Genomic DNA, 72,089 nt, shown 5'->3' with positions numbered 1-72,089 from the left:
GTGTCGAAATTACTCTAAAATTAAGCCAATATCTAGAAGAACAAATATCTTTGATTTTACACCCCACCCCCCATGAACACCCAGGAGTGTTTTAGTTATTCTTAGACTATTGATTATTCACATAAATTTCAGAATCAGGTTGGCAAATTCCACAAAATATACTGTTAGGATTTTTATAGCAACTACATTGAACCTATAGAATATTTTTGAAAGATTTATACCTTTACAATATTGTTTATTTCTGTTCATGAACATGATGTATCTCTCTATTTAGGTCTTTAATATTTCAAACATGTTTTTATGGTTTTCTAAATAAAGGTCTTACCGAACTTTTGCTAGATTTATTACTAACCATCTCACTTTTTTGTTGCAGTTTTAAATGACATTGCTTTAAAAGCAGATTCTTCTAACTTCTACTGATTTACTGAAATACAATAGGAATTTATATAATGCTTTCATAGCCATTGATCTTGTTAAACTCTCTTAATATTTGCAATGTGTTATGCGTGGATTCTTTGGGGTTTACTATATAGACAGTCTTTTGAAACTGTTTTTGCTGACTAGGAGAGTATATGTTAGTTATTAGAAGCACAAATTCTGGAGTCAGTCTGTCTGGGTCAACCCACCTCTGCTATTAACTTCAGTCTAACCTTAGACAAGCTGTAAAACCTGAGTTTTCTCATCTACAAAAATGGATGAAAGTGTATCCACCTCACAGGATGTTTTGTGGATTAAACAAATTAACTCCTCCAAGGTGCTTAAAACAGTGCCTGGTATGATAATATCTAATAAATGTTCAATGCATTTATTAGACCCTCCAGTATGATGTTGAAATAGTAAGTACTGGATTTTATTTTTACTTAATCTAGTTTGAAAATATTTGTCCTTTAATTTTTCAAAGTTTTAAAACACTCCATGAAGTGAGGGTGTCACATATTGCCTTTCTCTTCTTTTAGTGGGTTCACTAAAAAATTTTACCATTCCTTTGTAACTTAGTCAAGTCTAAAGTTAATATCATTACATTTTTCTTAGGAAGCATTCTCATTAACAACTAGTGTTATACCATTGAAGTAGATAAGTTTTACTTTGCTTTTAATGAAACCTTTAAAATTAGGCATTTTTCTGATTGTTATATTATACGGTTGATGCTCACATTTATCATTTTCTGGAATCAGAATTTCTTTTTTTTAAAAAAATATAAATTTATTTATTTTAATTGAAGGTTAATTACTTTACAATATTGTATTGGTTTTGCCATACATCAACATGAATCTGCCACGGATGTACACGTGTTCCCCATCCTGAACCCCCCTCCCTCCTCCCTCCCCGTACCATCCCTCTGGGTCTCCTCAGTGCAGCAGCCCCAAGGATCCTGTATCATGCATCAAATCTGGACTGGCGATTCGTTTCATATATGATATTCAGTCAGTTCAGTTCAGTTCAGTCGCTCAGTTGTGTCCGACACTTTGCAACCCCATGAATTGCAGCATGCCAGGCCTCCCTGTCCATCACCAACTCTGGGAGTTCACCCAGACTCACGTCCATCGAGTCAGTGATGCCATGCAGCCATCTCATCCTCTGTTGTCCCCTTCTCCTCCTGCCTCCAATCCCTCCCAGCATCACAGTCTTTTCCAATGAGTCAACTCTTCGCATGAGGTGACCAAAGTAATGGAGTTTCAGCTTTAGCATCATTCCTTCCAAAGAAATCCCAGGGCTGATCTCCTTCAGAATGGACTGGTTGGATCTCCTTGCAGTCCAAGGGACTCTCAAGAGTCTTCTCCAACACCACAGTTCAAAAGCATCAATTCTTCAGTGCTCAGGTTTTTTCACAGTCCAACTCTCACATCCATACATGACCACTGGAAAAACCATAGCCTTGACTAGACGGACCTTTGTTGGCAAAGTAATGTCTCTGTTTTTCAATATGCTATCTAGGTTTGTCATAACTTTCCTTCCAAGGAGTAAGCGTCTTTTAATTTCACGGCTGTAGTCACTATCTGCGGTGATTTTGGAGCCCCCCCAAAAATAAAGTCTGACACTGTTTCCACTGTTTCCCCATCTATTTCCCATGAAGTGATGGGACAAAATGCCATGATCTTAGTTTTCTGAATGTTGAGCTTTAAGCCAACTTTTTCACTCTCCTCTTTCACTTTCATCAAGAGGCTTTTTAGTTCTTCTTCACTTTCTGCCATAAGGGTGGTGTCATCTGCATATCTGAGGTTATTCATATTTCTCCCGGCAATCTTGATTCCAGCTTGTGCTTCTTCCAGCCCAGCGTTTCTCATGATGTACTCTGCATAGAAGTTAAATAAGCAGGGTGACAATATACAGCCTTGACGTACTCCTTTTCCTATTTGGAACCAGTCTGTTGTTATTATACAAGTTTCAATGCCATTCTCCCAAATCATCCCTCCTTCTCCCTCTCCCACAGAGTTCAAAAGACTGTTCTATACATCTGTGTCTCTTTTGCTGTCTCACATACAGGGTTATGGTTACCATCTTTCTAAATTCCATATATATGCGCGTTAATATACTGTATTGGTGTTTTTCTTTCTGGCTTACTTCACTCTGTATAGTAGGCTCCAGTTTCATCCACCTCATTAGAACTGATTCAAATGTATTCTTTTTAATGGCTGCGTAATACTCCTTTTGGCATTTTAGGTCTTCATTCTGAGATAATTTTTCTTCTTTCTGGTGTTCCTTCTTTGGAAATTTTTTTGAAGTTTCTGATGGCACTGAACACTCACTTTTTTTTTTTTTTTAAATGAGGTTTTCTTGTTTTCTTTTAGCATTTTGAAAATACAGCTCCACTTTTCTCTGGCTTCCATTGTGACTGTTAAGGTTCTCTTTCATTCTTTTGTAATTTCTTTTTATGCCATCAGTCTCTCTCTCTCCGTCTTTAATTTCCTGCCTGTTTTTAAGATAGTCTCTTTGTCCCTGGTGTTATGCAGTTTGAATATAACATGCATTTATTTGCATTTATTTCCACTTATTTTTGCCTAAGTTATGTTGTTTCTGACTCTGAGGACTAGTCTTATCAATTCTGTCAGAAATTCTGTCATTGTCTCTTTGAATATTCCCTCTAGTCTTTTCTTTTTAATCTTTCCATTTGAAATTCTGCACTTTCTACCTCTTTGGTTGTATTAAATTCTGGGAAATTTATTTATATCTAAGTTCTCATTCTTATTTTTATGCTGTGTTCTACCTGCTGTTGAATCTACAATTTAATTTTTAATTTAATTTTAGATTTTTACACCTAGGGGTAAGATTTGTGTCTCAGCACTTCTCAAGTGTTCTGTTCCATTGGCATATTTTAGTAAATTCTTTTAGATGTCCATCAGCAGATGAATGGATAAGAAAGCTGTGGTACATATACACAATGGAGTATTACTCAGCCATTAAAAAGAATACATTTGAATCAGTTCTAATGAGGTGGATGAAACTGGAGACTATTATACAGAGTGAAGTAAGCCAGAAGGAAAAACATAAATACAGTATACTAACGCATGTATATGGAATTTAGAAAGATGGTAACGATAACCCTGTGTACGAGACAGCAAAAGAGACACTGATGTATAGAACAGTCTTATGGACTCTGCGGGAGAGGGTGGGAAGATTTGGGAGAATGTCATTGAAACATGTGAAATGTCATGTATGAAACGAGATGCCAGTCCAGGTTCAGTGCACGATGCTGGATGCTTGGGGCTGGTGCGCTGGGAAGGCCCAGGGGGATGGTATGGGGAGGTTGGGAGGGAGGAGGGTTCAGGATGGGGAGCATGTGTTTTTTTTTTTTTAAAATAAAATTAAAAAATAAATAAATAAATAAATAAAAGCAAAAATAAACAAATGGGACCTAACTAAAATTAAAAGCTTCTGTACAACAAAGGAAACTATAAGCAAGGTGAAAAGACAGCCTTCAGAATGGGAGAAAATAATAGCAAATGATTCAACTGACAAAGAACTAATCTCAAAAATATACAAGCAACTCCTGCAGCTCAATTCCAGAAAAATAAATGATCCAATCAAAAAATGGGCCAAAGAACTAAACAGATATTTCTCCAAAGAAGACATACAGATGGCTAACAAACACATGAAAAGATGCTCAACATCACTCATTATCAAAGAAATGCAAATCAAAACCTTAATGAGGTACCATTTCACACCAATCAGAATGGCTGTGATCCAAAAATCTACAGGCAGTAAATGCTGGAGAGGGTGTGGAGAAAAGGGAGCCCTCTTACACTGTTGGTGGGAATGCAAACTAGTACAGCCACTATAGAGAACAGTGTGGAGATTCCTTAAAAAACTGGAAATAGAACTGCTTTATGACCCAGCAATCCCACTGCTGGGCATACACACTGAGGAAACCAGAATTGAAAGAGACACATGTACCCCAATGTTCATCACAGCACCGTTTATAATAGCCAGGACATGGAAGCAACCTAGATGTCCATCAGCAGATGCTGCTGCTGCTGCTACGTCGCTTTAGTCGTGTCCGACTCTGTGTGACCCCATAGATGGCAGCCCACCAGGCTTCCTGTCCCTGGGATTCTCCAGGCAAGAACACTGAAGTGGGTTGCCATTTCCTTCTCCAAAGTGAAAAATGAAAATGAAGTCGCTCAGTTGTGTCCGACTCTAGCGACCCCATGGACTGCAGCCTGCCAGGCTCCTCCGTCCGTGGGTTTTTCTAGGCAAAAGTACTGATGATGAATACATAAGCAGATGAGTGCATAAGAAATCTGTGGTACATATACACAATGGAGTATTACTCAGCCATTAAAAAGAATACATTTAAATCAGTTCTATTTGGCAAAACTAATACAATTATGTAAAGTTTTAAAATAAAATAAAATTTAAAAAAATTAAAAAAAAAATAAGTAAAAAAAAAAAAATCCGTTCTAATGAGGTAGATGAAACTGGAGCCTATTATACAGAGTGAAGTAAGCCAGAAAGAAAAACACCAATACAGTATACTAATGCATATATATGGACTTTAGAAAGATGGTAATGATAACCCTGTATTAGAGACAACAGAAGAGACACAGATGTACAGAACAGTCTTTTGGACTCTGTGGGAGAGGGAGAGGGTGGGATGATTTGGGGGAATGTCATGGAAACATGTGGAGAAGGCAATGGCACCCCACTCCAGTGTTCTTGCCTGGAGAATCCCAGGGACAGGGGAGCCTGGTGGGCTGCAGTCTATGGGGTCACATAGAATCGGACACTACTGCAGTGACTTAGCAGCAGCAGCAGCAGCATGGAAACATGTATAATATCATATAAGAAACAAATCACCAGTCCAGGTTCTATACAGGATCCTTGGGGCTGGTGCACTGGGATGACCCGAAGGGATGGTACTGGGAGGGCGGTGGGAGGGGGGTTCAGAATGGGGAACACATGTATGCCCATGGCAGATTCATGTTGATGTGTGGCAGAACCAATACAATATTGTAAAGTGATTATCCTCCAATTAAAATAAATACATTTAAATTAAAAAATAAATAAAATAAAATGAAGAAATGAATTAAAAAAATAAAATGTATTAAACTAATTGTAATAATCATAGGTTTGGGAATCTTATTCTACAGTCTGTTGTTTTGACTGACTTCTGCTCATGTTACCTTCGTCCTCACAGGTGTCCTGAATTTTGATGCTTTCTTATCTCTCTCAAATCTTTGAAGCGTGGGTGTTTAGTACCTTTTCTCTTGTAGGATTGTATTTGTTTCAAGTACTAGATAATACTACCAACCTGAGTCCATTTTCAAATAATTAACTTGGACTATAATTTCTAGTCTTAAATGCATGTGATGTGGGCTCTATTCAGACCTAAGCAAGTATCTTCCCCATCTCATTTAATCCAAAGGTACTTTTTGCTAGATAATATACTGACCCTACCTTATGAAAGCCCTAGCTTCCTATGATGTCTCTGACATAAACTTTGTGTTCTGCAAGCCCCAGGCGTTGCTTCTGGTCCACTCAGTCATGGGATCCTTTACAATTTGGGATCAACATCTTCAGAAATTGGCATATACTCTCAGAGCAATAACTGCTCCAGAGTTTGCTTACCTCTTAGGAAGCACAATTTATACTTTTTCCCTGGCATCTGTCGATTTCCTTTAGCTCATCATTAGCTCAGTCATGTAGTTAAAATGTGAGGTAAAGATTTTAAAAAATATTTTCAAGTGGCTTGTACTAGGAAGACTTTCTGGGCATCTAATCTGCTGGACATCGAGCTTCTGCTAAGTTATTCCCATGGGTTATCTAATTTAATGCTTACTACAATCCATCCTGGTATATACATTGATAATCTTCATTTTTGAGATGAGAAAACTGAGGTCTAAAAATTTGAATATAATAGCTTCTCCCAGTTTACACTGTCTGACTGTTTTGGAGCCAGAAGATTTTGTTCTTCTTTTTGGCCATCTTTTAAAAATTAATTCATTTATTTTAATTGGAGGCTAATTACTTTACAATATTGTGATGGTTTTTGCCATACATCGACATGAATCAGCCATGGGTGTACATGGGTGCACAGGTCCCCCCATCCTGAACCCCCTCCCACCTCCCTCCCTACCCCATCCCTCTGGGTTGTCCCAGAGCACCAGCTTTGGGTGCCCTTCTTCAGGCATTGAACTTGCACTGGTCATCTGTTTTACATGTGGTAATATACATGTTTCAGTGCTATTCTCTCATATCGTCCCAGCCTCATCTTCTCCCACAGAGTCCAAAAGTCTGTTCTTTACATGTGTGTCTCTTTTGCTGTTTTGCATATACGGTCATCGTTCAAAATTCCATATATATGCATTAATATACTGTATTGTTGTTTTTCTTTCTGACTTACTTCACTCTGTATAATAGGCTCTGGTTTCATCCACCTCATTAGAACTGACTCACATGTGTTCTTTTTTATAGCCAATAATATTTCATTGTGTACCACAACTTCCTTATCCATTCATCTGGTGATGAACATCTAGGTTGCTTCCATGTCCTGGTTATTGTAAACAGGGCTGCAATGAAAAAGGAGGTACATGTGTCTCTTTCAATTCTGGTTTCCTCGGTGTGTATGCCCAGCAGTGGGATTGCTGGGTCATATGGCAGTTCTATTTCCAGTTTTTAGAGGAATCTCCACACTGTTCTCCATAGTGGCTGTATTAGTTTGCATTCCCACCAACAATGTAAGAGGGTTCCCTTTTCGCCACACCCTCTCCAGCATTTATGGCCTGTAGACTTTTGGATAGCAGTCATTCTGACTGGTGTGAAATGGTACCTCATTGTGGTTTTGATTTGCATTTCTCTGATAATGAGTGATGTTGAGCATCTTTTCATGTGCTTCTTAGCCATCTGTATGTCTTTGGAGAAATATCTATTTAGTTGTTTGGCCCATTTTTTGATTGGGTTGTTTATTTTTCTGATATTGAGCTGCATGAGCTGCTTGCATATTTTTGAGATTAATTCTCTGTCAGTTGATTTGCTTGCTATTATTTTTCCCATTCCTAAGGCTGCCTTTCCACCTTGTTATAGTTACGTTCATTGAGCAGAAGCTTTTCAGTTTAATTAGGTCCCACTTTTTTTTATTTTTGTTTTTATTTCCATTATTCTGGGAGGTGGATCATAGAAGATCTTGCTGTGATTTATGTCAGAGAGTGTTCTGCCTATGTTTTCCTTTAAGAGTTTTATAGTTTCTTGTCTTACATTTAGATCTTTAACCCATTTTGAGTTTATTTTTGTGTAATGAACTTATACCCTCAACATTCCAATATCATATACATTTTGTCATATTTGTTTTCTCTTTCTCTCTGTATATACATTTTTTTTCTGTAACATTTGAAGGAAAGTTTTAGATATCATGACACTTCACTTTTCAGTTCTGAGATTTCATTTGCAAACTGAGCTTTTAGCTATCTTCAAAGTGGTCCCTTTGGTAAATTCTTATTACTTTCCTGGCAAAGAGGAAATTTTTTTACTTAAGAGAGAGAATCTCTTTCCTTGAAAATCAGGGTTTACCAAAATGCCCAGCACTTAGGGGAATCAATAAATTTACCTAGGTGAATAAGAATGTAAGTAAAAATTATCTAAGATAAAAACATGTTCCAATTTAAATGGCAGGAAAAATAAATATATTGAAGAGGCTAGTGAGTTGTCCCTGAGAATTGTGATATAGCATTTCACCCTGACGAGGAATGCAGAGAAAACTTCCATGTGTATCTATGTGAAAACAGTTATTCCCTTGTCATTCACTATTTTGTCCTCCAGGCAGACAGTGATCCTCCTGGGTAGGGACTCTGTCTTCTGTGTACCTGAACAATGATATGATTCCTGGTACAAGTGAGTCAATGAATTCGTTCCAGTATTTCTAGTAGATGTAATTTCTACCTTATTATTGCCACTGTTCCTGCTACTGAAGCCAAATCAACTGATATTGTCACTACTAATGAAACTATTACCATTTCTATCGTTGATGCGTTTTTGACCAAGATAGGGCCAACCAAGGGATGTTATTCTCATCTTATAGCTAAGGAAGAATTGAAGTGAATTAGTTCAAACTTGAATCCAGGTATTCAATCTCCAAGTCTAATGTTTCCTCTGTCATTCCTTTTGATTCAGCATTTGTTGAACTCTATGTGCCAGAAACTATTCTACAGGGTAAAGTATCCAAGACACTAAAAGCAAAAACAGTGTGTTTGCAGAACTGTTGATTTCACTAATACCTGACATCCCTAAAAGAACATGGTGGTATCAGATGCCTTTTAAAACTCAGGCTCTATAAGTGATTATGCATATATTAATAGAAATCAAAAATATAATTTTGGATGAATATATATTTAGATATTTATATATGTCACCTGTGAAATATAAGTATTATTTATAAAATGTAATATACTAACATATTCTTATGTCGGTATTCATGTGTCTCTGTGTATACTGCAGTGGCTTGTGCATAACTCTGTCTGGGACTGGATGGGAAAATCAAGAGGAAAGGAAGCTGATGTATCAGGGAGGGTCTGGGGTTCCTGGGGGTGCAGATGAGAGATGAGGGCTAAGGAGGAGCTGGGTCATTGCCTTGAATGACAAAGAGTCAAGCTCTTGTCAGTGAGTCAAGCTGTAGTGTTGGCTATTAGGTACCTGGTGTCTGAGTTGATTGAAAGTATAGACCTAGAGTGTTGCTTGCGCCTTTTTACCTTGAGTGGCTACCAGGGCCCTGCTCATATCATGGCATGTGGAACACGTGTTGGAGATGGTACATGAAGTAGCAGAGGAGTCAGTGATCATGTGGAATGACTGTGTTTAATAAGCTGCTGTGTTCAATTTCTGAATCTATTCCTGTGTTTATACTATTCTGCTTTTCTTTTAGAGTTGGAGGGATTTTTAAACATTCATTTTTAATTGGAGGGTAACTATTGTGTTTGATTCTGCCATAAAACAATGTGAACCAACCATAAGTATACATATGTGCTAGCCCTCTTGAACCCCACCACACCCCATCCCACACCTCTAGTTTGTCACAGAGCACCACATTGAGCTCCTTGTGTTATACAGCAGCTTCCCATTGGCTATCCATTTTACATATGGTAATGTATATGCTTTAATGTTACTCTCTCAATTCATCCCTTCCTCTCCTTCCCTCACTGCGTCCAAAGTCTGTTTCATGTGTCTGCATCTCTATTTCTGCCCTACAAATATTAATAGACTCATCAGTACCATTTTTCTGTTTCCATACAAATTGTGAAAGTATTTGTTCAAGTTCTGTGAAAAATGCCACTGGTAATTTGATAGGGATTGCATTGAACCTATACATTGCTTCGGGTAGTAAAGTAATTTTCATAATATTGATTCTTCCAATCCAAGAACATGATATATCTCTCCATCTGTTTGTGTTTGATTTCTTTCATCAATGTCTTATAGTTTTCTGTATACAGGTCTTTCATCTCCTTACATAGGTTTATTCCTAGGTATTTTACTCTTTTTGTTGCAGTGGTGAATGGGATCACATCCTTAATTTCTCTTTCTGAGTTTTCACTAATAGTGTATAGGAATGCAAAGGATTTCTGTGCATAAATTTTCTATCCTTCTACTTTACTAAATTCATTGATTAGTTCTAATAATTTTCTGGTGGCATCTTTAGGGATTACTATGTATATATTATGTCATCTGAAAACAGTGAAAGTTTATTTCTTTTCCAAGCTGGATTCCTTTTATTTCTTTTTCTTCTCTGATTGCTGGAGCTAGGACTTCCAAAATGATATAAAATAATAGTGGTGAGGGGGAGGAGCCAAGATGGCAGAGGAGTAGGACGGGGAGAACACTTTCTTCCCCACAAATTCATCAAAAGAGCATTTAAACGTCGAGTAAATTCCACAAAACAACTTCTGAATGCCGGCAGAGGACATCAGGCACCCAGAAAAGCAACCCAACTCTTCGAAAGGAGGTAGGAAAAAATATTAAAAACAAACAAAAAAAAAGAGACAAAAGAGGGAGGGACGGAGGTCCGTCCCCGGAAGGGAATCTTAAAAAGAGAGAAGTTTCCAAACATCAGGAAACCTTCTCACTGCCGAATCTGTGCCGAGCTTTGGAAGCACAGAGGGCAACATAACAGGGAGAAAAAATAAATAAACAATTTAAAACTCGCAGATTGCGAGCCCTACGGTAACTCCCCCAGCAGAGAAGCAGCGCAGACGCCTGCATCCGCCATTAGCAAATCGGGGCTGGGCAGGGAGGCGCGGTGTGGGCTGCATCGCTGAGAGTAAGAATCTGGCCTGAATACCCTGAGCGCTATCTGAGTGAAATAATTTGGGCTAGCAAACCAGACTGTGGGATACCTACCACGCGAAAAGCCAGCCCTAACCTAAGACCGCCAGGCCCGCGCACGGAACAAAGGACTGAACAGAGATAGCCGGCTGCAGACCTTCCCCCTCCAGTGACAGGCAGCCAGAGCCGGAAGGGGGCAATCGCAGCCCCAGAGAGACATTATAAAATTGGAAGCAGGCTTCTTTGCTAACTAAAACTTTTTGGGGGTCTGGACGGTCAACATCTGCCTGAGAAGGTGCGCCGGTTTTACATCCAGATAACCGAGTGGCGGGGAGGCGATAAGTCGCAGCATTGGCGCTCGCCTGGGAAGAGCAAATTGGCGCTCGGACCTGGGAAGAGCACAAAACGCAGGCCCAACTGAGTCTGCGCCTCTGAGGACTACCCGAGTGCCTGAACCTGAGCGGCTTGGACCTGGGAGGTGCATGCAGCCCAGGGCCAGCCTCGGATTGTTCCCGGCGGAACAACCTAGAGTCCAAGCAGTGTGGACAGGGAGGCTACACGCGCCGTGAGCGGGGGCAGACCCAGGGTGGCTGAGCCACTGCGAGCCCACGCCAGTGTTATTTGTTTGCAGCATCCCTCCCTCCCTCCCCACAGCGCGACTGAACAAGTAAGCCTAAAAAAAAAAAAAAAAAAAAAAGTGTCCTCCACCGTGCCCTTTGAGTCAGGGCAGAAACCAGATACTGAAGAGACTAGCAAACAGAAGAAGATATAACAGAGGGAAACGCCTTGGAAGCTACAGGCAATAGATCAAAACCCTGTGGTTACTACGGACTACATAGGAAGGGGCCTATAGATCTTGAGAAATATAAATCTGACCAAGGAACTAGCCAAAAATGAACTGAACCCACAACACCCACAAAAAAAACCCAGAAAAGTCCTAGATATATTTTTATTATTTTTACGATCATTCTTTCTTTTTTTTTTTTAATTAAAAAAAAAAATTTTAAGTCCTCTATTGTTCCTTTAATTTTCACTTTTATAACCTATTACTTTGCAAAAAAAAAAAAAAAAGACCCTATTTTTTTCTTCTTCAGCAAACTTCATATATATATATTTTATAATTTTTTGACCTTGTTTTTTTTGTTTTGTTTTGTTTTTGTTTTTTTCTTCTTTTCTTTAACATTGTATTTTTGAAATTCCAAACTCTACTCTAGATTTTTAATTTTCGCTTTTTGGTATATGTTATCAATTTTGTACCTATAGTTTTTTTTTATATAATTTCTGTGACTTTTTTTTTCTTTTTCTTTTCTTCTTCTCTGTTTCTTTCTCTTCTTCTTTTATATAACATTGTATATCTGAAATTCCAAACTTTACTCTAGATTTTTAATTTATGCTTTTTGGTATTTGATATCAATTTTGTACCTGTATTTTCTTTATAATTTTTGTGACATTGTTCGTATTTGTTTGTTTGTTTTCTCTCTTTATTTTTCTTCTTCTTCTTCTTCTTTTTTTTTTTAACATTGTATTTTTGAAATTCCAAACTCTACTCTAGATTTTTAATTTTTGCTTTCTGGTATTAGTTATCAATTTTGTACCTGTACTTTCTTTATAATTTTCGCGACCTTGTTTGTTTTTGTTTGTTCGTTTTTTCTCTCTTTCTTTTCCTTCTTCTTTTCTTTAACATCGTATTTTTGAAATTCCAAACTCTACTCTAGATTTTTAATTTTCGCTTTCTGGTATTAGTTATCAATTTTGTACCTGTACTTTCTTTATAATTTTCGCGACCTTGTTTGTTTTTGTTTGTTCGTTTTTTCTCTCTTTCTTTTCCTTCTTCTTTTCTTTAACATCGTATTTTTGAAATTCCAAACTCTACTCTAGATTTTTAATTTTCGCTTTCTGGTATTAGTTATCAATTTTGCACCTGTACTTTCTTTATAATTTTCGCGACCTTGTTTGTTTTTGTTTGTTCGTTCTTTCTCTCTTTCTTTTCCTTCTTCTTTTCTTTAACATCGTATTTTTGAAATTCCAAACTCTACTCTAGATTTTTAATTTTTGCTTTTATGTATTTGTTACCAATTTTGTACCTTTAAGGACCCAATCTTCAGGACCCATTTTTCACTAGGGAGTGAGATTACTGGCTTGACTGCTCTCTCTCCCTTTGGACCCTCCTTTTTCTCCACCAGGTCGCCTGTGTCTCCTCCCTAACCCCTCTCTACTCTACCCAACTCTGTGAATTTCTGTGTGTTCCAGACGGTGGAGAACACTTAGGGAACTGATTACTGGCTGGATCTGTCTCCCTCCTTTTCATTCCCCCCTTTTATCCTTCTGGCCACCTCTGTTACCTTCCTCCTTCTTCTCTTCTCTGTATAACCCCGTGAACACCTCTGAGTGGTCCAGTTGTGGAGTGCACATAAGGAAGTGACTACTGGCTAGCCCACTCTCTCCACTATTGATTCACCTCATCTCATTTGGGTCACCTCTAACTCCCTCCTCCCTCTTCTCTTCTCCATGTAACCCTGTGAACCTCTCTGAGTGACCCTCACTGTAGAGAAACTTATCATCTTTAATGTAGATGTTTTATCAATGGTGCTGTATAGAAGGAGAAGTTTTGAAACTACTGTAAAAATAAGACCGATAATCGGAAGCAGGAGACTTAAGTCCAAACCCTGACTCCAGGGAACTCCTGACTCCAAGGAACATTCATTGACAGGAGCTCATCAAATGCCTCCATACCGACACTGAAACCAAGCACCACACAAGGGCCAATAAGTTCCAGGGCAAGACATACCAAGCAAATTCTCCAGCAACAAAGGAACACAGCCCTGAGCTTCAAGATACAGGCTGCCCAAAGTCACCCCAAAACTATAGACATCTCATAACTCATTACTGGACATTTCATTGCACTCCAGAGAGAAGAAATACAGCTCCACCCACTAGAACACCGACACAAGTTTCCCTAACCAGGAAACCTTGACAAGCCACCTGTACAAACCCACACACAGTGAGGAAACGCCATAATAAAGAGAACTCCACAAACTGCCAGAATACAGAAAGGACACCCCAAACTCAGCAATTTAAACAAGATGAAGAGACAGAGGAATACTCAGCAGATAAAGGAACAGGATAAATGCCCACCAAACCAAACAAAAGAGGAAGAGATAGGGAATCTACCTGATAAAGAATTCCGAATAATGATAGTGAAATTGATCCAAAATCTTGAAACTAAAATGGAATCACAGATAAATAGCCTGGAGACAAGGATTGAGAAGATGCAAGAAAGATTTAACAAGGACCTAGAAGAAATAAAAAAGAGTCAATATATAATGAATAATGCAATAAGTGAAATTAAAAACACTCTGGAGGCAACAAATAGTAGAATAACAGAGGCAGAAGATAGGATTAGTGAATTAGAAGATAGAATGGTAGAAATAAATGAATCAGAGAGGATAAAAGAAAAACGAATTAAAAGAAATGAGGACAATCTCAGAGACCTCCAGGACAATATTAAACACTACAACATTCGAATCATAGGGGTTCCAGAAGAAGAAGACAAAAAGAAAGACCATGAGAAAATACTTGAGGAGATAATAGTGGAAAACTTCCCTAAAATGGGGAAGGAAATAATCACCCAAGTCCAAGAAACCCAGAGAGTACCAAACAGGATAAACCCAAGGAGAAACACCCCAAGACACATATTAATCAAATTAACAAAGATCAAACACAAAGAACAAATATTAAAAGCAGCAAGGGAAAAACAACAAATAACACACAAGGGAATTCCCATAAGGATAACAGCTGATCTTTCAATAGAAACTCTTCAAGCCAGGAGGGAATGGCAAGACATACTTAAAATGATGAAAGAAAATAACCTACAGCCCAGATTATTGTACCCAGCAAGGATCTCATTCAAGTATGAAGGAGAAATCAAAAGCTTTTCAGACAAACAAAAGCTGAGAGAATTCTGCACCACCAAACCAGCTCTCCAACAAATGCTAAAGGCTATTCTCTAGACAGGAAACACAAAAACGGTGTATAAACTCGAACCCAAAACAATAAAGTAAATGGCAACGGGAACATACTTATCAGTAATTACCTTAAATGTAAATGGGTTGAATGCCCCAACCAAAAGACAAAGACTGGCTGAATGGATACAAAAACAAGACCCCTACATATGTTGTCTACAAGAGACCCACCTCAAAACAGGGGACACATACAGACTGAAAGTGAAGGGCTGGAAAAAGATTTTCCATGCAAATAGGGACCAAAAGAAAGCAGGAGTAGCAATACTCATATCAGATAAAATAGACTTTAAAACAAAGGCTGTGAAAAGAGACAAAGAAGGTCACTACATAATGATCAAAGGATCAATCCAAGAAGAAGATATAACAATTATAAATATATATGCACCCAACACGGGAGCACCACAGTACGTAAGACAAATGCTAACAAGTATGAAAGGAGAAATTAACAATAACACAATAATAGTGGGAGATTTTAATACCCCACTTACACCTATGGATAGATCAACTAAACAGAAAATTAACAAGGAAACACAAACTTTAAACGATACAATAGGCCAGTTAGACCTAATTGATATCTATAGGTCATTTCATCCCAAAACAATGAATTTCACCTTTTTCTCAAGCGCACATGGAACCTTCTCCAGGATAGATCACATCCTGGGCCATAAAGCTAGCCTTGGTAAATTCAAAAAAATAGAAATCATTCCAAGCATCTTTTCTGACCACAATGCAGTAAGATTAGATCTCAATTACAGGAGAAAAACTATTAAAAATTCCAACATATGGAGGCTGAACAACACGCTGCTGAATAACCAACAAATCACAGAAGAAATCAAAAAAGAAATCAAAATTTGCATAGAAACGAATGAAAATGAAAACACAACAACCCAAAACCTGTGGGACACGGTAAAAGCAGTCCTAAGGGGAAAGTTCATAGCAATACAGGCACACCTCAAGAAACAAGAAAAAAGTCAAATAAATAACCTAACTCTACACCTAAAGCAACTAGAAAAGGAAGAAATGAAGAACCCCAGGGTTAGTAGAAGGAAAGAAATCTTAAAAATTAGAGCAGAAATAAATGCAAAAGAAACAAAAGAGACCATAGCAAAAATCAACAAAACCAAAAGCTGGTTCTTTGAAAGGATAAATAAAATTGACAAACCATTAGCCAGACTCATCAAGAAACAAAGGGAGAAAAATCAAATCAACAAAATTAGAAACGAAAATGGAGAGATCACAACAGACAACACAGAAATACAAAGGATCATAAGAGACTACTATCAACAATTATATGCCAATAAAATGGACAACGTGGAAGAAATGGACAAATTCTTAGAAAAGTACAACTTTCCAAAACTGGACCAGGAAGAAATAGAAAATCTTAACAGACCCATCACAAGCATGGAAATTGAAACTGTAATCAAAAATCTTCCAGCAAACAAAAGCCCCGGTCCAGACGGCTTCACAGCTGAATTCTACCAAAAATTTAGAGAAGAGCTAACACCTATCCTGCTCAAACTCTTCCAGAAAATTGCAGAGGAAGGTAAACTTCCAAACTCATTCTATGAGGCCACCATCACCCTAATACCAAAACCTGACAAAGATCCCACAAAAAAAGAAAACTACAGGCCAATATCACTGATGAACATAGATGCAAAAATCCTTAACAAAATTCTAGCAATCAGAATCCAACAACACATTAAAAAGATCATACACCATGATCAAGTGGGCTTTATCCCAGGGATGCAAGGATTCTTCAATATCCGCAAATCAATGTAATACACCACATTAACAAATTGAAAAATAAAAACCATATGATTATCTCAATAGATGCAGAGAAAGCCTTTGACAAAATTCAACATCCATTTATGATAAAAACTCTCCAGAAAGCAGGAATAGAAGGAACATACCTCAACATAATAAAAGCTATATATGACAAACCCACTGCAAACATTATCCTCAATGGTGAAAAATTGAAAGCATTTCCTCTAAAGTCAGGAACAAGACAAGGGTGCCCACTTTCACCATTACTATTCAACATAGTTTTGGAAGTTTTGGCCACAGCAATCAGAGCAGAAAAAGAAATAAAAGGAATCCAAATTGGAAAAGAAGAAGTAAAACTCTCACTATTTGCAGATGACATGATCCTCTACATAGAAAACCCTAAAGAGTCCACCAGAAAATTACTAGAAATAATCAATGACTACAGTAAAGTTGCAGGATATAAAATCAACACACAGAAATCCCTTGCATTCCTATACACTAATAATGAGAAAACAGAAAGAGAAATTAAGGAAACAATTCCATTCACCATTGCAACGGAAAGAATAAAATACTTAGGAATATATCTACCTAAAGAAACTAAAGACCTATATATAGAAAACTATAAAACACTGGTGAAAGAAATCAAAGAGGACACTAATAGATGGAGAAATATACCATGTTCATGGATTGGAAGAATCAATATAGTGAAAATGAGTATACTACCCAAAGCAATTTATAGATTCAACGCAATCCCTATCAAGCTACCAACAGTATTCTTCACAGAGCTAGAACAAATAATTTCACAATTTGTATGGAAATACAAAAAACCTCGAATAGCCAAAGTGATCTTGAGAAAGAAGAATGGAACTGGAGGAATCAACCTACCTGACTTCAGGCTCTACTACAAAGCCACAGTTATCAAGACAGTATGGTACTGGCACAAAGACAGAAATATTGATCAATGGAATAAAATAGAAAGCCCAGAGATAAATCCACGCACATATAGACACCTTATCTTCGACAAAGGAGGCAAGAATATACAATGGATTAAAGACAATCTCTTTAACAAGTGGTGCTGGGAAATCTGGTCAACCACTTGTAAAAGAATGAAACTGGACCACTTTCTAACACCATACACAAAAATAAACTCAAAATGGATTAAAGATCTAAACGTAAGACCAGAAACTATAAAACTCCTAGAGGAGAACATAGGCAAAACACTCTCCGACATACATCACAGCAGGATCCTCTATGACCCACCTCCCAGAATATTGGAAATAAAAGCAAAAATAAACAAATGGGACTTAATTAACCTTAAAAGCTTCTGCACATCAAAGGAAACTATTAGCAAGGTGAAAAGACAGCCTTCAGAATGGGAGAAAATAATAGCAAATGAAGCAACCGACAAACAACTAATCTCAAAAATATACAAGCAACTCCTACAGCTCAACTCCAGAAAAATAAACGACCCAATCAAAAAATGGGCCAAAGAACTAAATAGACATTTCTCCAAAAAAGACATACAGATGGCTAACAAACACATGAAAAGATGCTCAACATCACTCATTATCAGAGAAATGCAAATCAAAACCACTATGAGGTACCATTTCACACCAGTCAGAATGGCTGCGATCCAAAAGTCTACAAATAATAAATGCTGGAGAGGGTGTGGAGAAAAGGGAACCCTCCTACACTGTTGGTGGGAATGCAAACTAGTACAGCCACTATGGAGAACAGTGTGGAGATTCCTTAAAAAACTGGAAATAGAACTGCCTTATGATCCAGCAACCCCACTGCTAGGCATACACACTGAGGAAACCAGAAGGGAAAGAGACACGTGTACCCCAATGTTCATCACAGCACTGTTTATAATAGCCAAGACATGGAAGCAACCTAGATGTCCATCAGCAGATGAATGGCTAAGAAAGCTGTGGTACATATACACAATGGAGTATTACTCAGCCATTAAAAAGAATACATTTGAATCAGTTCTAATGAGGTGGATGAAACTGGAGCCTATTATACAGAGTGAAGTAAGCCAGAAGGAAAAACATAAATACAGTATACTAACGCATATATATGGAATTTAGAAAGATGGTAACAATAACCCGGTGTACGAGACAGCAAAAGAGACACTGATGTATAGAACAGTCTTATGGACTCTGTGGGAGAGGGAGAGGGTGGGAAGATTTGGGAGAATGGCAATGAAACATGTAAAATATCATGTAGGAAACGAGTTGCCAGTCCAGGTTCGATGCATGATGCTGGATGCTTGGGGCTGGTGCACTGGGACGGCCCAGAGGGATGGTATGGGGAGGGAGGAGGGAGGAGGGTTCAGGATGGGGAACACATGTATACCTGTGGCGGATTCATTTTGATATTTGGCAAAACTAATACAATTATGTAAAGTTTAAAAATAAAATAAAATTGGAAGAATAAAAAAAATAAAAAAAAAATAAAATAATAGTGGTGAGAATGGACACCCTCATCTTTTTCCTGATCTTAGGGAAAGTGCTTTTGGTTTTTCACTATTGAGAATTATGTTTATTGTGGGTTTGTCATATATAGCCTTTATTATGTTGAGGTAGCTTCTGTCTATGGAAAAGACAATGGCACCCCACTCCAGTACTCTTGCCTGGAAAATCCCATGGATGAAGGAGCCTGGAAGGCTGCAGTCCATGGGGTTGCTGAGGGTCGGACACAACTGAGCAACTTCACTTTCATTTTTCACTTTCATGCATTGGGGAAGGAAATGGCAACCCACTCCAGTGTTCTTGCCTGGAGAATCCCCGGGATGGGGGAGCCTGGTGGGCTGCTGTCTATAGGGTCGCACAGAGTTGGACACAGATGAAGTGACTTAGCAGCAGCAGCTTCTGTCTATGCTCATTTTTCTGGAGAGTTTTTATCATAAATGGGTGTTGAAATATGTCAAAAGCTTTTTCCACATCTATTTAGATTATCAGATGGTTTTTATCTTTCAAATTACTTATATAGTGTGTTACATTGATTGATTTGCATTTATCAGAATCCTTGCATCCCTGGAATAAACCCCACTGGATCATGGTTTATGATTGTGGTTTATGATCATATTTTTTTTTGCTATTGGATTCTATTTGCTAGTATTTTGTTCATGATTTTTGCACTTAGGTTCACCAGTGATATTGACCTGTAATTTTGTTTTGTGATTTCTTTATCTGGTTTTAGTATCAGGATATTGGTGAAATCATAGAATGAGTTTGGGAGTGTTCCCTTTATCTGTAATGTTTGGGAAAGTTTGAGAAGAATAGGTATTAGTTCTCTAAATGTCTGGGTAGTATAGTAATTTTTACAATATTGATTGTCTAAACCCTAAAGATGTCATCAGAAAATTACTAGAGCTAATCAATGAATTTAGTAAAGTAGAAGGATACAAAATTAATACAAAGAAATCCTTTGCATTCCTATTCACTATCAATGAAAACTCAGAAAGAGAAATTAAGGAAGCAATCCCATACACCACTGCGACAAAAAGAGTAAAATACCTAGGAATAAACCTACATAAGGAGATGAAAGACCTGTATACAGAAAGGTATAAGACATTGATAAAAGAAATCAAAGACAACACAAACAGATGGAGAGATATATCATGTTCTTGGATTGAAAGGATCAATATTGTGAAAATGACTATACTACCCAAATATTAGCTCTCTAAATGTTTGGTAGAATTCACCTATGACACCATCTGGTCCTGGGCTTTTATTTGTTGGAAGATTTTTTGATCACAGTTTCAATTTTGGTGCTTGTGATTGGTCTGTTCATGATTCCTATTTCTTCCTGGTTCAGTTTTGAAAGGTATTTTTCTAAGAATTTGTCCATTTGTTCTAGGTTGTCAATTTTACTGGTATATAATTGCTTGCAGTAATCTTTTATGATCCTTTGTATTTCTGCATTGTCTGTTGTAACTTCTCTTTTTTTATTTCTAATTTTATTGATTTGAGTCTTCTTGTTTTTTCTTGATGAGTCTGGCTAATGCTTTGTCAATTTTGTTTATTGTTTCAAAGAATAAGCTTTTAGTTTTATTGATCTTTGCTATTGTTTCATTCATTTCCTTATCATTTATTTCTGCTTTGATCTTTGCAATTTCTTTCCTTCTACTAACTTTGGGTTTTGCTGTTCTTCTTTTTCTTAGGTGTAAGATTAGGTTGTTTATTTGATGTTTTCTTGTTTATTGAGGTAGGTTTGTATTGCTACAAAATTCCCTGTTAGGAATGTTTTTGCTGGAACCACATGTTCAAGCTGGTTTTAGAAAAGGCAGAGGAACCAGAGATCAAATTGCCAACATCCGCTGGATTATCGAAAAAGCAAGAGAGTTCCAGAAAAACATCTATTTCTGCTTTATTGACTATGCCAAAGCCTTTGACTGCATGGATCACAATAAACTGTGGAATATTCTGAAAGAGATGGGAATACCAGACCACTTGACCTGTCTCGTGAGAAACCTATATGCAGGTCAGGAAGCAATAGTTAGAACTGGACATGGAACAACAGACTGGTTCCAAATAGGAAAAGGAGTACGTCAAGGCTGTATATTGTCACTCTGCTTATTTAACTTCTATGCAGAGTACATCATGAGAAATGCTGGGCTGGAAGAAGCACAAGCTGGAATCAAGATTGCCGGGAGAAATATCAATAACCTCAGATGTGCAGATGACACCACCCTTTGGCAGACAGAGAAGAGGAACTAAAAAGCCTCTTGATGAAAGTGAAAGAGGAGTGTGAAAAAATTGGCTTAAAGCTCAACATTCAGAAAACTAAGATCATGGCATCTGGTCCCATCACTTCATGGGAAATAGATGGGGAAACAGTGGAAACAGTGTCAGACTTTATTTTTTTGGGGGCTCCAAAATCACTGCAGATGGTGACTACAGCCATGAAATTAAAAGACGCTTACTTCTTGGAAGGAAAGTTATGACCAACCTAGATAGCATATTGAAAAGCAGAGACATTACTTTGCCAACAAAGGTCTGTCTAGTCAAGGCTATGGTTTTTCCTGTGGTCATGTATGGATGTGAGAGTTGAACTGTGAACAAAGCTGAGAGCCGACGAATTGATGCTTTTGAACCGTGGTGTTGGAGAAGACTCTTGAGAGTCCCTTGGACTGCAAGGAGATCCAACCAGTCCATTCTGAAGGAGATCAGCCCTGGGATTTCTTTGGAAGGAATGATGCTAAAACTGAAACTCCAGTACTTTGGCCACCTCATGGGAAGAGTTGACTCATTAGAAAAGACTGTGATGCTGGGAGGGATTGGGGGCAGGAGGAGAAGGGGACGACAGAGGATGAGATGGCTGGATGGCATCACCGACTCGATGGACGTGAGTTTGAGTGAACTCCGGGAGATGGTGGTGGACAGGGAGGCCTGGCGTGCTGCAATTTATGGGGTCACAGTCGGACATGACTGAGCGACTGAACTGACTGAACTGAACTGATAGATTTTGGGTTGTTGTATTTTTGTTGTCATTTGTTTGTAGGAATTTTTTCTTTTATATCTTTTTTGATTTCTTCAGTGACCTCTTGGTTATTTAGAAACATGTTGTTTAGCCTCCATGTGTTAGTGAGTTTTACAGTTCTTTCCTGTAATTGATGTCTAATCTCAGGATTTTGGTCAGAAAAGATGCTTGATATGATTTCAATTTTCTTAAATTTACTGAGACTTGATTTGTGACTCAAGATGTTATCATCCTGGAGAATGATCCATGTGCACTTGAGAAAACACTGTATTCTGCTATTTTTGATGGCATATCCTGAAGATATCAATAAAATTCATCTGGTCTAATTTACGATTTAAAGTTTGTGTTTCCTTATTAATTTTCTGTGTGAATGATCTGTCCATTCAAATAAGTGGGGTGTTAAAATCCCCTACTCTTAGTGCATTACTGTCTATTTCCTCTTTTATGGTTTTTAGCATTTGCCTTATGTATTGAGGTGTTCCTATGTTGGGTGCATAAGTATTTATAATTGTTATGTCTTCTTCTTCGATTGATCTCTTGATCATTATGTAGTGTCCTTCCTTATCTCTTGTAACAGTTTTTATTTTAAAGTCTATCTCATCTGATATGAGTATTGCTACTCCTGCTTTCTTTTGATTCCCATTTACATGGAGTATCTTTTTCCATCCCTTGACTTTCAATCTGTATATGTTCTTAAGTCTGAAGTGGGTCTTTTGTAGGTAGTGTACACACAAGTCTTGCTTTCTGCATGCATTTAGCCAGTCTGTGTCTTTTGGTTAGGGAACTTAATCCATTTACATTTAAGTTAGTTATTAATATGTATGTTCCTATTGCCATTTTATTAATTATTTGGGTTTGTTTTTGTGGGTCTTTTTCTTTTCCTGCGTGTCCTACCTAGAAAAGTTCCATTAGCATCTGTTGTGAGGCTGGTTTGGTGGTGCTGAATTACCTTACCTTTTGTTTGTCTATAAAGCTTTTGATTTTGCCATCAAATCTGAATGAGATACTTGATGTATATAGTAATCTTGGTTGTAGGTTTTTGTGTTTCATCACTTTAAATATATCTTGCCAGTCCCTTCTGGCCTGCAGAGTTTCTGCTGAAAAATCAGCTATTAGCTTTATGGGGATTCCTTTGTATGTTACTTTTTGCTTTTCTCTTGCTGCCTTTAGTATTTTTTCTTTGTGTTAAATTTTTGTTAGTTTAATTTGTATCTTGCTGTATTTCTCTTTGGGTTTATCCTGTATGGGACTGTGGCTTTACTTTCCCATGGTATGGAATTTTGTTTTGTTTTCAAAAAAATTATTTATTTTTTTATTGAAGGATAATTGCTTTACAGAATTATTTTCCTGTCAAACCTCAACATGAATCAGCCATAAGTATACATGTATCCCTTCCCTTTTGAACCTCCCTCCCATTTCCCTCCCCATCTTACCCCTCTAGGTTGATACAGAGCTCCTGTTTGAGTTTCCTGAGCCACACAGCAAATTCCTGTTGGCTACCTATTTTACATATGGTAATGTAAGTTTCCATGTTACTCTTTCAATACATCTCACCCGCTCTTCCCCTCTCCCCTGTAAATAAGTCTATTCTCTATGTCTGTTTCTCCATTGCTGCCCTGTAAATAAATTCTTCATTACAATTTTTCTAGATTTCATATATATGTGTTAGAATATGATACTTATCTTTCACTTTCTGACTTACTTCACTGTGTATAATAGGTTCTAGGTTCATCCATGGAGAAGGAAATGGCAACCCACTCCAGTGTTCTTGCCTTGAGAATCCCAGGGACAGGGAAGCCTAGTTGGGCTGCTGTCTATGGGATCGCACAGAGTCGGACATGACTGAAGCGACTTAGCAGCAGCAGCAGGTTCATCCACCTCATTAGGGCTGACTCAAATCTGTTCCTTTTTATGGCTGAGTAATATTCCATTGTGTATATATACCACAACTTCTTTATCCATTCATCTGTCCATGGACATCTAGGTTGCTTCCATGTTATAGCTATTGTAAATAGTGTTGCAGTGAACAATGGGATGCATGTGTCCTTTTCAGTTTTGGTTTCCTCAGGGTATATGCCTAGGAGTGGGATTGCAGGGTCATATGGTGGTTTTATTCCTAGATTTTAAAGGAATCTCCATACCGTTTTCCATAGTGGCTGTATCAGTTTACATTCCCACCAACAGTACAAGAGAGTTTCCTTTTCTCCACACCCTATCCAGCATTTATTGTTTATAGACTTTTTGATGATGGCCATTCTGACTGCTGTGAGGTGACATCTCATTGTAGTTTTGATTTGAATTTCTCTAATAATGAGTGATGTTGAGCATATTTTCATGTGTTTGGTAGCCATCTGTATGTCTTCTTTGGAGAAATGTCTCTTTAGGTCTTTTCCCCACTTTTTCATTGAGTTGTTTGTTTTTCTTGAATTGTATGAGCTTCTTTTATATTTTGGAAATTAATCCTTTGTCAGTTGTTTCATTTGCTATCATTTTCTCCCATTCTGAGGGTTGTCTTTTCATCTTGCTTATAGTTTCCTTTGCTGTGCAAAAGCTTTTAAATTTAATCAGGTCCCACTTGTTTATGTATGGAATTTTTTGAGTATAATCTCCTCAAATATTTTCTCATCCTCTTTCTTTTTCTCTTCTTCTTCTAGAACCCCTAATTTGAATGTTGGTGCATTTGATATTGTCCCAAATGTCTCTGAGGCTGTCCTCAATTCTTTTCATTCCTTTTTCTTTGTTCTGCTCCTCAGGAGTTATTTCTATCATTCCATCTTCCAGCTCAGTTCACCATTCTTTTCCTCCAGTTATTCTGCTATTGACTCCTAGAAGGAGATCAGCCCTGGGATTTCTTTGGAAGGAATGATGCTAAAGCTGAAACTCCAGTACTTTAGCCACCTCATGTGAAGAGTTGACTCATTGGAAAAGACTCTGATGCTGGGAGGGATTGGGGGCAGGAGAAGGGGACGATGGAGGATGAGATGGATGGATGGCATCACTGACTCGATGGACGTGAGTCTGAGTGAACTTCGGGAGTTGGTGATGGACAGGGAGGCCTGGCGTCCTGCGATTCATGGGGTCGCAAAGAGTCGGACATGACTGAGCGACTGAACTGAACTGAACTGAGAGTATTTTTAATTTTGGTAATTAAGTTGGTCATCACTGTTTGTTTATTCTTTACTTCTTCTAGGTGTCTGTTAAATGTGTTAAATGTTTCTTGAATTTTCTTCATTCTATTTTTGATATTTTAAAACTTCTTTAATATCATTAATTTAAATTATTTTTCAGATAGGTTGCCTATTTCCTCTTCATTTATTTGGTCTTATAGATTTTTACCTTGTTCCTTCATCTGTAACGTTTTTTTGTCATTTCATTTCTCTCATGATTGTCTTGACTGTTCCCTCTATTTCTGCTTTTTAACAGACTTCTGCCAGTGCACCAATTACCACTAGATTATTCAACTCTGACATCTGAATTGATGTTCAAGTTTTTAAATAAAAGCAAACACTACTGATTTCATAATGAATTTCTTGTGTGACAAATTTGTGCTTAATGGTGATGATCTGGTGTGTTGGTTCAACACCCAAAGACAAAGGGTTTGTTCTGTTCTTGGATCTTTATACTCATATTTGGACAAGAGTTTGTTATCTTTCTGTTATTTAGGAATAGCTTGTCTGTTGTTTACCTCCCTTATCATCATCATCATCCATAGATCTATTACATGGTAGCAAAGGAATATATATTTAATATCAGGTATCAAGTGTAGAAACACTGTCTTCCACATTACTGTGGAAAATCAAATGCAAATTGAAAGTTTTATTTTATGCAGTGTTCAACCTTTCAGCAATAGCTATCTCTATATAATTTATAGAATCCCCTCACTTTAATGCGTTTTCCTAGCAAAAATATAGTAAATGATATAAATGCAATCTGAAAAAAAAACCTTGGTAATATTTGTGATCCTTTGTATTATAGACCTAAAACTTACAGGAATATCAAATATTGGTGTAGCAAGAAGTGAATTCTTTTTTTAAATTTTAGTAAAATACAGATGATTTACCATGTTGTGAAGAAGTACATTCTTAATGGGAGCCTTATTTCATTTTTAAGCAAAATGGCTCATGTTAAATGTATTAACACAGAAATACCACAGGGCATTCTAGATACTGTACAAATAAGTCAAGCAGTAAAACATCATCATAGAAGAGTGAGGAAATGAGAAGGATTGAGGAATCTTTTATTGGGACTTTATTCGTTAGGAACATATGAGCTCCATGGAAGATAGGAATAATTGCATTCTCTTTAAGGGATGCATCAGGTGGTCATCTAATGAAAGTGGCTTCCTGGGACTCTAGGTTACCAGGTAATAAAGGGAGATGAGACAACACACCCACCCTCCTGCTACTCTTTGTAACCATCTGTCCTGGGGAAGGGAGTGAAGACATACAGAGGACTCACACCGAGTCTGGTGACTCACTGAGGGCAGAGCAGAGGAGACAGGATGCTAGAGAGTGAGGGAGAGAAAATACAAATAAGTACCTGCTATTTAGTTTTTGAACATTTGAAGTATAAGTTGGGAGCTGAGAGAGGCTAGGAATGTGGGGTTTACTGAGGAGAACTTCATATGACTGTTTTGCTCTTTCATTGAGAACTGGCCATTTCATGCCAGAGCGTTGAAGGTGCAGAGCCCGATTTTGAATATTTGCTGTCACTTAATAGCTCTGTGACATTGAAGGGTTTCACGAACCTTGATTTTCTTATCCAAAAGTGGGGCTATTGATATCTATTCTAGAATTTCTTTGAAGGTTAATACATGTGCAAAGTCTACCAGTGTCTGACATAGGCCAGCCACATAACACTAGTAGCTGTGTTGTATTTGCAGTTGTTAGTGTGCTTTGCCTCTAAATGATGTGTCCTCCTCTCAAAATCACACCTAGCTTGTGCACAGCAAGAAGAACAGAAAAGTGTCTTACAGAAGCAAATGTCCTCTGTCCTTTCCCTCCATCTCCCTGGCTAAAGTCCTCTGGGCACAGCTGCCTGTGGAGTCCCAGGGTGACCTGGGGTGCTGGCTGTGTGGAGGTGCCAGCTGCAGGGCTCACAGTGCTGCATGCTCTTGCTGACTCACTGCATCACTGCCATGGAAGGGGTTCAAGGCCCTGTCTCTCCTCAATCTCCCTCTTACCTGACACCCGAGTGCAGCCACTCATGTTGCTAAGGAGCTGAGTTTCTTCCTTGCATCTTCAGCCACTTCTTCTGGAGGTGCAGCAGCAACCTTCTGTTTCCAACTTTCATCTTCTTCCCCTGGTGCCTGCGAAAAGCTCTTCCTCGCAGACCCCTTCCCAAAGGCCCTCCTGTGAAAAGGCCCCCTGCCTGCCAACCACTTGAATTTCAGGATGGAAGCAACTCACCCTCAAAGCTCCCTGCAAGCCTGCCTAAGGCTTAACTGTTCTCAACCCCAAACCCTTGTTTTCATCATTGTGATCTCCTTGATTCAAAATGACCTTTGTTAGGGCTTTGCTTATTTCCTATCTCTGTACCTATTTTGTAAGCACCTTGAAGGTAAGGACCACTTTTTGTTTTTATTGTTGTTATTGTTTTTAATCTCACCACTATTATGTTCCTAATACCAAGCATGGTGTCCAATATATAAAAGTTTGAATGGCTTCTCTTGAAGACTCAGCACAGCCAAAAAAAATAAAATTATGTTTCCAAAAGTTTGAATGAACAAAGGAGCAAACCTTTCCTATCCTCTGTGTCTCAGTTGGGTGACTTCTTTTTTCAGTCCAGAGGAGCCGGGGTCAGCGTCACACTGGCCACAGCCCCGCCCCAGCTCTGATGAATCTCCTGCACCTGTGCTTGTGTGTCATCTGTGCTCGCGTGTCACCTATGTGTGTCACAGGCCCAGTGCCACTGCAGGAGGCAGGGTGGGATGAAGGAAGGCCCCGGGCTAAGCTGAGGATGTTCCCCTCCCTCCGTGGGAACAGGGTAGCTGTTCCAGTGGCTTCTCTTATTTTGGCAAGGGAATGGAAACAGCTATTCCTAGAATCATTTCTAGCACCAATCTCCACGTCTGTATTAAAAGGTTAATTGCGTTACACCTGCACACCCCTACCCTGGCTTCTCCAAGGAAGCAAAACAGTGTGATGAGAGGCACAATTCTATTCTAATGTCATTTGCTGCATCAAGAGCTCTGAATCTCTTTTCCTGAGGCCAAGTGCACATTTCCATTTGGGAGGCAATTACTGTCTGCAGCGCCAAGAGTAGTGACTGCTGGATAACTTCCTGTTCGGAAACCCTTGACGATATTGCTCCGTCATTGATTGCGGGCTGGTGGAGGCGATTCCATGTTTTCTAAGGGCAGTTTTTAATGAGCTCTGGGTGGCTTCGATGTTGCCCTCCCACACATTGTGGGTAAAGGCAGTGCTAGGAGCCATCCATTTTCATTTGCAGAAGTATTTCATACGGAACCCTGTCAAGAATAACACTGCCTTTGGGAGAATCCAATTTGATAGCAGTGTTCCAGATTTTTTTCACTTGGACACACTGCATCAGTTAGGGTATAGTCTTTGAACCTCAGCTATTTTTCACCTGGAAAGTAATTTGGGATCTGGCTCTGTGCTGTTAGTGATGATTAGAAAAGCTATACTTATAAGCAGTCCTGTCCTGAAATGACCCAAATAAATACCTAGCATTGTAAAGGGTGGGGATGAAAAAGGAAGAAAGTCCATATGTTTTCCTTGGAAACTCTCTATGTGCATAAAGCACTCAGGAATTTAATGAGAACACTCCTACCCCAACCGCTTCCTGCCCAAAACATCCTTCAGGAAAGAGTTGGGGTTGACAAGGGAGGTTCAGGGACCAGAAATTTCTACTTTCTAAATTGGAGACAAATGTTGGGTGAGGGACTATTTTCCCAGTTCGACAGAGCTCTCATCTCATGTTTTGCAAATAGTCATTCATGTGCTTTGTTCATTAATTAGTCACATGTATTTAAGTGTCTACTGTGTGTCAGGCAGGGCTGAAAAGATAGCACCTGTAGTCCCACACACCAGCTCTGACCCCTGAGACCAAGCTGCCAGGGGACCTAGCTTTGTCCACCAGAGGGCCCAGGACCTGTCCCTGCATAACAGCGTATGCACCAGTAGGCCAATACTAACTCCAGGAACTCTATCTCCTGCAGCCAGAGACCCCAGGACCTGGCTTTGCAAACCAGTGGGCCAGCATGAACTCTGGGACCAGCTCCACCCACCACTGAGCAGGTTCCAGCTTCAAGACTCCCTGGGCTCTGGTTCCACCCACTAGTAGGCAGACACACCAATTGTGGGGCCCCTTCCCTGGTGGCTCAGATAGTAAAGAATCTGCTTGTAATGCAGGAAGCCTGGGTTCAATCCATGGGTTGGGAAGATCCCCTGGAGCCCACTTCAGTATTCTTGCCTGGAGAATCTCCATGGACAGAGGAGCCTGGCAGGCTATAGTCCATGGGGTCGCAAAGAGTTGAACATGACTGAGCAACTAAGCACAGAATGCAGGCCCCTGCAGTCAGAGACCCCAGGACCCAGTTCCACCTACCAGTGGGCTGGCATTAGCCTTGGGACCTCCTTGCCTCGACCTTGCCCACAAGTGGTTTGACACCAACTTTGGAAACCCCAAGCCCTACAGCAAGAGACCTTGGGACCCAGCTCTGCCTACCAATGGACCAACGCTAGCTTCAGGACCTGACCACAACCACCAGTGGGTGGAACCAGCCTTGGAATCCCTTGGGTCCCATTTCTACTCACCAGCAGGACAACACCAGCTCTGGGACACTTTGGGCTCCTCAGCCAGTCACTTCAGGATCTGGGCCCATGCACCAGTGGGTTGAGAACAGCTTCAGGACACCCTGAAGCCTACAACTAGTCATGTCAAGACTGGACCCACCTACCAGAGCAGAAATAAATAAAGACTAAAAGAAAGAATAGAATAGAAAAAGAAATCAATGAAACTAAGGGATTATTTTTTTGAAATGATAGATGAAATAGACAAAATGTTAGCCAGACTCATCAAGGCAAAAAGATAGAGGGCCCAAATAAAAATAATCACAAATGAAGAAGGAGAAGCTATAACTGACACCAAACAAATACAAAAGTATCATAAGAAATTACTTTGAACAATTGTATGCAAATAAGATGGAAGACCTAGAAGAAATGAACAAAATCCTAGGTATACGCAATATTTCAAGTATGAATCAGAAAGAAATAGAAAATATGAAAAGACCAATTAGCAGTAATGAAATTGAATCAGTAATAAAAACACTCCAAGCAAATAAAAGTCCAGGACCAGATGGCTTCACAGATGAAGTCTACCAAACATTCAGTGAAGATTTCACACTTATCCTCCTCAAATAGTCCCAAAATTGGCAGAGGAAGGAATGCTTCCAAACTCATTCTATGAGACCAGCATCATCACCCTGATACACACCAGACAAAAATATTACAAAAAAGAAAATTATAAGCCAATATCACAGATGAACATAGATGCAAAAATCCTCAACAAAATGTTAGCAAAGCAAATTCAAAAATACTTAAAAGGATCACACACCATGATAAAGTGGGATTTATCCCAGGGATGCAAGGATTTTTCAATATCCACAAATCAGTCAATGTGATACACCACATTAACAAATGAAGAATAAAAATCATATGATCATCTCAGTAGTTGCAGAAAAAGCTTTTGACAAAATTCAACATCCATTTATGATAAAAAATTTTAACAAAGTGGGTATAGAGAGAACATACCTCAACAGAATAAAAGCCATATATGGCAAGGTCACAGCTAATCGTGCTCAATGGTGAAAGATAAAATCATTTCCTCTAAGATCATAAATAAGACAAGGATGCCCAATCTCAACACTTTTATTTAACATAGTATTGGAATTCCTAGCCATAGTAATCAAGCAGGAAAAGAAATAAAAGGAACCCAAGTTGGAAAGGAAAAAGTAAAACTGTCATTGTTTGCAGATGATATGGTACTATGCATAGAAAATTCTGAAGGCAACATCAAAAAATGCTAGAAATAATTCACAAATTTATAAAGTTGAAGGATTATTAATATATATAAATTAATTATGCAGAAAATTAATATATATATATATAAATCAGTTGCATTTCTATACACTAACAATAAACTGTCAGAAGGAGAAATGAAGAAAGTAACTCCATTATAATCATATTAAAAGAATAAAATAGTTAGAATTATGTTTAACCAAGGAGCTAAAAGACCTGTACTTTAAACATTATGACACTGATGAAAGAATTTGAAGATAAAAACAGATGGAAACATATATGATGTTGAAGAATTGGAAGAATTAATGCTGCTAAAATGACCATACTACCCTAGGCAATCTATAGATTCAATGTAATACCTATCAAAAGTCCAATAACATTTTTCACAGAATTAGAAAAAATGATTTAAAATTTGTATAGAAATACATAAACTCTGAATACCTAAAACAATCTTCAGAAAAAAAAAAAAACTGGAAGCATCAAGCTCCCTGATTAAAATTATACTATAACTCTACAGTAATTAAAATAACATGATACTGGCACAAAACAGACATTAGATCAGTAGAACAGAATAGAGAACCAGGAAATAAACCTATGCACCTATGACCAATTAATCTATGACAAAGGAAGGAAGAATTTGCAATAGGGAAAAGGCATCCTATTCAGTAAATAGTGTTGGGAAACTAGACAGCTATATATAAAGGAATCAGGCTGGATTACTCTCTCACATCAGGCAAAAAAATAAATTAAAAATTGATTAAACACTTAAACATAGGATTTAAAATCATAAAGCTTCTAGTAGAAAACACAAGTGGTATCCTACTTGACCTCAGTAATATTCTTTTGGATTTGTCTCACCAGGCAAGGGAAATCAAAATTAAAAATAAAAAAAGGGACTACATCAAAATAAAATTTTTGTACAGAGAAGGAAGCTATCAACCACAAAAAAGGCCACTTACTGAATGGTAAAAGATATTTTCAAATGGTATATTTGCAAAATATGAATGCAAAAAGATATATCAAATGGTGTCTGATAAAGGGTTAATATCCAAAATATACAAAGAACTCATAGAACTCATGGTCAAGAAACCACAAACGATTCTGTTGAAAAATGGGCAGAGGATATAAATAGACATTTTTATCAGGAAGATGACCAACAGGCAAATGAAACGATGCTCAACATCAACAGTCATTAGAAAAATGTAAATTAAACTCCTAGTGAGATGTCATCTCACACCTGTCAGAAGGGCTGTTAAGTGTCGGCAAGGATGTGGATAAAAGGGAAAACTTGTTCTCTGTTGGTGAGAATTCAAGCTGGTGAAGCCACTGTGGAAAACATGGAGATGTCTCAAAAAATTAAAACCAGAATTTTCTATGATCAAGCAATTTTACTCCCGGGTATTTATCTGAGGAATATCAAAGAAAAGATATATGAGCCTCTATGTTCTTTGTGGCATGATCAATAATATAAAAATACGGAAACAACTTAAATGCTCATCATAGATGGAAAAATAAAGATATGAATGTATTATTCAGCCATAAAAATGAATGAAATCTTGCTTTTTGCAACAACGTGGGTAGACCTAGAAGGTATTACGTTTAAGTTAGTAAGTCATACAGAGGATAATTAACACTGTATGATTTTACTTATATGTGGAATCTAAAAATAAATAAATAAACATAACAAAACAAAAATGAGTCATAAATATAAAGAACAAATAGGTGGATGCCAGAGGGATATTGGATGTGGGGAAGAAAGAAATAGATGAGGGAAATTTGTTGTCGTTGTACAGTCACTCAGTCATGTCCAACTCTTGGCGATCCCATGGACTGCAGCACGACAGGCTTCCCTGTCTATCACCATCTCCCAGAGCTTGCTCAAACTCGTGTCCATTGAGTTGGTGATGCCATCCAACCATCTGTCATCCCCTTCTTCTGCATCAGGGTCTTTTCCAAAGAGTCAGTTCTTCACATCAGGTGGCCAAAGTATTGGAGTTTAAGCTTCAGCATCAGTTCTACCAATGAATATCCAGGACTGATTTCCTTTAGGGTTGATAGGTTGGATCTCTTTGCAGTCCAAGGGATGCAAGTGTCTTCTCCAATACCACAGTTCAAAAGCATCAATTGTTCAGCACTCAGCCTTTTTTATAGGCCAGCGCTCATATCCATACATGACTACTGGAAAAACCATAGCTTTGACTATATGGACCTTTGTCAGCAAAGTACAGTCTCTTCTTTTAAATATGCTACCTAGATTTTACATTGGATTCCCTGATGGCTCAGACTGTAAAGGGTCTGCCTACAGTGAGGGAGAACTGGGTTCAATCCCTGGGCCCAGAAGATACTCTGGAGAAGGAAATAGCAACCCACTCAAGAGTTCTTGCCTGGAAAATCCCATGGATGAAGGATCCTGACAGACTACAGTCCATGGGGTGGAAAACAGTCAGACATGACTGAGTGACTTCACTTTCACCTTCAGATTTGTCATAGCCTTTCTTCCAAGGAGCAAGCACCTTTTAATTTCATGGCTTCAGTCACCATTTGTAGTGATTTTGGAGTCCAAGAAAATAAAGTCTGTTGCTGTTTCCACTGTTTCCTTATCTGTTTGCTATGAAGTGATGGGACAAGATGCCATGATTGAGTTTTCTGAATGTTGAGTTTTAAGCCAACTTTTTCACTATCCTCTTTCACCTTCATCAAGAGGCTCTTTAGTTCCTCTTCATTTTCTGCCATAAGGGTGGTGTCATCTGCATATTTGAGGTTACTGATATTTCTCATGGCAATCTTGATTCTAGCTCGTGCTTCACCCAGCCTGGCATTTCACATAATGTATTCTGCATATAAGTGAAATAAGCAGGGTGACAATATACAGCCTTGACGCACTCCTTTCTGTATTTGGAACCAGTCTGTTGTTCCATGTCCAGTTCTAACTGTTGCTTCTTGACCTGCATACAGATTTCTCAGGAGGCAGATCAGGTGGTCTGGTATTCCCATTTCTTGAAGAATTTTCTACAGTTTATTGTTATCCACACAGTCAAAGGCTTTAGCATTGTCAATGAAGTAGAAGAAAATATTTTTCTGGAACTCTCTTGCTTTTTCAATGATCCAGTGGATGTTGGCAGTTTGATCTCTGGTTCTCTTATCTTTTCTAAATCCAGCTTGAACATCAGGAAGTTCTTGGCTCATGTACAGTTGAAGCCTTGCTTGGAGAATTTTGAGCACTACTTTGCTAGCTTGTGAGATAAATGCAATTGTGCAATAGTTTGAACATTCTTTGGCATTGCTCTTCTTTGGAATTGGAATGAAAACTGAATTTTTCCAGTACCATGGCCACAGCTGTTTTCCAGGTTAGCTGACATATTGAGTGCAGCACCACAGCATCATCTTTTAGGATTTGAAATAACTCAGCTAGAATTCTATCACCTCCACTAGCTTTGTTCGTAGTGATGCTTTCTGAGGTCTACTTGACTTCACACTCCAGGATGTCTGGATCTAGGTGGGCGATCACACCATCGTGATCCTCTGGGTCATTAAAATCTTTTTTGTGTAGTTCTTCTGTGTATTCTTGCCACCTCTTAATATCTTCTGCTTCTGTTAGGTCTATACTATTTCTGTCTTTTATTGTGCCCATCTTAATAGAGGAAAACAATAGAATGGGAAAGAGTAGATATCTCTTCAAGAAAATTAGAGATACCAAGGGAACATTTCATGCAAAAAAAAAAGCTATGACAAACCTAGACAGCATATTAAAAAGCAGAGACATTACTTTATCAGCAAAGGTCCATATAATCAAAGGTCTGGTGTTTTTAGTAGTCACGTATGGATGTGAGAGTTGGACCATAAAGAAAGCTGAACACTGAAGAATTGATGCTTTTGAACTGTGGTGTTGGAGAAGACTCTTGAGAGTCCCTTGGACTGCAAGGGGATAGAACCAGCCTATCCTAAAGGAAATCGGTCCTGAATATTCATTGGGAGGACTGATGCTGAAGCTTAAGCTCCAATACTTTGGCCACCTAATGTGACGAACTGACTCATTGGAAAAGACCTTGATGTTGGGAAAGATTGAAGGCAGGAGAAGGGAATGACAGAGAATGAGATGGTTAAAAGTCATCACTGACTCAATGGACATGAGTTTGAGCATGCTCTGGGAATTGGTGCTGGACAGGGAAGCCTGGCATGCATCCATGGGGTCACAAAAAGTCAGACACGACTGTGACTGAACTGAACTTGCATGATGTTGCAAGTATCTCTAATTTTCTTGAAGCCTTTCCATTCTCTTGTTTTCCTCTATTTCTTTGCCTTGATCACTTAGGAAGGCTTTCTTTCTTTTTTTAAAAAAATAAATTCATTTATTTTAATTGGAGGCTAATTACTTTACAATATTGTATTGGTTTTCTTACCTCTCCTTGCTCCTCTTTGGAACTTGGCATTCAGATGGGTATATTAAGTTATACAAATATTAAGTTGTAAAACAAATGAGTCATGGGTATGCACTGTAAATTGTAGTCAATAACTATAGGGAGCATGCTGCTGCTAAGTCTCTTCAGTCTATAGTCAATAACTATTTCATATCTTGGTATTGTGACTTATTGTAGCTAGACTTAAGGTGACTATTTTGAAATGTATAGAATTACTGAATCACTATACTGTATAACAGGAGCTTGCTTAGTGTTGTAGGTCAATTATGCTTCGAAATTAGAAAGCCAAACAAGCTCATTACAAAAGTTCAGCTTCATGGTTTTCCATGACAAGGGTTGAGAGGAGGGGGAATTTGATGAAGGTAGTCAAAAGGTATAAACTTCCACTTATAAGATAAATAATCACTAAGGATGTAGTGTACAACATGATAAATACAATTTACACTGCTATATGTTATGTATTAAAGTTCTTAAAATATTAAATTCCAAGAGTTTTTATCATAAGGGAAAATATTTTTTCTATTTCTTTAATGTTCTATCTATATGAGATGATGGATGTTCACCAAACATTGTGATAATCATCATGATATATATAAATCAAATCAGTATGCTCTACATTTATATAGCTCTGTATATTAATTACATCTCTATAAAACTGGAAGAAAAAAGCTCTTAAAACATCCTTAAAAAGTGTAGCTAGAGTTAACTCATAATTTGCGTGGCTAAGTGTTTAATTATGAGAAGCATGAGTTTGGGCTCTGAAGGAAATGGCAACCCACTCCAGTGTTCTTGCCTGGAGAATCCCAGGGATGGGGGAGCCTGGTGGGCTGCCGTCTGTGGGGTTGCACAGAGTCGGACACGACTGAAGTGACTTAGCAGCAGCAGCAGCAGAGTTAGTCTACAGAAAAACATCTACTTATGCTTTATTGATTATGCCAGAGCCTTTGACTGTGTGGATCACCACAAATTGTGGAAAATTCTTAAAGAGATGGGAATACCAGGGAACACCTGACCTGCCTCCTGAGAAATCTGTATGCAGGTAAAGATGCAACAGTTAGAACTGTACATGGAACAACAGACTGGTTCCAATTTGGGAAAGGAGTATGTCAGGGCTGTGTATTGTCACCCTGCTTGTTTAACTTCTCTGAAAAGTATATCATGTGAAATGTCGGGCTGGATGAAGTACAAGCGGGAATCAAGATTGCCGGGAGAAATATCAATAACCTCAGATATGCAGATAACACTGCCCTTATGGCAGAAAGTGAAGAAGAACTAAAGAGCCTTTTGATGAAGGTGAAAAGAGGATAGTGAAAAAGTTGGCTTAAAACTCAACATTCAGAAAACTAAGAATATGGCAACTGGTCCCATCACTTCATGGCAAATAGATGGGGAAACATTGGAAACAGTGAGAGACTTTATTTTCTTGGGCTTCAAAATCACTACAGATGGTGATTGCAGCCATGAAATTAAAAGACACTTGCTCCTTGGAAGAAAAGCTATGGTCAACCTAGACAGCATATTAAAAAGCAGAGACATTACTTTGCCAACAAAGATCCATCTTGTCAAAGCTATGGTTTTCCTAATAGTCATGTATGGATGTGAGGGTTGGACTATAAAGAAGGCTGAGTGCTGAAGATTTGATGCTTTTGAACTGTGGTGTTGGAGGACTCTTGAAGGTCCCTTGGACTGCAAGGAGATCCAAGCAGTCCATCCTAAAGGAAATCAGTCCTGAATATTCATTGGAAGGACTGATGCTGAAGTTGAAGCCCCAATACTTTGGCCACCTGATGCGAAGAGCTGACTCATTTGAAAAGACCCTAATGCGGGGAAAGATTGAAGGCAGGGGGAGAAGGGGATGATAGAGGATGAGATAGTTGGATGGCATCACCAACTCAATGGACATGAGTTTGAGTAAACTCCGGGAGTTCGTGATGTACAGGGAGGCCTGGCATGCTGCAGTTCATGAGGTCACAAAGAGTTGGACACAACCGAGCGACTGAACTGAGAGTTTCAAATTCTGAATCCATCAATTAATTGATGACCTTTGATATACAGTATCCTTCAATTTCTTTATGTGTAAAATGAGGAAAAATATCTACATCGTAAGTGTACTGTGAAGACATATTCACCCATCCATTAAAATGCTACTTGCGAGAGAGTAGTCCAGAAAGCATTCCATTTAACAGTTATTGAGAGTTATTTTGTGAGGGTTGAACCAGCATCTTTGAAAAGCTTTGTGGTAGTTCTCATTGTAAATCAGAAAGAAAAGTGGGAAATTTGCCACCCAGATAAACTGCCTGTATTTGGTTGGGATAATAAACTTCAGAAGTACATTTAGAAGTCAAAGGGTATAATGGTGATTTAATGGGGATAATGGGCAGGGGTCAGATGTTGGTCAGGTGATCAGAGGAGACCAATTGGGTATGGTTACTATAGTAACCATCAGAGTTAAAATATTAAAAGAATGGTTTGACCCATAGATATTTTTACATTGGCTAATTAATCATAGTGTCTGTAGGACTGAAATAGATGGGCATGATACTTAATTTATATTTTTCTTGATTTGAGTAAGTGAAAGTATGCCAGATCTTATAAACTAGTGACTTTAGTTACCACAAAAGAGTGTTGCAGCCCTTTAGTTTTTTCCTAGATGGAGACAGTTTACAGATCTAGCCTCTTAAATGAAGGGGAGACTGGGTCCTTTTGAGGAAGAATCTTGCTATGATGCCAAAAGTTATACTGTAATTCTTTCTCCTAGCCTTCTTTATTAAAGGGACTGTGGTTACTTAGCTCTTGCCTGCTTACTAGGAAAAGAGGTCTAACTAGACTTCGTGGTTCTTTTGCTGTTCAGTCACTAACTCATGTCTGACTCTGTGCATGGCTCTGAGTTCAGTTCAGTTCAGTTCAGTCACTCAGTCGTGTCTGACTCTTTGCGACCCCATGAATCACAGCATTCCAGGCCTCCCTGTCCATCACCAGCTTCCAGAATCTTCCCAAACTCATGTCCATCAAGTCGGTGATGCCATTCAGCCATCTTATCCTCTGTGGTCCCCTTTTACTCCTGCCCCCAATCCCTCCCAGCATCAGGGTCTTTTCCAATGAGTCAACTCTTTGCATGAGGTGTCCAAAGTATTGGAGTTTCAGCTTCACCATCAGTCCTTCCAGTGAACACCCAGGACTGATCTTCTTTAGGATGCACTGGCTGGATCTCCTTGCAGTCCAAGGGACTCTCAAGAGTCCTCTCCAACAACCCCATGAACAGTATGGCTCTCAACAGACACTAATTCCTGGAGCCTCTTGACAGGCTCTAATTCCTGGAGACTCCACCTTTGTGGTGCACCTATAAAATTAAAGGCTTAAAGAGTTCAGATAATTAATTTTAGTTTGCTTTGTGTCCATCTCAAAGTGGCTTAGTTTGTCCCCCAACCTATCACATGGTTATTTCCTTAAGTCCAGAAAGTATAGGTGAAGGAGATATATTAGCCACTGGAAGAATCCCCACACTTGTTTCCTGACTCATGGAGAGAAGGCTGGCATGATAGAAATGTTTATGTGGAAGCCACTGGAATTGTTTCTATCTTAACAAATAGTAAAGCTATACTGTATTTCTGGAGGGATTGGAGAAATTTGTGCCATGATCAAGGACTTGAAGAATTCAGGAGTGGTGATTCCTACCACAAGTAATGCTCAGCATTCTCCAAGCCAGGCTTCAGCAATATGTGAATGGTGAACTTCCTGATGTTCAAGCTGGTTTTAGAAAAGGCAGAGGAACCAGAGATCAAATTGCCAACATCCACTGGATCATGGAAAAAGCAAGAGAGTTCCAGAAAAACATCTATTTTTGCTTTATTGACTATGCCAAAGCCTTTGACCGTGTGGATCACAATAAACTGTGGGAAATTCTGAAAGAGATGGGAATACCAGACCACCTGATCTGCCTCTTGAGAGATTTGTATGCAGGTCAGGAAGCAACAGTTAGAACTGGACATGGAACAACAGACTGGTTCCAAATAGGAAAAGGAATTCGTCAAGGCTGTATATTATCACCCTGTTTATTTAACTTATATGCAGAGTACATCATGAGAAATGCTGGACTGGAAGAAACACAAGCTGGAATCAAGATTGCCGGGAGAAATATCAATAAAGTCAGATATGCAGATGACACCACCCTTATGGCAGAAAGTGAAGAGGAACTCAAAAGCCTCTTGATGAAAGTGAAAGTGGAGAGTGAAAAAGTTGGCTTAAAGCTCAACATTCAGAAAACGAGGATCATGGCATCTTGTCCCACCACTTCATGGGAAATAGATGGGGAAACAGTGGAAACACTTTCAGACTTTATTTTTCTGGGCTCCAAAATCACTGCAGATGGTGACTGCAGCTGTGAAATTAAAAGACACTTACTCCTTGGGAGGACAGTTATGACCAACCTAGACAGCATATTGAAAAGCAGAGACATTACTTTGCCAACAAATGTCCATGAATGCTAGTCAAGGCTATGGTTTTTCCTGTCATGTATGGATGTGAGAGTTGGACTGTGAAGAAAGCTGAGCGCCGAAGAATTGATGCTTTTGAACTGTGGTGTTGGAGAAGACTCTTGAGAGTCCCTTGGACTTCAAGGAGATCCAACCAGTCCATTCTGAAGGAGATCAGCCCTGGGATTTCTTTGGAAGGCATGATGCTAAAGCTGAAACTCCAGTACTTTGGCCACCTCATGCGAAGAGTTGACTCATTGGAAAAGACTCTGATGCTGGGAGGGATTGAGGGCAGGAGGAGAAGGGGACGACAGAGGATGAGATAGCTGAATGGCATCACTGACTCGATGAACGTGAGTCTGGGTGAACTCTGGGAGTTGGTGATGGACAGGGAGGCCTGGCGTGCTGCGATTCATGGGGTTACAAAGAGTTGGACACGACTGAGCGACTGATCTGATCTGATCTGATTCCTACAACATCCTAATATAGCTCACCTATTTGACCTTTGCAGAGAATAGATGGATCTTGGATCTTAGAGGATGGCAGACAACTTTTATAAACTTACTCAAGTGATGAGTCAAATTCTAACAGCTGTTCCAGACATGGCGTCATTACTGGAGAAAATCAACATCCTCTGGAACCTGATATGCAATTGGGTAGATCATGGTCTAGTCTCAGACTAGACCTTAAGGTAGATGTTGTCATAAGGATAATTTATAGGTGTGATTAAAGTCCAGAATCATTTGATTTTAAGTACAGGAGATTGTTCTAGATAATCTGGGTAAGCCCAATTCAATTGGTTGCAAGGTCTTAAGAACAGAACTGAGGCTTCCCTACTGAAGAAAAATTCTTCATGTGACAGCAGCCTGGGAGTTCCAGTCTGCCCTTCTCTGCATCCTGCCTTATAGAGTTGACTTGTCTAGCCAGACTTTATAATCATATAGGCCAAAACTTGCCATCAGTCTTATTATATATCTTCTACTGGTTTTGTTTCTTTGGTTAAAGCTTAACTAATACAGAAATTAATGTTGTGAGTGCTTATCCATTGTATATGTTAATAAATAGTAGCAGAAACAGTTTGCTTTCAATAGTCAAAACCAGCAATATTCCTTCAGTGTATTGCATTACCTCATAGTTAACATTCTTCTCCAATTCTGTTATAATCTTATCCATAGGGACCCACATTTTCATTCCACAAGACACCATAAAAGTGAAAAAAGTGAAAATGTTATGCAGTTAACACTGGGCTAAGGACATCTATGTACCAAATCCCCTTTGTGTTGGGAACTGCTTATCCATACAAAGATGAAGTGAAAAGTGAAAGTGTTAGTGGCTCAGTCATGTCTGACTCTTTGCAACCGCATGGACTGTAGCCTGCCAGGCTCCTCTGTCCATTAAATTCTCCAGGCAAGAAGACTGGACTGGGTAGCTCTTCCTTTCTCCAGGGGATCTTACTGACCCAGGAATCGAACCCAGGTCTCCCTCGTTGCAGGTGGATTCTTTACCATCTGAGCCACCAGGGAAGCCCATAAGACACCATGGAAGTAGTAAAAGTGAAAGTTGCTCAGTCTTGTCTGACTCTTTGCGGCCCCATGGACTATACAGTCTATGGAATTCTCCAGGCCAGAATACTGGAGTGAGTAGCCTTTTCCTTCTCCAGGTGATCTTCCCAACCCAGGAATTGAACCCAGGTCTCATGCATTGCAGGTGGATTCTTTACCAGCTGAGCCACCAGGGAAGCATAAGACAGCATGCTTCTCCACTAATTTGATGGTATCATGTTAATTGAACTAGTAGAAAGTAGCAACTACTGTAGATATCTTGGAAAAACATACAAAACAGAGAGTAGGAAAAACTCCTTCCACTCCACCAGCCCTAAGGTAGAGGCCCGTGAGAGTTCTAGGCATCTTATCCCATCACAGAGACATATCCCTTCCAAACTGAAGGACAAGTGGATAGGAACGTACAACAAAGATAGGGACATAGCACCTCTGGGTTTTGGAGGCAACGTGTACCTATACCTCGTTTTGGCATGCTGCTCAGACTCATTGATCAGGTAACCTGAAAAGCTCTTGGTTTTGAGGAGCTCCAGACCAAGAGAAATCCTATAGCTGCCACTTAAGCTTTATGGCACAATAGAGTCATTTGATTGTGCTTGAAGTAAATGTGCCAGATAGTGATGCTCTGTGGTGCCTTTGACAGGACACTCTAGGTGACTCACATCACAGGTTTTTAGACTTTTGGATCAAAGCTATGCAACTTTCTGCAGATAAGTATTTTCCTTCTTGAGAAGCAACTTCTAGCTTGCTATTGAGCCCTACACTTGATTATGGATCACCAAGATAACCATCATAAACTGCTTATTGTATGACTCAAGAAGAGATAATGGTAGATTCGTTCATCAGGTTTCTATAATCCATTGTAGGTGATGGATACCAGATCAGGCTTGATCTTGAAGGCTCAAGTAAGCTTCATGGGTACATAGCCCACCTACCCATGGTCAGTACCCTTTCTGCATTGCCTCCTCCCTCTGACTGGCACTTACAGCTTCATGGGAAGTCCCCCATTAGCTGATGATTGAAAATGAAAAATTAAGGCCTAGCTTATAGATGGTACAGTATGCTGCACAGTATGCTGGCATCAGTTCAAAGTAGAGAATGACAGCACTAGAATCCAACTCTGGGGTGGTCCTTGAAGAATAGTGGTGAAGAGAAATCTCTTCAATAGGCAGAATTGTGAGAACTACCCTTGTTTTTCTCATTTCCTTGGAAGATGAAGTGGTCAGAGGGAGGTAGAAATACACATTATTTCATGGTTAGTGGTTAGAATTTGCCTTGGTGGTCAGGGACTTCAATGGGACATGATCAGAAACTAGGTAACTGGGACATTTGGGTGGAGATTTCTGAGTGGGTATCTCAAAAAGGGGAGAGAATTTTTGTGTTCTTTGTAAATACTCAACAAAGAAAATCCTGAGCAGAGAAGGATTTTATTTACTTGCCCTGTTTTTTGGATGTTTCCTGGATACATTTAGTCTTCCTGATGATCCCAGGAACAGGTGGCCATAGTAGCAGGGGTTTTGCATGAGCCCAGGACCATGCACTCCCAGTCACAAAGGCTGAGTTGTCTACAGCCACTGGTCAGTGTCCAACACGCCAACAGAAGAGACTGACACTGAGCCTTCTGTTTGTCACCACTTGTGGATTGACTATTCTGAACTATATCCATCCACCCAAGAGGCATCGCTACGTTCTAATTACAATAGGCACTCTGCGTAGACTTGCCTTTACTGCTTACAGTGCTTCTGATAAACCCACCATCCATGGATTAAAGAAAACCTTATTCACTGTCTTGATATTTCACACTGCATTGCTTTTGGCAAAGCAACTCATCTTACAGAAAATGGGCTTGTGCTCAGGGAGTTCTTTTAGGATGACTGGTTTGATCTCCTTGAGGTCCAAGAGGTTCTCAAGAGTCTTCCAAGCACCACAGTTCAAAAACATCAGTACTTCAGTGCTCAGCCTTCTTTATGGCCCTAGTCTCACATCTGTAATGACTACTGGAAAAACCATAGCCCTGGCTATATGGACCATTGGCAAAGTGATATATCTGCTTTTTAGTACTTTGTCTAGATTTGTCATAGTTTTCCTTCCAGGAGCGAGGGTATTTTAATTTCATAGTTGCAGTCACCATCCAGTGATTTTGGAACCCAAGAGAGTAAAATCTATTACTGCTTCTACTTTTTTCCCCCTTGTTGATGCTTTTGAACTGTGGTATTAGAGAAGACTCTTGAGAGTCCCCTGGACTGCAAGGAGATCCAACCAGTCCATTCTAAAGGAAATCAGTCCTGAATATTTATTGGAAAGATTGATGCTGAAGCTTAAGCTCCAATACTTTGGCCACCTGATGTGAAGAACTGACTCACTGGAAAAGACCCTGGTGCTGGGAAAGATTGAAGGCAGGAGGAGAAGGGGACGACAGAGGATGAGATGGTTGGATGGCATCACCGACTCAATGGACATGAGTTTGAATAAGCTCTGGAAGTTGGAGATGGACAGGGAGGCCTGGTGCGCTACAGTCCATGGGTCGCAAAGAGTCAGACATGACTGAGTGATTGAACTGAACTAATGGGACCAGATGCCAAGATCTTAGTTTTTTTAATGTTGAGTTTCAAGCTAGCTTGTTCACTCTCCTCTTTCACTTTCATCAAGAAGTTCTTTAGTTATCTTTATTTTCTGCCATTAGGATGGTATCATCTGCATATCTGAGGTTGTTGATATTTCTTGTGGCAATCTTCATTCCAGCTTGTGATTTATTCAACCTGGAATTTCACATGATATACTCTGCTTATAAGTTAAATAAGTAGGGTGACAATATACAGCCTTGATGCACTCCTTTCCCAATTTTGAACCTGTCAATTGTTTCATATCCAGTTTTAACTGTTGCTTCTTGGCCTGCTTACAGTTTTCTCAGGAGCCAGGTAAGATGATGTGATACTCTCATCTCTTTAAAAAGTTTTCACAGTTTGTTGTGATGCACACAAAGGCTTTAGCATGGTCAGTGAAGCAGAAGTAGATGTTTTTCTGGAACTTCCTTGCTTTCTCCATGATCCAACGAATGCTGACAATTTGATCTCTGGTTCCTCTGCCTCTTTGAAACCTGGTTTATACATCTTGAAGTTCTTGGTTCAAATACTGCTGAAGCCTAGCTTGAAGTATTTTGAGCATGACCTTGCTAACATGTGAAATGACTGTATGGTAGCTTAAACATTCTTTGGCATTGTCCTTCTTTGGGACTGAAATGAAAATTGACCTTTTCCAGTCCTATGACCTCTGCTGAGTTTTCCAAACTTGCTGACATATTAAGTGCAGGACTTTAATAGCATATTTAATCCTAATAATCTTTTAGGATTTTAAATAACTCAGCTGAAATTCCCTTAGCTCCAGGAGCTTTGTTTGTAGTAATGCTTCCTAAGGCCCAGGTGACTGCACATCCCAGGATTTCCGCCTTTAGGTGAATGACCACACCATAGTGATTATCCAGATCATTAAGAACTTTCTTGTATAGTTCTTCTGTGTATTTGTGTCACTTCATCTAAATCTCTTCTGCTTCTGTTAGGTCCATACAGTTTCTGTCCTTTATTGTGCCCCTACTTCAATAAATATTCCCTTGATATCTTCAATTATCTTGAAGATATCTCTAGTCTTTCCCATTCTGTTTTTTCCTCTTTTTCTTTGTATTGTTTATTTAAGAAGCCCTTTTTATCTCTCCTTGCTATTGTTTGGAACTCTGCATTCATTTGGGTTTTTCTTTACCTTTTTCCCTTGCCTTTCACATCTCTTCTTTCCTCAATTATTTGTAAAGCCTCCTCAGACAACCACTTTGCCTTCTTGCATTTCTTTTTCTTTGGAGTGGTTTTGGGCACTACCTCCTGTATAACGTTATGAATATCTATAGCTCTTTAGGCACTCTTTCTATCTGATTGAATGCCTTGAATCTATTCATCACCTCCACTGTATAATCATAAATAATATGATTTAGATCATACCTTAATGGCCTAGTGCTTTTCCCTACTTTCTTTAAGTCTGAATTTTGTAATAAGGAGCTCATGATCTGAGCCACAGTGAGATCCATGTCTTGTTTTTGCTGACTGTATAGAGCTTCTCTGGAACATTACTATATATGAAGCCTCTGTAAAACCCCTAAAGGAAGGGCGATCTCCCAGTTTGGTGAACTTGCAGAGACTGGGGATAGGGGTGCTCATGAACCAGTGAACTAGTACACTTTATGCTTGGCCATACCACCAAAGTAGCCCTCTTGGAGGAGGTCACCATTAGCCCCACCATAGAGCTGCTGAGCAGATGACCCACAAACTGCAGAGCAATTATACCAAAGAAATTCTCACAGTTAAGAAAGTTCTAGGACCCACAGCAGATTTCTCAACCCGAGGATCTGGCAAAGGGACTGAGAACCCCCAGGGAATTTGACTTTGGAGGCCAGTGTGATTTGATTACAGAAATTCTACAGGACTGAGGAAACAGACTCTTGGAGGGCACAAACAAAACCTTGTGTGCACTGGGAGCCAGGAAAAAGGAGCATTGTCCCCACAAGAGACTGAGCCAGACATGCCTGTGAGTGTCCAGAAGTCTCTGGTATAGGCCTGGGTTAGCAGTTTGGACTCTGGCCAAAAAACGGGGAGGGAACATAGCCCTGCCCATCAGCAGAAAATCAGATTGAAGATTTACTGAGCATGGCCCCGTTCATGAGAAAAAGACCTAGATTCCCCCACAGTCAGTCTCTCCCCTTAGGAAGCTTCTATAAGCCTCTTACTCATCAGAGGGAAGATAGAATGAAAATCATAATCACAGAAAACTAATCAAACTGATCACACAGACCACAACCTGGTCTAACTCAATGAAACTATGAGCCATGCCATGTAGGGCAACCAAAGACGGATAGGTCATGGTGGAGAGTTCTGACAAAACGTGGTCCACTGGAGAAGGGAATGGAATTCCCTTCTTGCCTTGAGAATCCCATGAACAGTATGAAAAGGCAAAAAGGACACTGAAAGATGAACTCCCCAGGTCGGTAGGTGCCCAATATGCTACTAGAGATCAGTGGAAAAATAACCAGAAAGATGAAGAGGCTGAGCCAAAGTGAAAAAAAAAAAAAAGCCCAGGTGTGGATATGAGTGGTGATGGAAGTAAAGTCTGATGCTGTAAGAACAATATTTCATAGAAACCTGGAATGTTAGGCCCATGAATCAAGGTAAATTGGAAGTGGTCAAGCAGGAGATGGCAAGAGTGAAAATCAACATTTTAGGAATCAGGGAACTAAAATGGCCTAGAATGGGTGACTTTAATTCAGATGACCATTATATCTACTATTGTGAACAAGAATCCCTTAGAAGAAATGGAGTTGCCCTTATAGTCAACAAAAGAGTCCAAAATGCAGTACTTGGCTTCAATCTCAATGACAGAATGATCTCTGTTCATTTCCAAGGCAAACGATTCAATACCACAGTAATCCAATTCTATTTCCCTAACCGCTAATGCTGAAGAAGCTGAATGGTTCTATGATGAGACCTACAAGACCTTCTAGAACTAACACTAAAAAAAAGATGTATTTTTCATCATAGGGGGCTGAAGTGCAAACACAGGAAGTCAAGAGATACCTGGAGTAACAGGCAAGTTTGCCCCTGGAGTACAAAATGAAGCAGGGCAAAGGCTAACAGAGTTTTGCCAATAAAATGCACTGGTCATAGAAAATACCCTCTTCCAACAACACAGGACATCACTTTACACATGTACATCACTGAAATCAGATTGATTATATTCTTTGCAGCCAAAGATGGAGAAGCTCTATACTGTCAGCAAAATCAAGACTGGGAGCTGACTGTGGTTCAGATAATAAATTCCTTATTGCAAAATTCAGACTTAAATTGAAGAAAGTAGGGAAAACCACTAGACCATTCAGGTATGACATAAACCTTACAATTACATAAACCCTTATAATTATACAGTGGAAATGATAAATAGAATCAAGGGATTATATTTGATAGAGTGTCTGAAGAACTATGAACAGAGGTTCATGACATTGTACAGGTGGCAGTGATCAAAACCATCCCTAAGAAAAAGAAATTCAAAAAGGCAAAATGGTTGTCTGAGGAGGCCTTACAAGTAGCTGAGAAAAGACGAGAAGCTAAAGGCAAAGGAGATAGGAAAGATATACCCATGTGAATGCAGAGTTCCAAAGAATAGCAAGGAGAGAGAAAGCTTTTCTCAGTGATCAATGCAAAGAAATAGAGGAAAACAATAGAATGGAAAAGACTAGAGATCTCTTCAAGAAAATTAGAGATACCAAGGGAACATTTCATGCAAAGATGGGCACAATAAAGGACAGAAGCAGCATGGACCTAACAGAAGCAGAAGATATTAAGAAAAGGTGGCCAATACACAGGAGAACTAAACAAAAAAAATCTTAATGACCCAGATGACCACGATGGTGTGATCACTCACCTAGATCCAGACATCTTGGAGTCCGAAATCAAGTGGGCCTTAGGAATCATCACTACAGACAAAGCTAGTGGAGGTGATGGAATTCTAGCTGAGCTCTTTCAAGTTCTAAAAGATGATGCTGTTAAAGTGCTGAACTCAATATGCCAGCAAATTTGGAAAAGTGAGCAGTGGCTACAGGACTGGAAAGGGTCAGTTTTCGTTTCATTTTCATTTCATAAAGAATGTTCAAACTACTGCACAATTGTACTTATCTCACACACTAACAAAGTAATGCTCAAAATTCTTCAAGTGAGCCTTCAACAGTAAGTGAACAAAGAACTTCCAGATGTTCAAGCTAGATTTAGAAAAGGCAGAGGAACCAGAGATCAAATTGCCAACATCCACTGGATCATGGAAAAAGCAAGAGAATTCCAGAAAAACATCTACTGCTTTACTGACTACACCAAAGCCTTTGACTATGGGGATCACAATGAACTGTGGAAAATTCTGAAAGAGTTGGAAACACAAGACCACCTTACCTGCCTCCTGAGAAGTCTGTACACAGGTCAAAACCAATAGTTAGAACCAGACATGGAACAGGTTAGTTCCAAATTGGGAAATATACATCAAGGCTGCATATTGTCTCCATGCTAATTTAACTTATATGCAGAGTACATCATGTGAAACACAAGGCTGGAGGAAGCACAAGCTTGAATCAAGATTGCTGGGAGAAATATCAATAACCTCAGATATGCAGATGACACCACTCTTATGACAGAAAGAGAAGAGGAACCTAGGAACCTCTTGATGAAAGAGAAAGAGGACAGTGAAAAAGCTGGCTTGAAACTCAACATTCAAAAACTAAGATTGGGACATCTGGTCTCATCAGTTCATGGCAAATAGATGGGGAAACAATGGAGGCAGTGACAGACTTCATTTTCTTGGGCTCCAAATTCATTGCAGATGGTGACTGGGCCATTTATAGAGGCATCTCTTGGATTGTTGGAAAACTATGTTTGCTATGACCAGCATTTTCTCTTGCAAAACTGTTAGCCTTTGCCCTGCTTCATTTTGTACTCCAAGGCCAAACTTGCCTGTTACTCCAGGTATCCCTTGACTTGCTATTTTTGCATTCTAATTCCCTATGATGAAAAGTTGATCTTTTTTTTTTTTTTTTTTTGGTATTACTTCTAGAAATCCTTGTAGGTCTTCATAGAACCAGTCAACTTCAGCTTCTTCAGCTGAAGAAGCATCAGCAGCATCAGCAGTGTTTGGGTGTAGACTTAGATTACTGTAATGTTGAATGGTTTGCTTTGGAAATGAACCAAGACTATTTTGTCAAATTTGAGATTGCATCTAAGTACTGCATTTCAGACTGTCCTGTTGATTATGAAGGCTACTCCATTTCTTCTAAGGGATTCTCGGCCACAGTAATAGATATAATGGTCATCTGGCATGGTTCATAGCTTCATTGAGTTATGCAAGTCCCTTTGCCACAAGGGGGCTGTGATCTATGAACAGGATTTGAAAGTTAATCATGGTTAAAAGTAGTGTATATGGATGCTTTGTTGAAAGGGTTGAGAAGTCCTGCATTGTGCTACTATAAATTTATGAACCACATTTGATAGAATCCTTTGTATTGCTAGAAGTGGCCAAAATAGGAACTTGCATATATTTACTAGGCAAGAGTGAATCAGTGGCCATTACAGTTGGAAGGCTCTGGTGCTCAGATATTGTGATGCTCAGATGTGGAAGTATCTGTTGGGTCTCAGCTGGTCTTTATTTTCCTGTACTCCACATCCAGCTCATCTTCCTAACTGCTGGCCCTGCTGACCAACAATGGCCCCAGGCCGAGCACCAGATGAGTGGCTGCGAATCCACACAGGTGATAGCAGTACAAAAACATTGACTTCCCATAGATCTCTTCATGGGCTCCTCCTTTGTGGTTCTAATTTGGCAGTGGGAATGCTTGGCTTCTTGGATTTCCCTGCAAGCTCCAAATTATCCCCTCACACCAGCTAGGCAGGCTGACTAGTAAGTCTTACTCTTGCTCTAGCCCAGCAAATTTCCCTTGAAGACCTTCACTTCCTCAGCACCTTCTACATAAGTCTAAGTTCCAATTTATATAAGGAATTCTCTGCTTCAAAGACTGAACCCTGAATGATTCGCTTCAGGATAGTGGCATTGCAACTGGCCCCTCTTTCTTCTGCATCAAAAACTGTCTCGTCTTTAGCAGACCATTTCCACCAGACAAAGTACAATTTTCTTTCATTTAAACAACAAATAAGCTTCCATGGTAAAGAATCTGCCTGCAATGCCAGAGACCCCGGTTCAATTCCTGGGTCGGTCTACCCACTCCAGTATTCTGGCTTGGAGAATTCCATGGACTGTATAGTCCATGGGGTTGCAAAGAGTCGGACATGACTGAGCAACTTTCACTTTCACTAACAGCAAGCACTCTTAATTCCACACCACTTTTCAGCCACAACCGTATTTATTTTCTCTCAGTTATTAGTGAAACTCCTTAAGACATTAGTCTGTCATCAAATGTGCCCATTTCCTATCCTTCCTGGATTTTGGAATTCCTTTCAGTCAGGTTTCTCCCCAGCACCTTCCACTGAAATTCATCTCAGCTCCCCACTGACTCCTTCATTGCTAATTTCAACAGGCAATTATAATTCTTCATATGACTTTACCCATTGATTTATCATCTATTCATTCTTGCAACTCTTCATTTGGTCAGGGTCTGTCTGTCTCTCTTTGTCTGAAATATAGACTATTTCTTCTCCAACTGTTTTTCTCTTTACTCCTTGTCTTTTCAGACTTTATTGGTGGAGTGTTCCTCGGTTCAGGTGCTGGATTCTTTCTGTCCCTTTAACCTCACTTCTCAGGTAAGCATATCTAGTCTCATGGCCACCTCTCCTTTCTGTGTGCTAACGTTGCCAAAATTTAATCCTCTAGCTCAGGCCTCAACTCTCCAAAATCCTTTCTCTAGGAAGTCACTTGACATCTTAATTTGGAAGTCTGACAAGAGCTTAAACTTTTGTCCAGAACCAAAGTTCTTATCTTCTCTCTCATCCCCCAAACTCTTCCTTCTACACCCTTTCCCTTTTCAGACTTTCAAATACTTAGCCCCAAAATGTGGAGTCTTTTTTGTCTTTGCTCCTTTATATTTCATTCCAAAAGCATCAGAAAATTCTGCTGATTCTACTTTCAAAATGCATGTGGAATCCAACATCTCTCATACTGCTCCCAAACTGGTCTAAGCAGTCATCATACTTTGCCTGAATAATTGCCATGAACTCATTGGTATAATTATTCCTCCTGGTTCTGCTCTTCCTTCCCCCATCCCAATCTATTCTCAGGTACAGCTAGAGACAGTTTATTAAAGTGTTTGATTAAATTTTCTGCTCCAGATTTTCCAATAGCTTCTCATCTCATTTCATCTCACTCATGGATAGGGATAGGCTACCCACTCCAGTATTCTTGTGCTTCCCTTGTGGCTTAGTTGGTAAAGAATCTGCCTGCAATGCAGGAGACCTGGGTTCAATCCCTGGGTTGGGAAGATCCCCTGGAGAAGGGAAAGGCTACTCACTTCAGTATTCTGGCCTGGAGAATTCCATGAGCTGTATAGTCCATGGGGTCACAAAGAGTCAGACATGACAGCGACTTTCACTTTCCTCTCATCTCATTCAGATTAGGGCCCAAAATCTTTACAAAGTCTTATAAACACCTAAAAAACCTACTTTGCCTACATCTCTGCCCTAAAACTCCTGGTTCGTTCCATTCTAGCAACATTGGGCTTCATGTTATTTTTGGAAGATGCTAAACACATCATTGCTTCAGGGACTTCATACTTGTTCCTTCTTGGAAGGCTCTTTCCCAGATATTAATACAGCTCACTGTCTCTCCTTGAGGTCTCTGATCAAATGCCACTGAATCAATGAAACCTTTCATGATCACTCTGTTTAAAGACTGCCTTATTTAAAGAGCAACCTCATTCTTCCCTGCGGTTTCCTAACCCTTTCTTCTATTGTTTCCTCCATAGAATGAATGTGTATATCAAACATCTATACATATATTGGAAATAATATACTTAATATTATATAGTGCATCTATTATTTCTACTACAGAACATAGTATTAAAAGATGGACCCCACCTCAAGGATCTCCTGCATTCCACATAAACTCTTCTCTGACACAAATATTAATAGCTATTCAATATTCTTGTGATAGAATCAATCACCTCGGTATGTAACAGCTTCTTGTTCGCCTCTTCTCTTCCCGTTTACTTTCCCTGCTCTTCCTCCTTCTCCTCTTCTTCTCTTTCTTTTTTGCCTTTTAATTTACTGGCAATTTAGACAATAATTTAGTTTTGTTTATAATTCATCTTTCTTTTCTAGAATGTAAGCTCCCCATCCTATATGTAGTTTTCTTCTTCTCCAAGAAGACAAGAAACTTTTTTAAAAAACATTTTGATGCAGTGTATTTTATTTTCTTCTACAAGATTTATGGTATTATTTATTCTTTTTAAAACTGTAGTTGACAGAAAATATATTTGTTTAAGGTATACAATAGGATCCAACATTTGTGTACATTAAGAATTGATCATCATAATAATTCTAGTAACCATCTGTCACCATAAAAACTTGTTATAAAGTTATTTATTATATTTTCTATGCTGTCCATTATATTTCTATGACTTATTTATTTTATAGTTGGAACTTTATACCTCTTAATCTTTCTCATCGATTTCTCTCCCCTCCCCTCATCTGGCAACCATCTGTTGGTTCTCAGTATCTGTGACCATGATTCCATTTCATTATGTTTGTTCACTTGTTTTACTTTTTAGATTCCACAAATGAGTGGAATCATACAGTATTTATCTTTCTATATCTGACTTTTTTCACTGAACAGAATATCCTCTAGGTCTATCCATGTTGCTACAAATGGAAAGATTTCATCCTTTTTATGGCTGGGTAATATTCTATTTTATATGTATACTGTAGCATTATTCATATATCAGTAGGCACTTATACTGCTTCCATATCTTGTCTATTGTGAATAATGCTACAATGAACATGGGGATGTGCATATCTTTCTGATTTAGTGTTTTTGCCTTTTTTGGAAAAATATTTGGAAATGGTGGATCATATGGTAGCTTTATTTTTTAATTTCTTGAGAAATCTCCATACCGTTTTCCATAGTGTCTATACCAATTTATACTCCCACTGACAGTGCATGGAGTATATATCTTCACATCCTTGCCAGCACTTATTTGTTGTCTTTTTGATAATAGCTATATTGACAGGTGTGAGGCGATATCTCATTGAGGTTTTGATTTGTGTTTCCCTGTTTGACCACCTCATGTGAAGAGTTGACTCATTGGAAAAGACTCTGATGCTGGGAGGGATTGGGGGCAGGAGGAGAAGGGGACGACAGAGGATGAGATGGCTGGATGGCATCACTGACTCGATGGACGTGAGTCTGAGTGAACTCCAGGAGTTGGTGATAGACAGGGAGGCCTGGCGTGCTGCAATTCATGGGGTCACAAAGAGTCGGACACAACTGAACGACTGAACTGAACTGAACTGAACTGAACATCTGAACATCTTTTTAGGTGCTCATTGGCCATCTGTATGTCTTTCTTGGAAAAAAGTCTACTCAGGTCCTTTTTCCATTCTTAAATCAGGTTGTTTGATTTTGAATTGTATGAGTTCTTTATATACTTTGGATATTAATCCTTTACTGGGCATATGATTTGCAAATATCTTCTTGCATTCAGTAGGCTGTCTTTTCATTTTGTTGATGATTTCCTTTACTATTTCCTGTACTATGCATAAAGTACAGTTTTAGGTCTACAGAAAAATTGAGAATTAGGTCCAGAGATTTGTATTTGTTGCCCTCACACATACATAGTCTCCCCCTTTATCAATGTCACTTGGCATGGTTTACATTAGAGTTTTTTCCTGTTGTTATATATTTTCAATGGGTTTTGACAAATGTATGATGTCATGTATCCACCATTATAATATCATAGAGCATACTTTCAGTTCAGTTCAGTTCAGTTGCTCAGTTATGTCCAACTCTTTGCGACCCCATCAATTGCAGCATGCCAGGCCTCCCTGTCCATCACCAACTCCCAGAGTTCACTCAAACTCACATCCATTGAGTCGGTGATGCCATCCAGCCATCTCATTGTCTGTCATCCCCTTCTCCTCCTGCCCCCAATTCCTCTCAGCATCAGAGTCTTTTCCAATGAGTCAACTCTTCGCATGAGGTGGCCAAAGTACTGGAGTTTCAGCTACAGCATACTTTACTGTCCTACAAATTCTCTGTGCTCTACCTATTCATCTCTCTCTTCCCACCAATTCTTGACAAACACTGGCCCTTTTACTTTTCATAGTTTTTCCTTTTCTAGGATGTCATCTAGTTGGAATTATACAGTATTTAGCCTTTCAAGTTTACTTATTTCACTTAGTAGTATGCATTTTAGATTTCTCTATGTCTTCATATGGCTTAGTAGGTCATTTACTTTTAGGGTTGAATAATATTCCATTGTCTGAATGCATTACAGTTTGTTTCTCTGTTCACCCACTGACAGTGGAGCTTTGCTCATTGTTGTAGTAGTAGCTCCTAAAACACTACCTGGTACATAGGAGGGGTTCAATATAAATTCCTTACCCTCATTATGCAATTATTCTTTTAGTGAATGACATCACCCTCAAGTAATTTGCCCAATCCTGTAATCAACTGGAACCAAGTTTTCAAGAATTTGAGATTCTTGCATGCACCCCTTCACTCCCATCCTCTAAAATCTACCTCTTGACCATTGCTTGAATGCATCTTTTCTCTTCATCCACCTTGTCAATGACATGACTCAGGCTTCATTAACTTATCCGCAAAGGAGACAGTAGCCTTCTGACTTGTCTTTCTTCTTATGCATAACCTATGGTCCTAAAATACATATTTATGTTGCTCTCTTTCTCAAATATCCAACAGATTAAAGTTTAAACTCATTTACAGTGATTATTCTTTATATGCATACTTACAATATACACAAACACCTATTCAGTCACTCTTTCCCTAAACTTCCACCTCCTACTCTGTGTGTTCTGAATTATTTAGAATATTCAAAGCAAGGTGTTCTTGTTTGCCAAGTCAGGAGCCTTTGTGTGAGTCCTAAATTGCTCCCTGTCTTCCTTACTTGGCTGTTCTTGAAACAATCAATTATACTATCAATTCCATATTTAGGAGATGAATTACAAATTAACCATAGAGAAAAATATGGAACTCTTGAAATCTGAGGATGACAATTTGTTCTCTGTATTTCTGCAAATAGTACAGAAGTGGCCATTTCATTAGGTCACAGGCTAGAAGATAAAAGTCCTGTAAACTCATAGAAGCTTTGTGGCTGATACCCACAGTAGAACTATACAGGGAAGGACTCCAGATTTTTCAGTGCCATCACAGTGAATATTTAGAAAATGGATGGATCAACCATTTTAAAATGCTTATATCATTCATCTTCCTTTATTATAATACACTCCATACTGATGTCAGATTTTTATTTTTAAGTGAAGCAGAAAGAAACTTTCTGAAAAAAATATCTTAAAAGGACTGGAATTCCTGCTGTGAAAACAAGAAAGAGTGGGTTTCTCAGATTCTTTGAGTTCCCACTTTCTTTCAGTTTTCACACACATACACACACAAGTGTACACATATATCATTAAATCTAAGAAGGTTTGGAATAATGTTAAGAGCCAAATGTACAAGTTAATAGAAAGTGAAAGGAAGAATGTCAGCCTATCTTCTGAACAGACAGGGTAATCATTTCTTTTTGTAGTAGTTCCATATCCTAGTAACTAAAGGATCTCATAAAAGGAGACACAGTTGAGTTTTGGGAAATTGCATCAACTATTTGATTGCAAGTGATTTCATTCTGTCCTTAACTTACAGCATTGAACTTTGGCATTGAAATAGGAATAGAACATCAAATCAGATATTTTTCCATTTAGCACCTGCCATTTCAAAGAACTTTACACTATTACTGCATCCCCAAGAAGCAGGTGGGTTTAATAGCCTTATAAAGTTCTTTGGCTTTCTATAGTTAAAGAATAAAAAATCCTAAAATGGTAAATTGACTTGAACATTAGGATAGAGAAAATGAAAGCCAGATTCAGAGTTCTTAGTTTCCAGAATTATAGCTACTCAATTGATCTATTTTCCTCTATAACTTTCTGGAGTATAGTACTTTGGGTCCTGTATGGTTGAAGTTAATGTTCAAGAAACACTGGGCTGGAAGAAGCTGGAATCAAGATTGCCAGGAGAAATATGAATAACCTCAGATATGCAGATGACACCACCCTTTGGCAGAAAGTGAGGAGGAACTCAAAAGCCTCTTGATGAAAGTGAAAGTGGAGAGTGAAAAAGTTGGCTTAAAGCTCAACATTCAGAAAACTAAGATCATGGCATCTGGTCCATCATTTCATGGGAAATAGATGGGGAAACAGTGGAAACAGTGTCAGACTTTATTTTTTGGGGCTCCAAAATCACTGCAGATGGTGACTGCAGCCATGAAATTAAAAGACACTCCTTGGAAGGAAAGTTATGACCAACCTATATAGCATATTCAAAAGCAGAGACATTACTTTGCCAACAAAGTTCCATCAGTCACGGCTATGGTTTTTCCTGTGTTCATGTATGGATGTGAGAGTTGGACTGTGAAGAAGGCTGAGCACCGAAGAATTGATGCTTTTGAACTGTGGTGTTGGAGAAGACTCTTGAGAGTCCCTTGGACTGCAAGGAGATCCAACCAGTCCATTCTGAAGGAGATCAGCCCTGGGATTTCTTTGGAAGGAATGATGCTAAAGCTGAATCTCCAGTACTTTGGCCACTTCATGCGAAGAGTTGACTCATTGGAGAAGACACTGATGCTGGGAGGGATTGGGGGCAGGAGGAGAAGGGGACAACAGAGGATGAGATGGCTGGATGGATGGCATCACTAAGTTGATGGACGTGCGTCTCAGTGAACTCCGGGAGTTTGTGATGGACAGGGAGGTCTGGCGTGCTGGGATTCATGGGGTCGCAAAGAGTTGGACACAACTGAGAGACTGAACTGAACTGAACTGAACTGAAGCCTATTTTATCGAGTCAGGAATTTTGAGTTCTAATTCTCATTTCACCTGTTATTTTCATTAACACTAATATTTCTGAAATTCAGTTGTATATTCTGCAAGATTAATATTTTTTTGATATATTGATTGGCATTCAAAACTTTTTCTTCCAGTTTCATTGAGCTATAATTGTAATACAGCACTAAATAAGTTTAAGACATAGAGCATAGGGGTTTGTCCTACATACATCAGGAAATAACTTTCACAAAAAGTTTAGTGAATATCTAACATCTCATATAGATAGAACATTAAAGAAATTAGAAAAAATATTTCCCTTTTGATGAGAACTCTCAGAATATACACTTTTAACAACTTCACTGTATAATTTACTGTAGTGTTAATTACATTTCTCATGTTTTACGTTATGTCCCTAGTATGTATTTATCTTATAACTGAAACTTTGTATCTCTTAACTATCTTCATCCAATTCCTTTTCACCCCCACCCCAAACTCCCCCACCGCTGATAACCAAAATTCTGATTTCTTTTTCTCTGAGTTTGTTTGTTTTAAAAATATAATTGACCTACAATACACCATGTAAGTTCCTGTTACAGAACATATTGATCTGGTGTTTCTATACATGTCACACTGATCACCATGATAAATCTAATTATAATATATCCCTATTCAAGGATATTGCATTTAAAAAAATTATTTTTAAAATTTTAAAATAAGTTGTCATTGGAGTAGAGTGGTTTTACAATGTTGTGTTAGCTTCTGCTGTACAGAGAAATGAATCAGTCATACTATCCACTCTTTTTTCAACTTTCTTCCTGTTTGGATCACCACAGAGCATCCAGTAGAGTTCCCTGTTCTATACAGTAGATTCTTGTTAGTTATCTGTTTTATACACAGTAGTGTATATATGTCAGTCCCAATCTTCCAATTCATCTCACTCCCCTTTCCCCCTTTGGTAACCATAAATTTGTTCTCTACATCTGTGACTCTATTTCTGCTTTGTAAATAAATTCATCTTTACCATTTTTCCAGATTCCACATATAAGCAGTTTTACACACTATTTTTCTCTTTTAGATTTACTTTACTCTGCAGGGCAGTCTCTAGGTCTATTCATATCTCTCAAATTGTATTATGTTGTCCCTTTTTATGGCTGAGTAATATTCCATTCTGTAATTACATGGCTATTGACTACGTTCCCCAAACTTTACAACTTCCAGTTGTAAAATAACTTTGTTATTTTTGTAACCTTACTACAAGACAAGATTCAGTATCTAATTTTAGGATGGAACTATAAATTTAACTGAAAACAGAATTACTACCACCCGCAAGCAACCTCTGCAGAGTTAACAAGAACAACAAACAGCAATACTCATAATATTAACTATGAATAATTCATCAAACATTTACTGCTCTATGTGGATTGTATACATCAACTCATTTAATTCTCATAACATCTCTATGAGGTAGTTCCATTAAAATAGCCTCTCCACAGGTGAGGAAATAGAAGCACATTGATTTCAGTAATTTTCCTATGGTCATATACCTAATGAAGGTCAATCTGGCCTTTCTAAAAAGTAGAAAGCAGGTTCCAAAACCCAAGTTCTTGGCCACTATCCTAAATGGTTGAGCCATATACCTTAAATACTACAGATATTCTAAGCTGTGTTGATGTGGGCCCATAATCTATACAAAGAATAGAAATAAAGGATATGGGTGTATGCTCTAGAAGCATATTAAATAAATGTTCAAAGAGAGATTTTATATATATGATAAATGCATATCAAGGATGAGATTCACAATAATTTAGCTCCACAATGGAAGCTGATAAGAATTTTATGTTTATTCTTGATTATGTAGAGAAATTAAAATTCTAAAAACTGTGAAGTCAGTATTTCCATACATGTCAAATTCCAACTGAATAGAAAATATTTGATAAATATTTTCCTCCTTAAAAAGCAAAAATCTAGAAAAAAAAATCTAACTATGGCTCTTTCGAAATCACCTCCTTGGGGAGACCTTCTAGTATTGTCCTAATCTGAGCTAAATGTATCTCTACCTCATGTTCACTTGTCTGTCTCCTTCTCTGGTCTGACCTTCAAGAGAAGGATTATGTCTTATTAATCTTTGCAGCCATCTGTCTAGTAGATGCTTTGTCCATAGTGAAGTGAGAGAAAGTCACTTAGTCCTTTCTGACTCTTTGTGACCCCATGAACTGTATAGTCCACGGAATTCTCCATGCCAGAATACTGGAGTGGGTAGACTTTCCCTTCTCCAGGGTATCTTCCCAGGGATCAAGCCCAGGTCTCCTGCATTGCAGGAGGAATCTTTACCAGCTGAGCCACCAGGGAAGCCCTGGTGTCCATAATAGGCACTCAATAAATGTTTACTGAAATAAAATAAATGTGTGTTGAAACTTCTGGGAAGAAATTAGAAGTAGCTTAGTCAGTTTAGGCTAAATTAGACTGTGGTAACAAACACATCTTTAAATGCCAGTGACTTAACACATAAAAGTTTATCTCTCAGTTATGCAAAATGCATTCCAGATCTGATGACTCTCTAGAGCAGCTCCTTTCCAAATGGTTCTTCAAAGTCCAGGCCTCGGTATCTTGTAGCTCTACCATCCAAAACAGGAGACTTCCAGGTCCCCATGGCACAAAAAGAGAGCTCTCAAAACTTTGGTCTGAAAAAGACACAAGTTAATTCTGCTCACAGACCTTTGGTAAGCATTAGTCACTTGGCTCTGCCTAACTACATTGGGGCAGATAAATGGGGAGAGAACAGCTAGAAATGCCTCTGCCATAGAGGGAGAGTGTGAGGTATGATCCAAAGATCAGTATTTATATTTGACTTTCAATATCATGTCTTAAAATGAAAATTAAAAATTAGAAAAAGAAGAAAATGTATTTATGTTTTGGAATAGGTAATACATTATTTCAAAGGAATTTGTGACCTAAAAACCAGGAACTACTCTTCCACCTTCGTTTTTTTTTTTTCTTTCTTTCTTGCCTGGAGAATACCACGGACAGAGAAGCCTGGCAGGCTGTAGTCCACGGGGTAGCAAAGAGTCAGACAGGACTAAAGCAACTTAGCATGCATGCAGGCAAACACAGCTCAGTTGGAGCCGACAGACTTGGAATGCGTGGGAGGACCAAGCGCCAGTCCTGATAATGGGGCAGGGAGAGGATGGGCTGGGATTCTGTGAGAAATCAGGGCCTCCCAGGGAACGGCAGAGTCGGTCCTGGAACACTGCTGCCGCCATAGTCTTCCCAGAGGAAGCCCAGTCCCGCAGCGTCTTGGGAGTTCTAGGGTGGTCCCCAGGAGTGTCCTGGGACGAGATACACACAGTGCCCGGGGTACTGGAGACCTCTGTCCAAAACTCAGCCCTAAGGAATTTGTCTCACACCGCCTATCAAGCAAAGCTCAATGCTCTTGGACTCCTCACCATTGCCCTCTACTCCAGTCACAGTGCCACGGTGTCCTGTCCCGGAGGCCCAGCCAGGTCGGTGGGAAATAGGCTCTTGACCAGAGGCTGGGAAGTGGAGTGACCATCTGAGACCAGACTGAGGGAATAAATTGCATATGCGCAGGCCTCCCGTCTGTAACTCCAGAAACCAGAAGGGTTCGGGGCAGGTTTGTGGACATCTAGGACTTAGCAGCAGCAGCAGCAGGACCAAGCTCTTGATGACAACACACCAGGGTCCAAGGCATCACTCTGTTGCACGTGTCTGGGTCCCGTTGTTTCTACTGGCAGATATGAGGTGTCTACAATGTATCCTAGGAGAATGTTAGTGCCTGCCCCTCTTTCCCTAAACAGACTCTTTCTGACTCAGCGCATCCATCATCACTCTGCAATGGAGGGCTGGGAGATGCCAAATTCACCCAAAACCCTCCATCAGGGGATGGCCCAATGAAATTGTCAGTGGGAACGTGGCCATCTGCAGTATTAAAAAATGTGTTATATATTATAATGGACAATATAGACATTAATCATTTTTTAAAATGGGATAGCAAATGAAAAAGACAAATGTAAGTTGGACAGTCCCAAAGCTTTTCTGGCAGAAACCAACACAATTCTGTAAGCAATTATCTTTCAATTAAAATAAAAAAAGATAGTATCAGTAAATCAATAGACATTACATGTCATACTGGTTCTTAGCTCCCTGATGAGGTTTCTGTCTAAGCAAATATTTCTGACTGCTCGCCTATCTTCAAAATCCTGAGAATACCTCCTATGTTATTTGTTGCTTTTCCTTTGTTACTTTTAATATTTTTTCTTTGTCTTTAATTTTTGTCAGTTTGACTAATGTGAGTCTCAGTGTGTTCTTCCTTGAGTTTATCCTGTATGGGATTCTCTGTACTTCCTAGACTTGAGTGAGTGTTTCCTGTCTCAGGTTAGGGAAGTTTTTGTCTATCATATCTTTAAATGTTTTCTCAGGGTCTTTTTATTTCTCTTCTTCTAGGACTCTTATAATATGAATATTGGTTCATTTAATGTTTCCCAGAGGTCTCTGGGATGGTCCTCATTTTTAAATATACTTTATTCTGTTCTGTGGCAGTGATTTCCTACACTCTGTCTTCTAACTCACTTGCTTTTTTGCTATTTATTCTTCTTGTTGTATTTTTCATTTCAGGTATTGTATTGTTCATTGCTTTTTGTTCTTTAAATGTTCTTGCTCCTTGTTAAACATTTCTTGTATCTTCTTGACCTGTGCCTCCATCCTTTTCCAAGATTTTGATTCATTTTACTATCATTACTCGGTGCTGGGAAAACTGGACAGTTAATGTATAATAATGAAAGTAGAACATGCTCTAACACCATTGCTGTGGTTCAGCCTCCAAGTCATGTCCAACTCTGCGATTCCACAGACTGTAGCACATAAGGTTCCCCTTTCCTCCACTGTCTCTTAGAGTTTGATCAAATTCATGTTCATTGAGTTGGTGATGGTATCTCTAATCATCTCGTCTTCTGTCACACCCTTCTCCTTTTGCCTTCAATCTTTCTCAGCATAAGGGTCTTTTCCAATGAGCTGGCTCTTCACATCAGGTGACCAAAGGATTGGAGCTTCAGCTTTAGCATCAGTCCTTCCATGGGTATTCAGGGTTGATTTCCTTTAGAATTGACTGGTTTGATTTCCTTCCAGTCCAAAGAACTCTCAAGAGTCTTCTCCGGCACCACAATTTGAAAGCATGAATTCTTTGGTGCTCAGCCTTCTTCATGATCCAACTCTTACATCCATACATGACTACTGAAAAACCATAGCTTAAATGATACAGGCCTTTGTCAGAAAAGTGATATCTCTGCTTTTTAATATGCTGTCTAGGTTTGTCATACTGTTCACACTGTTTTTTATACTGTTCATGAATATTCAGTCCCGAATATATATTGGAAGGACTGATGCTGAAGCTGAAACTCCAATACTTTGGCCACCTGATGTGAAGAGCTGACTCATTTGAAAAGACCCTGATGCTGGGAAATATTGAAGGTGGGAGGAGAAGGGGATGACAGAGGATGAGGTGGTTGGATGACATCACCAACTCAATGGACATGAATTTGAGTAAACTCTGGGAGTTGGGGATGGACAGGGAGGCCTGGCATGCTGCAGTCCACGGGGTTGAAAAGAGTCAGACATGACTGAATGACTGAACCGAACTGAATTGAACTGAGGTTTGTCATGGCTTCCCTTCCAAGAAATGAAGGTATTTAAGTTTATTGGCTGCAGCCACCTGCTGTAGTGATTTTGGAGTGCAAGAAAATGAAATCTGTCACTGTTTCCACTTTTTCCCCTTCTATTTGCCATGAAGTGATGGGTCTGGATGCCAGGATCTTGGTTTTTTGGAATGTTGAGCTGTAAGCCAGATTTTTCACTCTCTTTTTTCACACTCATCAAGAGGCTCCTTAGTTCCTCTTCACTTTCTGTATTAAGGTAGTATCATCTGCATATGTGAGGTTGTTGTTTTTCCTGGCAATCTTGATTCCAGCTTATGGTTCATCCAGCCCAGCATTCCACATATGTATTCTGCATAGAAGTTAACTAAACAGGGTGACAATATTCAGTCTTGTCATACTCCTTTCCCAATTTTGAACAGGTCATTTGTTCCATGTCTGGTTCTAACTGTTGCTTCTTGATTCACATATAGGTTTCTCAGGAGACAGGTAATGTGGTCTGGTATGCTGATTTCTTTAAGACGTTTCCACAGTTTGTTGTGATCCACCCAGTTAAAGGTTTTTCATAGTCAATAAAACAGAAGTAGATGTTTTTCTGGACCTTCTTTGCTATCTCTATCATCCAGTGAATGTTGACAATTTGCTGTCTGGTTCCTCTGTCTGTTTGAAAGCCAGCTTATACATTTGGAAGTTCTTGATTCAGGTACTTCTGAAGCCTAACTTGAAGGATTTTTAAAAATTTATTATTATTATTATTTTTTTAAAGAATTTTGAGTATAACCTTGATGGCATGTGAAATAAGTGCAACTGTATGGTAGTTTGAATGTTCTTTGGCATTACCCTTATTTGGGATTGGAATGAAAACTGACCTTTTCCATTCCTGTGGCCACTGCTGAGTTTTCCAAATTTGCTGACATACTGAATACAGAGATTAAAATAGAATGCATACTTCCACAGAGTGTAAAATATAAAGATTATAAACTCTAATCCTTGTCATTGTTGTTAGTTATTTGATGGACCCAGAATGGCCTAAGCTTTGCACTATTGTACTAGGGGCCATTTCCTAAATCTAAAAGAAACATGGTGAGATGGCGAATGACTAAGAAAGTGCCCTCAGCCTGTTTCTCCCTGATTGTCAGGGTTCCCAAGACATCATGCAGGAGCATAAGTGTACATCAAGACCTTTAATTTTTCAGAGCACACGGCTGAACTACATTTCCCAGTTACCACATCCCAGTGGGGTCATGTCACTGTGATCATGATTGCAGTTAAGATAGGCAGTGCCTTTCCCGTCCTCTTTCTCCCATGGGTACTGCAGTAAATGAAGGAGTTGGCAGATGGAAACAGTCTGTGTTCTTGAGTCACCTTGTGGAGGTGCCGCAGGCAGTAGAGTCCTCTGGTCTGCATCAGACTCTGATGTCAATGAGAAAGAAACCACTGATGTGTTACGGCTCTGAGACTTCAAGGCTAATTGATCATAACACAGTTCAAGCCATTCACTAATATGGATGTGACATATGCAGGACATGCAGATGCACAAAATTCAAGGTGTTTAAAAGGTCGCATCATCCCCTTTGCAAGAGGCAAACTCTATTATTAATTTCTTATGTATCTTTCAGAGATATGTGCTAATAACCAAAACAGTAATCATTTTGGTAATGGCAACAAATAGTAAGAGACTTCCGTAACAATTGACCCTAAAAAGTTATTATTCTTCAAACTCAACAGAATGCTATCCAAAGTCATCAATGTATGTGTGATGAGCACTGTCAATCTTGAAGGGACCCTCTATAGACAGGCTTTGCAGTCTCCAGGCTGTGTCACGAGACTGACCTGGCAAAAGGAAGAAGAGCACAGAAGACAGAATGTAAGAGGCTTTAATGGACCATGCCTGCCAATTGGTGACTAGAATTCAGTCACATCCTCATCTCACTGTAAACAGAGGCTGCAAATATTGTCTAGTGTGTACCAGAGTGAAGAGGAAATGTATTTGGGGAGCAACTAATAGTCTTTGCCTTACTTATATATTAATTTATTTACTTTTTGCAACAGTGTTCTATGACCTAGGGACTACTATTATGCCCACTTTACATGTTGATAAACTGAGGAATTTAAAATTTGCAAGTGGCAGAGCCTAGGCGTCAGAGCTAAGCCTAACTATTCTGCTATATCCTTTCTTTATACAATGTAGTATATTATATAGACCATTCTACATCTTACTATTTTTTTCCCTGGAGGATATTTAGTTGAGATTATTCAATGCTAGAACATATAAAGGCATGCCATTGACCCTTGAACAATGTGGGGGTTGGGTCTTTGACCCTCACAGAATCTAAAAATCCATTTATAACCTCTGTATACTTGGTTTCTCTGTATCCACAATTTGCATCTGTAGATTGAACCAACCATAGGTCACAAAGTGCTGTAGTATTTACTACTGAAAAAAAGTCTGCAAGTCAGGGGACCTGTCCTGTTCAAGCCTGTGGTGTTTGAGCATCAGCTATAAATATCGTTTTAACAGCTATTTACTATAGTGATGCAGTGAATAGCTTCAAAATTTTTATTTGCACACATGTGCATGTATGTGGAGAAAAATAATTTCTGGAAGTAAAATTTCCCAGCCAAAATGGTATACCCATAGATATTTTTTAAAATAAATGTTTCCAAATTTCCCCATAGTGAGAGAAGTTGTACGTAAAAAGTACATTTTACATTCCCATGAATAAAGTATGCAACTATGTATTTATCCGCACTTATGCCACATACATCTATTTCTGCTTTATTGACTATGCCAAAGCCTTTGACCGTGTGGATCACAATAAACTGTGGAAAATTCTGAAAGAGATGGGAATACCAGACCACCTGACCTGTCTCTTGAGAAACCTATATGCAGGCCAGGAAGCAACAGTTAGAACTGGACATGGAACAACAGACTGGTTCCAAATAGGAAAAGGAGTTCGTCAAGGCTGTATATTGTCACCCTGCTTATTTAACTTCTATGCAGAGTACATCATGAGAAACACTGGACTGGAAGAAGCACAAGCTGGAATCAAGATTGCTGGGAGAAATATCAATAACCTCAGAGATGCAGATGACACCACCCTTATGGCAGAAAGTGAAGAGGAACTCAAAAGCCTCTTGATGAAAGTGAAAGTGGAGAGTGAAAAAGTTGGCTTAAAGCTCAACATTCAGAAAACTAAGATCATGGCATCTGGTCCCATCACTGCATGGGAAATAGATGGGGAAACAGTGGAAACAGTGTCAGACTTTATTTTTTGGGGCTCCAAAATCACTGCAGATGGTGACTTCAGCCATGAAATTAAAACACTTACTCCTTGGAAGGAAAGTTATGTCCAACCTAGATAGCATATTCAAAAGCAGAGACATTACTTTACCAACAAAGGTTCGTTTAGTCAAGGCTATGGTTTTTCCTGTGTTCATGTATGGATGTGAGAGTTGGACTGTGAAGAAGGCTGAGTGCTGAAGAATTGATGCTTTTGATCTGTCGTGTTGGAGAAGACTCTTGAGAGTCCCTTGGACTGCAAGGAGATCCAACCAGTCCATCCTGAAGGAGATCAGCCCTGGGATTTCTTTGGAAGGAATGATGCTAAAGCTGAAACTCTAGTACTTTGGCCACCTCATGCGAAGAGTTGACACATTGGAAAAGACTCTGATGCTGGGAGGGATTGGGGGCAGGAGGAGAAGGGGACGACAGAGGATGAGATGGCTGGATGGCATCACTGACTCGATGGACATGAGCCTGAGTGAACTCTGGGAGTTGGTGATGGACAGGGAGGCCTGGTGTGCTGCAATTCATGGGGGCAAAGAGTTGGACACGACTGAGTGACTGAACTGAACTGAACTGAACTGAATGTAGTAAAAGAAAACACTGGAGACTAATTTATTTGAAAATATATGTTTTCCTAATTGCAGAATTTACAGTACTCATACTTCTACTTTCATTAATTCATGGAATGTTTTTCTTTAACACACTTTAATATAAAGTGTACTTTACATTTAAGTTCAATTTATGAGAAAGCCTTAACTATGGCTTCAAAGAAAGAAAAAATAGTAAAAGTAGTACTGCCAATTTTGACACTTTCATATCTTTTCCTTTTTTTGTATCTTTCCCCTCCTCTATCCCTATTACTACTTATAACTCTAGCCCATATAATACCTGGATTGGTTTACTACAACTGCCAGTTAAACACTCTTAGACTTTAATCTAATCCTCCTTAAAGCTATTCTCTGCACTATCACCAGAGCAATATATTGGCAATCATATTTCCCCTCAACTGGAATTAGAGCTCACCAGGTTGGCCCCAAGCTCCCCCAGGTTAAATCTCTTACCCCTTCAGCCTGGAGTCTTGCTAGAATGCTCTAGCAATGTCAGATGTTTGAAGTTCTCCTGGGCTCACTGAGGGGGCATTTTCTTCTTTGTGAATTTGACTTCTCATTGTCCTACTACCTTCTTTTTCCCCCAGTAACTAGTTCTGTGTCTTATATATGCGATGCTCTCAATAAACTTCTGTTCCTGAAAGAATAAATGAATATCCCCACCTTATACTTTTTTCTACCTTAAAAAAAAAAAAAAAACAGTTTGTATGTGGAAAATCTTAAATTGAGATTAGTTAAATGTCAGGAGGCCTAATGTTTAGTCCTTATTCTATCTTTGACTCACTGTGGGACCCTGGATTGTTTATCTTTAATACACTTCAATGTTGAGACCAGCTCGACAAGCAGGGTTTCTGAAAGCGTGATATGGCGAGAGAATGAGAAACGAAACACAAGAATTCAGAGAAAAGCGAGGGTCAGGGGACCAACACTGCTCCAAGCTGAAGGTGCTGAAAGTGAATCCAAGCCAATTTATTATACTTTCAGCCGTGAATGAAGGAATATGCAGGGAGTTAAACTATAACTCATGTGGCCTTCAGGGCCAAAGAACAAAATGATCATTAACCACTGAGTAATTCAGTTCAGTTCAGTTCAGCCGCTCAGTCGTCTCCGACTCTTTGCGACCCCATGAATCACAACATACCAGGCCTCCCTGTCCATCACCAACTCCCGGAGTTCACACAGACTCACGTCCATCGAGTCAGTGATGCCATCCAGCCATCTCATCCTCTGTCGTCCCCTTCTCCTCCTGCCCCCAATCCCTCCCAGCATCACAGTCTTTTCCAATGAGTCAACTCTTCGCATGAGGGGGCCAAAGTACTGGAGTTTCAGCTGTAGCGTCATTCCTTCCAAAGAAATCCCAGGGCTGATCTCCTTCAGAGTGGACTGGTTGGATCTCCTTGCAGTCCAAGGGACTCTCAAGAGTCTTCTCCAACACTACAGTTCAAAAGCATCAATTCTTCGGCACTCAGCTCTCTTCACAGTCCAACTCTCACATCCATACATGACCACAAGAAAAACCATAGCCTTGACTAGATGGACCTTTGTTGGTAAAGTAATGTCTCTGCTTTTCAATATGCTATCTAGGTTGGTCATAACTTTTCTTCCAAGGAGTAAACGTCTTTTAATTTCATAATTGAGTAATTAGGAAACAGTAATCAGTAACAAATCAATAACTAAGACTAATATTCTTATCTATAGATTTTCCACCAGATGCATAAAACATGTGACTCTGAGACACCAGTTGAGAAACAGTCTGGGGTCAGTTTTCTGACCCCAGGATCATATCTTGTTTTCAAGATTATGAACTCTTCCCTCTGGACTTGTTCCAAGTCTCGTGCCTTATAGCATTCAGTTTATCAATAATTATAAGTTTCTTTTGCGGCCCTTACCAGGGTCTGCTTTTATTTTATTCTTCCTGTCTCCTACACTTTAATATAAAATGTACTTTACATTTAAGCTCAATTTATAAGAAAGTCTTAATTATGGCTTCAAAGAAGGAAAAAAAACAGTAAAAGTAGTACTGCCAATTTTGACACTTATCTCTTTTGCTTTTTTGTATCTTTCTTGTATGTTTGGGCATGTAAGTCTCCAAGTAGACTATTGGGGTAAAATTAGGAGAGCACAAAATAGGCAGGGAAGCCTTGCATATTAGTCAGTACAGTTCAGTCACTCAATTGTGTCCAACTCTTTGTGACCCCATGGACAAGCAGCACACCAGGTCTCCGTGTCCATCACCGACTCCTGGAGCTTACTCAAACTCATATCCATTGAGTCAGTGATGCCATGCAACCATCTCATCCTCTGTCATCCCCTTCTCCTTCCACCTTCAATCTTTCCCAGCAACAGAGTCTTTTCAAATGAGTCAGTTCTTCGCATCAGGTGGCCAAAGAATTGGAGTTTCAGCTTTAGCATCAGTCCTTCCAATGAATATTCAGGACTGATTTCCTTTAAATTTGACTGGTTTGATCTCCTTGTTGTCCAAGGGACTCTCAAGAGTCTTCTCCAACATCACAGTTCAAAAGCATCAATTCTTCAGCACTCAGCTTTCTTTATAGTCCAACTCTCACAACCAGGCATGATTACTGGAAAAAACCATAGCTTTGATTAGATGGACTGTTGTCAGCAAAGTGATGTCTCTGCTTTGTAATATACTGTGTAGGTTGGTCATAGCTTTTCTTCCAAGGAGCAAGCATCTTTTAATCTCATGGCTGCAGTCACCATCTTCAGTGATTTTGGAGTTGCCCAATATAGTCTGTCACTGTTTCCATTATTTCCCCATCTATTTGCCATGAAGTGATAGGACCAGATGTCATGATCTTAGTTTTTTTAATGTTGAATTTTAAGCCAGCTTTTCCACTCTCCTCTTTCACTTTCATCAAGAGTGCCTTTAGTTCTTCTTTCACTTTCTGCCACAAGGGTGGTGTCATCTGCATACCTGAGGTTATCGATATTTCTCCTGGCAATCTTGATTCCAGCTTATGCTTCATCCAGCCCAACATTTTGCATTATGTACTCTGCATATAAGTTAAATAAGCAGGGTGACAATATACAGCCTTGATGTACTCCTTTCCCAATTTAGAACCGGTCTGTTGTTCCAAGTCCAGTTCTAACTGTTGCTTCTTGACTTGTATACAGATTTCTCAGGAGGCAGGTAAGGTAGTCTGGTATTCCCATCTCTTTAAGAATTTTCCAGTTTGTTGTGGTCTACTCAGTCAAAGGCTTTAGCATAATCAATAAAGCAGAAGTAGATATTTTTTCTGGAATTCTCTTGCTTTTTCGATGATTCAACGGATGTTGGCGATTTGATCTCTGGTTTCTCTGCCTTTTCTAAATCAAGCTTGAACAACTGGAAGTTCACAGTTCACTTACTGTTGAAGCCTAGCTTGGAGAATTTTGAACATTACTTTGCTAACATGTGAGAAGAGTGCAATTGTGCAGTAGTTTGAACATTTTTTGGCATTGTCCTTCTTTGGAATTGGAATGAAAACTGACCTTTTTTAGTCCCTGTGGCCTCTGCTGAGTTTTCCAAATTTGCTGGCATATTGAGTGAAACCCTTTCACAGCATCATCTTTTAGGATTTGAAATAGCTCAACTGGAATTCCATCACCTGCACTAGCTTTGTTTGCCATGATGCTCCCTAAGGCCCACTTGACTTTGCATTCCTGGATGGCTGGCTCTAGGTGAGTGATCACACCATCGTGGTTATCTGGGTCCTGAAGATCATATATATATGTTTTATTCATTCTTTCAACAACCTTTGGAGTTGGAATTAATATCCTTGTAATGCCAGTGGAGAGTGGGGATGCAAATAAATATTGTGCCTAAAAGGAAGAGGAAAAGTTCTTCTGATGCAGAGGCCTAGCAGAGGGAAGATAAGAAAATTCAAGCTGAGTGTCTTCATTCCTGAATCTGTTCTTCTACAAGAAAACCTTGGGGAAATACATGTATAGGGAGAACCAGAGAGATTTGGAGAATCCTAGAGCAAGAGGCATCTTTGTTTCTCAGGATAGCCTGAGGAAATTGCAATCTCTTTCATGGAGTCAAACATTCAGAGTATTCCAGTGTGCAGAGCAGTGAGCTGTGGTAGATTTGCAATGCCTGAAGAAGACTCTAGGCAAATGAGCCCATGCTGGCACCTCTGGTTCCTGTAATATGTGTGTGTCATTTCATGTGCACTTCTAGGTGGTGCACAAATGCTAAGAGTGGAGGAGACTTAGGATTTGGACAAGAACGCTGCAGAGTGAAGGACTGTGGGACTGGAGTCTGCAGAAGGGTCTGTCCATTTCAGTAGTGAGCACAGGTTGCAGATAGGTGGGACCAGCCTCACTTCAGCAGAGTGCCCAGTCAGTTGGGCAAACCAGACCACATTAATGCCTGAACATCTCTGCCTCAAATCTGCAAAGACTTAGAAAGTCCCTGGGGGAGGAGGTCATCAGAAGGAGGGAGAAAGAAAAAAAGATAAAATTCATTGAGATTAAATCTTGAAGCAACTGAGATAATACATGAAAAGCATTGGCTGAAACTAAAAGAGACTGAGGTATATTCATTGAGGAGATGAAGATATTTGTTTCTGTTGAGTGGGCTCAAAAGCAACATGATTTGTGGATATTGAAGAATCCTTGCATTCCTGGGATAAAGCCCACTTGGTCATGGTGTATGATCTTTTTAATGTGTTGTTGGATTCTGATTACTAGAATTTTGTTGAGGATTTTTGAATCTATGTTCATCAGTGATATTGGCCTGTAGTTTTCTTTCTTTCTTTCTTTTTTTTTTTTTTTTGTGGCATCTTTGTCAGGTTTTGGTATTAGGGTGATGGTGGCCTCATAGAATGAGTTTGGAATTTACCTTCCTCTGCAATTTTCTGGAAGAGTTTGAGTAGGATAGGTGTTAGCTCTTCTCTTAATTTTTGGTAGAATTCAGCTGTGAAGCCGTCTGGGCCTGGGCTTTTGTTTGCTGGAAGATTTCTGATTACAGTTTCAATTTCCATGCTTGTGATGGGTCTGTTAAGATATTCTATTTCTTCCAGGTTCAGTTTTGGAAAGTTGTACTTTTCTAAGAATTTGTCCACTTCTTCCACATTGTCCATTTTATTGGCATATAATTGCTGATACTTCAGTATCCACAAATCAATCAATGTAATACACCACATTAACAAGTTGAAAAATAAAAGCTATATGATTATCTCAATAGATGCAGAGAAAGCCTTTGACAAAATTCAAAATCCACTTATGATAAAAACTCTCCAGAAAGCAGGAATAGAAGGAATGTACCTCAACATAATAAAAGCTATATATGACAAACCCACAGCAAACATTATCCTCAATGGTGAAAAATTGAAAGTATTTCCCCTAAAGTCAGGAACAAGACAAGGGTGCCCACTTTCACCACTACTATTTAATATAGTTTTGGAAGTTTTTGCCACAGCAATCAGAGCAGAAAAATAAATA

The sequence above is a fragment of the Bos grunniens genome, chromosome 12 (assembly GCF_055505025.1).
Source record: "Bos grunniens cultivar Pamir isolate PY7600 chromosome 12, Bosgru_T2T1.0, whole genome shotgun sequence".
NCBI classification, from domain to species: Eukaryota; Metazoa; Chordata; class Mammalia; order Artiodactyla; family Bovidae; genus Bos; species Bos grunniens.
This window is presented reverse-complemented; position numbering follows the sequence as displayed.